The sequence below is a fragment of the Papaver somniferum genome, chromosome 5 (assembly GCF_003573695.1).
Source record: "Papaver somniferum cultivar HN1 chromosome 5, ASM357369v1, whole genome shotgun sequence".
In the NCBI taxonomy this organism is placed as follows: domain Eukaryota; kingdom Viridiplantae; phylum Streptophyta; class Magnoliopsida; order Ranunculales; family Papaveraceae; genus Papaver; species Papaver somniferum.
This window is the reverse complement of record NC_039362.1, coordinates 97554330-97626418: the sequence shown is the minus strand read 5'-3', so window position 1 is coordinate 97626418 and position 72089 is coordinate 97554330. Positions and strand designations below refer to the sequence as shown.

At 37.0% G+C, this 72089-nt stretch overlaps 1 protein-coding gene across 1 annotated transcript; it reads left to right on the top strand.

Annotated features, from left to right (window-relative positions):
- The first annotated feature begins 35550 nt into the window (after nt 1–35550).
- On the top strand, nt 35551–42988 carry LOC113279369. Its single transcript, XM_026528061.1, has 3 exons — nt 35551–36492; nt 36589–37255; nt 42789–42988. Exons 1-3 carry the CDS (start codon nt 35551–35553, stop codon nt 42986–42988), a joined length of 1809 nt encoding a protein of 602 aa, XP_026383846.1.
- The last annotated feature ends 29101 nt before the right edge of the window (nt 42989–72089 follow it).

Sequence of the window (72089 nt, the reverse complement as noted above, 5' to 3'; positions counted from 1 at the left end):
AAAATTCAGACCTTAGTTTTTTAGTTAAAACGCTGTAGAATCTTTATTAGACGTCGGATTTTCGCGATCTGCATATGTATCCTCAATCCCAGGAAATTTCCAAGCTTTCCCAATGAAGCTTTTTGAGTTTTGAGCATGTTTAGGTCCTGAAAAAGGCGAAACAGTAAACTTCCAGGAGACTTTCAGAACTTTTTCAAATTGTATGTTGTCCAATGTTTTGGCCACATATCCTTACTCGTTCATCTAATTGTTATGAAATTTTAAAATATTGTATAGGACATCCATACAGAGAGAATGGTATATGACTCAACCTTAGATTCCTTACCAAATGCTCCCAGTTCATTGTTTCATACAGGGAAGTATAGAATTTCTTCAGATGTGCTTGTTTGAAAAACGTATTCCATGACTTCTACATTATTTTCTCATGTCTTGAATGCATAATAAAAAACTTATATAGTGTTAGTTCACTTACGTATTGGATTTTATGATTGTGTTGGATTTTTTCTACGTTATTTCTCTAATCCCATGTAATCTTTGCACTAGGTGCCAAATGCCGAAGTTGGGAATAATGGATCCAACAATGACGAATTGGGTAGTCCTGGAGCTGTTGATAATGAGACAACCATTTCTGCACTTCAAGGCCACAAGACGCTTGCTGTTGATATTATTGGAGAGACTGAACACCCATGGTGACCGTTTCAGAAATAGAGGGAACCGTATTGGAAAATACTGTTCTAGAAGAAACTGTTCCTATGATTGTTGAGGTTGCTCCAGTGACCGAGAAACGCATAATAGTGCATGAATACTCCATATCAGGGATTATTTATTATCCTCCATTTGGTGTTTTACTCCCGTATCACGTATTGGTTGGCGGATTCAGTGTTCCCACAGGGCTAGAAGTTCTGTCACTCGAGATGTACTCTTTGATTGGGAGTACAACTTGAAGAATGCTGAAGAACTCGGCTTTAATCTGAAGTGGCTTTGTCAAAAGATTGATGCTATCAAGGAAGAAGTAGAAGGCAACACACCTTTTACCAGTGAGGCCGTAATGAAGAAAATGGCTGAAGTTGCTGAGTTGACCAGGAAGCTGGAGTTGGAGAAAGCGGCTTTGCAAGTCTTGGAGAATGCCGAGAAGCAGAAATCGTACTTTGATGGCTTTCTTTAGTTTTATTTCCATGATCTCTTGAACTTTGAACTTCTGAGAGATATGAGATTTTATTTTGGTTTTGAATTTCTGAGTGACTAAGGATTTTCTTTTGGATTTTGGGTTTGAAAGAGATGTTTCTTAAATAAAGAACTTTTGATAAATTGCTGAATTCAAATACTGGATGCAAGTATTGGAAACGTTTTGGAGGAATTGAAATTACAGGTAAAAGAAAATCCTAAAGTGCAAACGTCAAATGTCTTGAGCGTTTGTCTTGGACATAAAACACCCAATGCTGAATGCTTCATGCGTCGAAAATCTTGAGCCAATTCTCACGAATCACTGGGATACTTGTCTTTCCCTTGATATTAGCCAATTTGTAGTATCCTCCATCAACTGACTTAGCAATCATGAAAGGTCCTTCCCAGTTAGAATTCTTTGCGGAATGCAAATTGCGTCTGGTTGCCTTAAGGACCAAATCTCCTTCATGAAATTTGTTAGGCTTGGTTGTCCGTGCTTTGAATATTTTCTGCTGGTTTGGAATTCCTCGTATAGTAGGATTCCATGTTGGTGGAGCTTTCCAATTCTGTGGCACATGTGGACACTCGTGCAAAGGAGAATATTTAGGATATTGATTATGAAAATCAGTCATTATCCTAGCGATGACCGTGTTAGTGAGATGATGGATTTGAAGAGGTTCTGCGTCTAACCATTTGGTGAAACAATACCTGGAACGAGGAAGATAGGCAATCATGTGATGAGAGAAAGGGTCCAGCGTCTTATTTATATTCCGCAAATTAGCAGGACCCATGAAGAAAAGGAGTCTCCACTCATCGAGTATAAAGGCTCCAGATACGGGATAACAATCAAGTAGACACTTATCTATCTGAAAAAGATAACCGCGCTGAAAGGAAACGTGCCTTACGCAAAAACCAAGCCAATCTTTATCCTGGTAATGTGCATCGAACTCCTCTTGAGAATTTCTTTATCTGTCACCATCTAGTGCTTACCCAGCAACAATGTCACTGTTACGTGCTAAGCAGGGGACTTAATGTTGATGGTGGTTTTTAGTTCGGGGTCAAAATTGTAAAACGCTGCATTTAATGTGCTTTCATCCTACAAAGGAATGATGGACACTTGAAAATAACGAGTGCTCAAACCTCTTTTGAACAACTCAGTATATAGATAAAGTTCATTCAGAATGGTGCTAGCAATCCCGAATATTCTGTGAATTCTATCTTATGCCAGCATTATTAACTAATGCATGATTTGCCTTGTATTTTTTCCGTGCTATGTTCCCAGCCGAACTCTCAATACTGGAATGACATGACGATCAATGCTCACTCTCAGCATAGTAGCATAAATCTCCCGAAGTGCTAGTATTGGGATCTGCACAAAAAATACTGACTACGTCTCTCTCACAAAGAGATCAACGTGTTCACACACTTTTAATTAAAGTTAGCGTGATCAAACACACATTTATTTCATAAAGAAAATCTAGACTGTTAATATTAGTCTCAGAAACGATCACGGCCACACAATTTGGCCGCACGATTTAACAAGCATAGTTTGCTCCTAGCAGGACTAGGCAATCACCGTAGCAACCACCGGCGGGCCCACCAGTCCTCTAGTTGATCGACCCCCATGTTGCTCATTCACGGGCGCTTCAAACGCCTACCCAAACATGAGCGCTTTCACTGCATAAAAACGAAGCTCGAACGAGCTAAAGCCGTAAGAAACAGTCTCAAAAGTCATCATATCCGTCCAACTTTGCCAGCTAGTTGGACGTCATAGATCGTGTTCCAAACGATCGGGTAAGTCCTAACACGTTCACCACCGACCCAATATTGTCCCTTTCCAATCGATTTGCTCATGGGAAGTTAATAACACGCTAAATCGTTCAATTGAACTAGGATGATCACACAGCTTTGAAAACCCAAAATTGAATAAGCAGCGTTATACAACTGCCGCTAATCGATCGCATCCGTCCGTCTTCGTCGGCCTAATTGGACGGCTTAGATCGTTTTTCGAATGATCAAGGAGATGCCAACAACATCGAACCAACTCCACACGTGGTCGATCGACTTGATCATAGCAAGGCTAAAGTGCATCAAAACGCCATCTCAAATAAGCGTGCACGCTGTTTCAAAACCTAAAATTACTTTGCGGCAACACATTACTGCCGCAAATCGATCTCGACCACTCATCTTCGCCAGCGGATTTGAGTGGCTCAAATTTAATTTTAAACGACCCCGCAGGTATTAACATGATCACTGTCGGCCCACCTTCACACGTGACCGACCGACTTGCTCAAACCCAAATGCATCGCCTCGAATCGCTCGCTCAAAATGGGTAGGTCGATCGACCTCCAAACCCTAAAAATTGCGTCAACGGAATTACACAACGCAAATCAATTACGACCATCCGTCTTTCCCGTCCTAGTTGAACGGTTTAGATCCAACTTCAAGCAACCCCGAAGATGTCAACGTGATCACGGTGGACCCACCTTTACACGTGATTGATCGGCCTACACAAACTAGGGCTCAATGCCTCGAAATCGCTCGCCTAAAGAGGGTTGGCCGTGCGGCCCCCTAAACCCTAAACTCGCGTCAATGGCAGTTTGAAACTGCAAACGATCACGACCATCCAACTTCGCCAGCCTAGTTGGATGGTATAGATTTATTTTTAAAAAACAAGCAAAGCAACATTGTGAAGACCGGCCATCCTTCTTCCACACAAGGCGATCGACCAAGTGATGACTCGACCGAAGGTTCCACAACCGATCACCCAAAGGTGGTCGATCATGCCTCCTTTAAGACGCCAATCCGCGACTTATGTAATCAGGCTCTAAAACAATGATGCTTCATACACATCGATTATTTTGAGAAGCTTAAATGCGATGCTTCACATGCATCGAATACATACAATATTTTATATTAGCCTCATAAACAACTTAGTTATTTCACCTAATGGCACCATGTTGTACTCCGCGGAGGGTCCCACGACTTGACCCACTTATTCGAGACATCAAACGTGTCACAAACTGGGGGATGCTTACTGGGGTATTGGTCTGGCGGTTTACAGCGTGCGGCGTGCAACACTCCTATTACGAGAACGTGTTAGGAAAGGACGGGCGGTTAGTAATGATGGAGTAGTGGGTGAAGGTGTGATCAAGCAATGATCACCACCTCTTACACAACTCCATTACTTAACTTCCTCCACTTCCTACGAGATCAGGGTTGCGCTCAAATGACTTGTATAAATAGATTTTCAATCTATTTCGAAAGAAAGAGAACACAAGTGTTATCAACACAAGTTGCAAGAAACCATTTTCTGATACACAAGTCATAAACAACCACACCTTCATCATTCAACACTCTGATCTCAAACACCTTCTCCGCTTCCCTCCCTAAGATCAACTCTTCTCCTTCACCTTGTGACCGAATTGAATCTGGAACGACCATTTCTTGGTTTAGGCCAGAGTCTTACAGATTGATTTCTCGAACCTAAAAGCATTCTTGTGCAATGCATTTGTTTAGGATTTGAACTCGTTTCTCATCCGCACACCCCAAATTACCCAAAAACAACAGCGAAGACCCATAAACACCTGTATACATTTGTATACCCACAAGTGCACAACTCAAATGCAGCGAAGAACGAAGTCTGTATACGCCAACTCTCCAACCCGAGGAACATACAAAGTGCCAAAGACTAACGCAAGGGTCAGTTCGTTGCAAGAATAATTTCTTCAATACTAAGTACCAAAGGAATTTGTATTTCTATATAGGATCGAAGCCTACAAGAGCAACTCACTGCAACCATAACGAAGCCTACAAGGGGCATCTCACTACAAGCAAAGTACCCTGTGGCATCCAATGCGAACATGTAGCTGACAAAGACGAGGAGGAAACCGCAAATTACACGAACGAAGGCTCCATAAATGCAAATACTTTTCTTTTTAAAAGCTGCAAGAACCAGTTTTCAAAAGCAAAAAGGGGCAAACATACATCAATCATGGCGCCTCTACAACATCAACTAAAAATAACAAATACATGGTGAAGGTAATACAATTGTAAGGTATGCTTATATACGTAGCAATCAATATAAATCTTGGATTTGGAATATATTTAGCTTTTAATGCGTGTGAAATAAAACAAACATGTAAAAACAAAGGGTTAGAACTGACACCCACCGCCAGAATTGACGACAAAAACAAAGGGTTAGAAATGACACTCACCGTCAGAATTGACGATGAGGCAAGGAAAGACATAACTGCGCATATGTCAATACTCGGATCCTCGGGGCAATAGTTCCCTTCATGAGGCAGTAAGAAAAAGTAAGATATCCCCTATAGAGATACCTTGTCGAAGTAAAGCAGACTTCGCGCTGAACGCATAGGGTTACATGAAAACTATTTCCCACGTAGGAACCTTCGCCACCACGGTACCTTCTGGCCAAAGGATAGTTAGGTAGGACGATGAATGTTCCACCAAAGGTTAATCATACCTTAGCACCGAGCTATGGCTTGATTATTAATATCATCAAGATGAGAAAAATCAGAACTTGATAGGTCAGACAACGGCTTAAGGGTTAAGGTAGGAGCTTTCTCGACTAATGAAACTAGTCGAGACTCGGGCACAACTAGAGGTTCTACTAGGGGATTCCGTTTATTAGTGTCTAGCAGTGGTGTGCAGTCTAATAAAGCATTGACTTCACAAATAACACTATCTTCATCAAAATCATACCCAAAATGAGCTAAGCAAACCTCTAATGGATCTTCCGAGTGGCTCTTGAAAAAGCCTTGCGAGTGCATTTTTCTTCTTCGCCCACGACACTTCAGGCTAAGAAAAATATTAAACAAACTGCGTAAAAAGGAACTAAAAAAAAACTAAAAGAAAAAACCAAAATAATTTATGTATAGAAAATAAATAAAAATCAAATAAAATATGTACAAGAAATAATGATATCAATCAGAGAGTATTTTTCTACCACTCCCCGACAGCGGCGCCAAAAACTTGATAGGTTGCGAAACCTAAAATAAAATACTGCAAGTGCACAGTGTCTAACTAGTAGACAATGGCAAGTACAGGTCGTTCCCACAAGGAGTGTGAAAATACTGCTACTAATTAATATCAAAAATAACTAATAAACAAGATGATGTTTTAATGATTTTCAGAAATTCAGAACAAAATGAAATAACAAATAATCGTAATAATAAACGAAATAGGAGTGGGTTATCAGGGTTTTCGATTTTCACCAATTCAATCGTATGAAACTCTACTAATCTCTATTTATTACTCAAGACAATTTTCGAAATCAATCTCATGCCTCGGAAGATGATATGTTAAATTCTAAACTATAGTTTCTCCGCTGTAACCTCCTTCGCTTCGTGGGTAGTGATTCTAAAGCATTACCTATCAATCCTAAAGCATATCACGTCAAAGGATTTAACCAAAGCACGAAATATTAATTGAAAAGCATAAATAATCAAGAAAATCACATAATCGATTAAACACCAAGCTATATGAAGAGAAATAACTAGTCAATGAATTATTATTAGAAATATCATCGTAGAGTTTATAAAATTAAATTGGCTTCTATCTAAATCCTAACATGAATTAGCTAGACATGGCTTTCTCAAAAACCATAAACAAATATAAAATCATTAGCTAATCAAAAATGGAATCCAAAAACGAAACTCCAAACCCTAGTCTTCTTCTGTTCACGGCACTGTAGCCGCTCTGTCTTTCTTTCTGTTTCAATTCTTCACGTTGCGGCTCCAGAGGCCGACCTCCCTTCTCATTCTGTCTCTCTTCGTTTATAACATAGTGCTGCAAAGAAGTCCGAAAAAGACCTAGCGAAGTGTCAAAGCCCAGTCCAACCACTGCCAAATTCTAAATCAGTACCAAGTGCAGCCCATCCAAAACTTGCGGCTAAACCTGCTTTCCACGATCACAAAACAGCTCAACCAAATGCGGGCATCTGGACACAACTCATTCACATCAGCCAGACATACAACCTTCTCCAACTTCTTTCCGTCACTGATCTTTCATGTCAGGCCAACACCAGCATCTCAATTCTTGGTCTTAATTGCGCAGCTCGACCGGTAAACCAACTCAACCACAGAACCTCCTTCCGATCGAATGCAACAGCTCGTCTAAAGTAGCAGCAACAACTCGTCGATCGAACATATAACTCCCATGTAGTTTTCCTTTGATTATTAACCCCAATGATCGAATCAATATCAGCTGACTCTCTGACCTAGCTACTTCGTTCACTCCTCCTCTAGCAAACCACATAGATCTCCACTTCGATGTTGCTTGCAGCGTCTCCACTTCTTGTTGTAACATAAGAATGGTCATGCCATAATTCCTCCATACAGATTCACGTCAATCTCCAATACGATCGTAGCTACAAAGCTCCACTATCTCCATCAGCTGCCAATAATGGCATCAACCAAACAACAGCACTGACTCCATATATCACTGCCATTCGATTCAACTGCTTCCAACAATCTCCACTTCTCTGCCCTGCAAACGTCAGTCCGTACACTCCTTCCAAAACTCCGTCCAACTACCGAGCGCAAGTCTGCAACTAGCTCCACCTTTCTCCGTCTTAACTACAACACCAATACTCTTTTATCTCGTCATTATTAACCTGCAGATGTAAAAATGGCAGCAACAATTCTGTGTTGCTTTTACTCGACTGCTCCAACCCATTAATGCTGAATACGATCACCACTGGCCTTGATCAGTTCTAGCCAAAGCACCAGTTAACTGCCAACAACGATAGCGGCAGTAAACTCATCATTTCTTGTTGCTTTCTCGTTAGCAGCGACTATCATGCATCACCAACTCCTAGTCTGTGTCTTGAATCCATCGTGCCGTCTTTATTTATTTCTGCAGATCTGCGTACAGGCCACCATTCTACTTGAACCATGAGCCAGTGTCCCAGGTAATTTGTTTGTTGCCATCTTCCATTTCTGAACCCCTTCATCATTCCATCTTCAGTAGAGATGGTCATCTCCTCAACAACCATGGCACAACAGCCGCAAGCAGCAACATGGCTTCCATTGACCAACATCTCCACTTTACCGCAACAACAACTTCTCCATCTTACTGACCGGCTAACCAACAGTACCTCTATCCATTACCTGAACTTCTTAAACTCGAGTATCTTGTAACCTCATGGAACTGATACCAGCTAAACCTTGTCGTTGCTGTAAAATCAAACATGACTTGAATTCTAAACCACTGTTGATTAGAGAATAACACCATTGCCATGAGTCCATGACTGCCTCCGTTCACATCACAAAGAATGGCCACGTCTGCTTTTTATTTACTCCACTAGTGGGTGCACGTGCTGGCAACGAAGAACAATTATTTGCTCCCTTGAATCATGAACAATTATTTGCTCCCTTGAATCACACTTCTGGGCATCTGGCAGTGAAATGACTTCCATGTTGATTGTATATAAAAATATCAGGCCAGCTATAATTCGTCCTTTTTGTCTCAAATGCCAATTTATCTTTACATTTGGCCATTTACTCTTGGATGACCGAATTCGTTTGTACTTTCTATAAAAGCACTAAAATAGTGTTATTAGTCCAAATATCGTGTCCTAGCTCATATAAATACGAGTATAATAGCTCTTACGTGCTTATCAATACCCCCACACTTATATTTTGCTAGTCCCGAGCAAAACAAAAAATATATCCGCTAAACAGCTGGCTAAAGAGTGATATCCGGTAAACAACAAGACGGAACCACTAAACAGTGGCTTAGAGAAGTCTGCTAAACAGCGAGACGAACCACTAAACAGTGGTTTAGAAATGTCTGCTAAACAGCTAGACGGATCCACTAAACAGTGGATAGAGATGTCTGCTAAAAAGCTAGACAGAAAGACCCGCTAAACAGCTGATCATATCATGCATTTTTTTTTTTTAGAATGTCTTCAAAATCTATATGCTCAAATAAACCACTCCCCCACACTTAAACATTACATTGTCCACAATGTAATTGAGTCATCCAACGTAGAAATTAAGATGGGAAATTCCTAAAATGATATGAAAAATAAACAAATAAAAGTAAGAGATAGAGAAAAGGGAACAAATCAAATGGTTGACTCCCATGAAGCGAAAGGTATTTGTTTCCCTGCTTTCAGTAGCACGCAATCTCAAACAAGGAGAGGTTGGTTCCCGAAAGTAAGCTGTCAATCTATCTTACAAAAACAAATGGTTTTTACACCATCCGACGGCTTTGAATTGGTTCTTTTGAGCCATCAATGGTTCCCATTGGTTTCAAAATACAGAAAATGCAAGAGACAAATCGTGGCTAAAAATACACCCCTTATTCCGCCTTTATCCGACGTCCCAGATTCGACTTTTGACTCCCTTAAATGTCCATGCAATCCCATTTATGTCGATAGTCACAAACAGAGTCCGAAATTATGGTTATGCTGCGTTTCTCCCCCTTCAATCTACATACGTTACGCAATCAACGGTAAAGTTCCCTAAAATAATCTGCCATTCCACTTGCTTAATGGAGAGTTCTCGATCTAATTTCCGTCAATTATTCATAGGTTACAAATAAAAGAAAATCCTCATTAACAGCTCCATTATTTCTGTTAATCAAACACTGGAGATGTTCAACTATGTTGGGATACCAACACCGATTAGGAATATTAGTTATTTTAGGAATGAGTTTGTGTTTCCTTATTTATTATTTGCTTATGATTCAAGCTAGGATTCTCTATATAAATTCATAGTTTGTTTTAGGGTTGATTTATCACAAGAAATATAATCAGTTTTAAGTCTGTTATTACGGTGGTTAATCCCCAATCAAAGGATTTCTATCACTTTTCTATCTTTTTAGTCTAGGTTGCTTACATCTGGCATCTAGAGCCGGTTCTTTCTTTCCTATCTTCCGCTGCAATACCATTATCACTGTGTCGATTCGTTATCAATCGAATAAGCGTCGCCGTTAAAAAAGAAAAAAGTGTGATTGTCGTTTCGTTATCAATCGAAAAACGGCATTCAATTTTTTTTCTCAAAAAAAAAAAATAAAAAAAATTCCCTATCCGAGTTTGCGGCCGCAGAGAGCTCACAGCAAAAGGACGACGACACAAAAGGCATTATCGATTTTATCTGATTCGCGTGAGTATTTTCTGGTGTTTAAGATTTTCCACGTATACTGTGGTCTTTTGGTTCATTAATTAATTATATCAAGTCACTTACAAGCATCATAAGATATACGTCAATATACTAGATTTTGTTTTCGACAACGACTATGTGTTGCTTCTGTTACCATCAACCATATTGATTCGTGAAGATGACTGGTGTTACTAATACTCAATTATCTGAGCGAATTGAAACTGTCAACACATCTTTGACGACGCTGATTAATGAGATGCGGGCAGATCGTACCGCTGCCAACACAAGATCTGAAACCTTCCAGGAAACTCAAGAGAACCTCCTCACGGAACTGCAAACTACTAATCAAAACATTGAAACTCTTCTACTTCGTTTGCAACCTGCTGGTGGTGCTAATCAAGGTAACAATGGGGATAATGGTGGTGCTAATCAAGGTAAAAATGGGGCTAATCGTGGTCCTATCATTCGTGGAGGTACTATCAATCTGAAATTCCCTGCATTCAGTGGAGATGATCCGGAAGGATGGATTTTTAAAGCTGAACAATATTTTTCTCTTCATGCGGTAACTGACGCTCAAAAGGTACTAATAGTTGCAGCACATCTTGATGGTGATGCTAATGCATGGTATCGATGGATCAAAGATTCTTTAGGAGAATTAATGTGGGAACAGTTCTCGCGTGCACTTCGTTCTCGTTTCGGTAATCGACAACATATTGATGCATGTAGTACTTTATCTAAGTTGTCACAAAAAGATACTGTTCGCAACCTTATTACTGAGTTTGAAAAGTTATTGAATTTTGTTCATGGGATGGCCGAAGAGCATCAAATTAGTATTTTTCTTTCTGCTCTACGTGAAGATATAAGAGCAGGTGTTCGAATGCGTCGACCTAGAAGCTTATCAGAAGCTTTTGAATTGGCACTTCTTCAAGAGGATGCTATCAATGCAACATCAAGTTTTAAAGCTGCAGAGTCTCCAAAAAATGCATCAACACCCATTGTGGCAACTACGTCTACCACAACTCCTGTTCGTCGAATTTCTAGGTTCGAGCAAGAAGAAAAGCGCAAGCAAGGTTTATGTTTTGGTTGTGACCAAGTTTATAGGCCAGGTCATCGGTGCCAAGGAACAGGAGAAGGTCAATTACTACTTTTTGAAGGAGCCGACGCTGATGATGTTATCGTAATGAATTATTCAACCAATCCAACTTGAGGACAAGTTGCATTTCATGAGGCTGGGGATGTTGGGATACCAACACCGATTAGGAATATTAGTTATTTTATGAATGAGTTTGTGTTTCCTTATTTATTATTTGCTTAGGATTCAAGCTAGAATTCTCTATATAAATTCATCGTTTGTTTTAGGGTTGATTTATCACAAGAAATATAATCAGTTTTAAGTTTGTTATTACGGTGGTTAATCCCCAATCAAAGGAATTGTATCACTTTTCTATCTTTTTAGTCTAGGTTGCTAACAAACTACAAAAGCCTCAAAAGAGGTTATTATCTCTCTAAGATTCACAATTGATTTGTTATTTTTTCTGAAACGTTTCTTTGATTTAGTTGTTTGGATCGATTGGGTTTGCTAAAATATTTGGATATATTTTTGCAGATATTGGAAATAATTCTGTGGATATGCTCATTTTCTAGGTACGATTTTTATTTGTCAGTTTTTCTTAAATTTTATTTGATTTTTCAATTTTTGATGTCACTGTCGGTACCAATTGTCGTTCTTAAATAGTATTTTGCCTACTCGGAAAACAAGTGACAATTTAAACAACCAGTTCTCTAAAACAGGTTCGGCTAGCTAGATGTCTGGAATGTGGTGTGGTTCATTATGTTTGCAGCTAGAGTTTGCAGGATTCATATTAGTGGGTTCCAGTTCATAATGCTAGAGCACGCGAGATGGCTATTGCAGCAAGAGTTTGCCCCGGAAGACTTCAGGTATGCAATGTTTAATAAAATAAGACTTAGAAATGCTTATTTTGTTCTAATAGCTTATGTTTTACTAACATTTGGGTACCTTGATTGATGAAATCATATTAATTCTTATCTTCTCATTATCACAACGACATTTTTGGATCCTAAATTTTTTTGGTGACTCACAATCTGCCATGTAACCAAAATTTGTCTTTCCCATTTTTTTTTATCGAAGGCATTATGTGTAGAATTTGTGCACTTCCATTACCATCATGGCTAACGGAAGCTCAGTGAGACAATTATGATAGTACTTTTGCTTTTGATAAGACCATTGTATATCATGGATCTACAACGCATGGAATTGGAAATGAAGAAGTTGGACTGGATATGACTGTATTCAGTTTTTTTTGTTGTTATTAGTACCCGAGCTTAGATGATTCGATTTCATCAAAAATATCGAATGGCGCTGCACAATCATATAGGATTTATGCGGATTCAGCGGTTATAAGTGGACTGTTGAAGGTGACGAGAGGTCCGTCTTACATAATAATATTGGCAAGCTTTACGTAAGAATCGATGATTCATTATGGTTTAATGTTAGCATGTTGCCCATTCACCTATTGATAGTAATTCTGTGTATCTTTAGCTTTATAATCAAATGATCTATGGGATCAACCTATGAAACTGATCTCTTATCTTTAGAATTAATTACTTTTTATTTTTATTAATTTGGCTCATGGACAGATATTAATACAAAAATCATATGCCATTTATGTTAAAGTTTTTTTTTTTTTTTGACATGATTTATGCTAAAGATGTTGAAGGGATGAAATTCTTTATACAAAAATCCAGCAATATTAGGAAGGAATTTTGGGGAGACATCATATGCCAGTATAATGACTTAGCATCTAATATTGCACCGGAGAACCTTAACCTGGATACATTGTGCCCAGGTTATTACCTTGATTCCTTAAGTACAAGATATCTGCGCTCTAGAATCGTCCAAGCAAATCTTGACTCATTATCTGGGATGAAGTGGAAATACATAGAATTTTTATAGAAGCAGTGGACAGAACCTTAAGAGATGTAGTGAAGAACACAACAACTTTGTTTGGGGAAATTACCATCATACCAGGTGATGACTTCAGAAAGGAAGTCGGGAGAAAATTATAGGAGCATCGTTAAAAAGATATGTACCGTTGAATACCCTCATGGTCCTAAAATTGACACAAAAGGATAGGATATGAGGACCTCGAGAATGTCAAATTTGTTGATTCTTGCTACAGGTATGCCGTTTTACACTTAATTCAAATATTTGATTGGTTTTGCTATGTTCATTGGTCGATGTCTGTATTGATGATGAGTGTTCTTTAGGTAGTTTGTTGTTGCTCGATTATGTAATTTAGACTCACACTATTCTCTACTTAGTATAAACTTATGTTTGTAGTTGCTGGACTGTTTGGTTCATGCTCACACTTCTACGTATTTTGTTTCATAATTAACATTTCCAAGTAAAAGTAGAACCTTTTTAGCCTAAACTTATGTTGTCTAATGAGTACCGAGTAAAAACTAGAATCAATACTACTATGAATAAAAGTATATGAATCATGGTTTTAGAGAAATATCCAAGTGGAATAACAGCACAATTAGGAAAATGCACGCCATGAATTGAATGACTGCCCTTACCTATTTTTTGTGTCTACAGGTGGGTACGAGTCCGAAACAAGAAATTGAGCGGCCACACATGATCTCTAAGTTTGCCACCATTTAACTTGGAAGTAAAGGTGAGGTCTCCAGTAATGATACTGAGCAATATCGCAACAAGTGATGACCTTTGGATTAAAACCAAATTGTAGGTGGAGTTTTGCAGAGACCATAGCAGGGTCAATTGGCTTCCGTCCAACGAAATTTAGCGATGCCTTCATTATCTGATGTTATTGTTAGAAGATCACTGAGGCAGTTTCCTATACGACTCGCCTTCGCAACGAGTATAAACGAGTCGCAAGACTAATCAAGGAAATTTGTAGCTTTGTGAACTCCGGTGTTCAGTTATGGACAACTATATGTGGCACCGTCAAGATTAGAGCTGTCAAACGGGGCAAGCTAGGGTCAACCCGGCCCTAGCTTGCCAACCCGTACTAGGGTTAGGGTCAACCCTAGCCCTAGTACTATTCACGAACAAGCTCAAAACCCCAACTTTAACCCTAGACGGGTCAACCCTGACGGGTTGACGGGTTGGCTTGTTAATGTTATCAATTTAAAAATTAAATTTAAAATTTAGGATTGGTTAGGATTATCATTTAGTAAAAGTCGAACCTAGGTCAATTTGGTGTTTAACTAGAAGCCCCACCACTGAGTTGTAAAGTGGACGTTTTTATTGCCACTTAATCAACGATATAGCCGGTTACGGCGCTTTAGTTTTCTTAGGCAGAGAACCCTAACATCAACTAAGCATTTTACTTTTTTTTTTATCATTTTATAAGTTTAAATTAATGTGAGTAAGACTAACTCATTGTTTAAATTATGCTAGTCCTTTTATCAATTTAGGACATCCCGAATAAATATGTGATTGATGAATCTAAGTTGTAATTTAATTTATTGATTGATTATTTAAAATCTAAAAATTGTTATATTTGTTTGGGTATATCCAAAATTAGCTTTATTTATTGATTTAAAATTAACTAATTCTAATATATGTTTGCAAATCATGGATTTTAAAGAGTTGGTGGGATTAAGGGATATATTTATTAATTTTGACGGGTTGACGGGTAACCCGCGGATTGGCCCTAACCCGATTTATTTTCTAGTAGGGTTGTATATGCCAACCCTAACCCGACCCGTTTAGACAACAAGCCAAGCCGGATTAGGATCAACCTGCAAGTCGGGTTATAAATTGACAGCTCTAGTCAAGATGCACAATAGCCAGAAGCATCAAAATACTAATGCCAGAGAGGGCTAATGTGGTTTATCCGGAAATAATTGTGTGGTATGCATATAGACTCTCAGTAGATGTCTACGTCTTAAGAGCCAATAGAAGTTTAGGTAATTTTATATTTGAATTCATACTGTGAATTCTAAGAAAGACGAAATGAAAATGTTATTTGTTTGCCGTATCTTATTTGACAGAGTAAAGATTGGTAGTCATGGTCTATCTATCACTGTTCACTTTTCACTTTTCACTTTGATGTACAAATCTCTCTTGGAATTGGATAAACCTGTAGGTTTTATGTCTAATGGCATCCAATGGATTGCGCTTAAATTAAGAAATGTCTTGTCTTCTCCAATTGTCAGTTGACTCTTTTTTCATTTTTGAATAAAATAACAGCTTTATTGTGTTTTTAATGCAGAAAGGGGGGTGCATTGATATCAGTGGTATTGCCCAAGATTATATTTTTAACTCATAAGGCCAAGGCCAAGCACGGGGCCACCTAAAAAGCAACCCCTACTGTGTCTCAAATTCGCTTAGCCTATTTGGTGATGAATTTTTATAGTCAAAATTTTAATCCATGGTTTTAAAAGAAAGACCTCCCTTCCTGGGGGGTCTTAGAGTTTTACTAAAAACCCTTAGGTGGATGAATTTTTAAATGGGTTTCATACATGGATAAAAATGTTATTACAATGGCAACGAAAACTGAAAACATTGACACCATTCAGTCATTCGCCATGGTTCCCTGACAGTCTAATTACAGAGGCTACTATTTTTCCGTTCACGGCACTGTAGCCGCTCTCAGCCTTTCTTTCTGTTTCAGTTCTTCACGTTGCGGCTCCAGAGGCCGACCTCCCTTCTCATTCTGTCTCTCTTCGTTTATAACATAGTGCTGCAAAGAAGTCCGACAAAGACCTAGCGAAGTGCCAGGGCCCAGCCCAACCACTTGCAAAATTCTAAATCCGGACCAAGTGCAGCCCATCCAAAACTTGCGGCTAAACCTTCTTTCCACGATCACAAAACAGCTCAACCAAATGCGGGCATCTGGACACACTCATTCACATCATCCAGACATACAGCCTTCTCCAACTTCTTTCCGTCACTGATCTTTCATGTCAGGCCAACACCAGCATCTCAATTCTTGGTCTTAGTTGCCCAGCTCGACCGGTAAACCAACTGAGCCACAGAACCTCCTTCCGATCGAATGCAACAGCTCGTCCAAAGTAGCAGCAACAACTCGTCGATCCAACATATAACTCCCATGTAGTTTCCTTAAATTTTTAACCCCAATGATGGAATCAATTTCAGCTGACTCTCGGACCTAGCTACTTCGTTCAGTCCTCCTCTAGCAAACCACATACATTTCCACTTCGATGTTGCTTGCAGCGTCTCCACTTCTTGTTGTAACATAAGAATGGTCATGCCATAATTCCTCCATACAGATTCACGTCAATCTCCAATACGATCGCAGCTACAAAGCTCCACTATCTCCATCAGCTGCCAATAATGGCATCAACCAAACAACAACACTGACTCCATCTATCACTTCCATTCGATTCAACTGCTTCCAACAATCTCCACTTCTCTGCCCTGCAAACGTCAGTCCGTACACTCCTTCCAAAACTCCGTCCAACTACCGAGCGCAAGTCTGCAACTAGCTCCACCTTTCTCCGTCTCGACTACAACACCAATACTCTTTTATCTCGTCATTATTAACCTGCAGATGTAAAAATGGCAGCAACAATTCTATGTTGATTTTACTCGACTGCTCTAACCCATTAATGTTGAATACGATCACCACTGGCCTTGATCAGTTCTAGCCAAAGCACAAGTTAACTGCCAACAACGATAGCGGCAGTAAACTCATCATTTCTTGTTGCTTTCTCGTTAGCAGCGACTATCATGCATCACCAACTCCTAGTCTGTGTCTTGAATCCATCGTGTCGTCTTTATTTATTTCTGCAGATCTGCGTACAGGCCACCATTCTACTTGAACCATGAGCCAGCGTCTCAGGTAATTTGTTTGCTGCCATCTTCCATTTCTGAGCCCCTTCATCATTCCATCTTCAGTTGAGATGGTCATCTCCTCAACAACCATGGCACAACAGCCGCAAGCAGCAACATGGCTTCCATTGACCACCATCTCCACTTTACCGCAAAAACAACTTCTCCATCTTCCTGACCGGCTAACCAACAGTACCTCTATCCATTACCTGAACTTCTTAAACTCGAGTATCTTGTAACCTCATGGAACTGATACCAGCTAAACCTTGTCGTTGCTGTAAAATCAAACATGACTTGAATTCTAAACCAATGTTGATTAGAGAATAACACCATTGCCATGAGTCCATGACTGCCTCCGTTCACATCACAAATAATGGCCACGTCTGCTTTATATTTACTCCACTAGTGGGTGCACGTGCGGGCAAAGAAGAACAATTATTTGCTCCCTTGAATCGCACTTCTGGGCATCTGGCAGTGAAATGACTTCCATGTTGCTGGTATATAGAAATACTAGGCCAGCTATAATTTGTCGTTTTTGTCCCAAATGCCAATTCATATTCACATTTCGCCATTTATTCTTGGATGACCGAATTCGCTTGTACTTTCTATAAAAGCATTAAAATAGTGTTATTAATCCAAATATCGAGTCCTAGTTCATATAAATACGGGTATAAAATGTAGCACTTACGTGCTTATCAGCCCCCTAAACCCTAAAGTCGCGTCAATGGCAGTTTGAAACTGCCGCAAACGATCACGACCATCCAACTTCGCCAGCCTAATTGGATGGTCTAGATTTATTTTTAGAAAACAAGCAAAGCAACATTGTGAAGACCGGCCATCCTTCTTCCACCCAAGGCGATCGACCAAGTGATGACTCGACCGAAGGGTCCACAAACGATCACCCAAAGGTGGTCGATCATGCCTACTTTAAGACGCCAATCCGCGACTTATGCAATCAGGCTCTAAAACAATGATGCTTCATACATATCGATTATTTTAAGCAACTTAAATGCGATGCTTCACATGCATCGAATACATAGAATATTTTATATTGGCCTCATAAACAACTTAGTTGTTTCACCTAATAGCACCATGCTATATTCCGCGGAGGGTCCCACGACTTGACCCACTTATTCGAGACATCAAACATGTCACAAACTGGGGGATGCTTACTGGGATATTGGTCTGGCGGTTTACAACGTGCTGCGTGCAACACGCCCATTACGAGAACGTGTTAGGAAAGGACGGGCGGTTAGTAATGATGGAGTAGTGGGTGAAGGTGTGGTCACGCAATGATCACCACCTCTTACACAACTCCATTACTCCACTACTTAACTTCCTCCACTTACTACGAGATCAGGGTTGCGCTCAAATGACTTGTATAAATAGATTTTCAATCTATTTCGAAAGAAAGAGAACACAAGTGTTATCAACACAAGTTTCCAGAAACCATTTTATGATACAACAAGTCATAAACAACCACACCTTCATCATTCAACACTCTGATCTCAAACACCTTCTCCGCTTCCCTCCCTAAGATCAACCCTTCTCCTTCACCTTGTGACCGAATTGAATCTGGAACGGCCATTTCTTGGTTTAGGCCAGAGTCTTACAGATTGATTTCTCGAACCTAAAAGCATTCCCGTGCAATGCATTTTTTTAGGGTTTGAACTCGTTTCTCATCAACACACCCCAAATTACCCAAAAACAGCAGAATCAGTTATCACCAACGCTCCAACCCGAGGAACATACGAAGTGCCAAAGACTAACACAAGGGTCAGTTCGTTGCAAGAAGAATTTCTTCAATACTAAGAAGAAGCAACAATGCAATTCTAATGGGTACCCTTCGAATACACAGGGTACCAAAAGAATTTGTATTTCTATATAGGATCGAAGCCTACAAGAGCAACTCACTGTAACCATAACGAAGCCTACAAGGGGCATCTCACTACAAGCAAAGTATCATGTGGCACCCTAGGCGAACATGTAGCTGACAAAGACGACACTGTTCTAGAATAGGAATCTCTAAGGTTAACTTGCTCATAATAGGAAACATGAAGTTCACTGTTGCATCTTTGCTTTCAGTTAAAACCTGCAAAAGCAATTGAGAATGGGAAGTTTTTTTAGCAGTTGGGATTCGAGATCAAAATTCCAAATGAGATAATGGCACGATGAAATGACGTTATTAGAACTGTTTATGTCTTGTGACATTGATCAACATATTCAAGCTTTAAATAATTTTTTATTTGTGTACTTATTTTTGAATCTAGATGTCCACAAGTACCATTTCTTTGTCAATTAATTTACTGGAGAACAACTTGCAGCACTCTTCGTAGACTGTTTATATGGATGATCTTTATAGGAACCTCTTTGAAGTCATGTGTGAAGCATTTTATACAAGTTATTCCATAGTTCCAAGGGGTTAGGACCCATAATTTGCATTCTTTCACTGCTCAATTTGTGTATTGCTATGGATACAACTACTTTAAGAAGTTATATCTTAGAAAGAGCAAATCCAAATCTATTGGAACCAGTGAAAACTTGATGATTATTGTTGTTGGGGATTTCAATGCAATAGTTGGGACAGGTATTATCTTCTTTTGTCCTAAAATACTTTGCTTGGTTGGATTGGAAACATCCATAAGCCTGTGGCCTACCATTTTAAACCGTCATCAGTTAATTTTTAGTAACTGGAATCTGCAACTTTCTGTTGACGTATACATGCTAAATAGTATTCTATAATTTTTCGATTCACGTAGTAGTCTAATCACTTAGTTTACTTTGGATCCATTAGATACAACATCTTCAAGGATGCATACAAGTGCCTTTGGGAAATTCTAAGGGCTCTGGGAAACACTGTTGTACATGGAATTGGCAGTTATTCAGGTGTTCTTCTGTACCTATACAAATAGGAAACCTATACATGTAAAGATCATGTGCTAAGCCAAAGAGGAATCGTAGGTAACCTATTTTTTCCATTTGAACAAGATTTCTGGAACTCTGTGTTCTTCAATTCATGTTTTATATATTTTCTTTCAACTCTTTTTTCTGTTGGTAGTGTTTTTTAGTTTCTTTTTTTTTAAATCCCCTGTTTAGATCTCTGTTATCTAATTAGGATTTGGGTCATGATCATGGCTGAATAATATGGTATTTGCAAAAAATATTAGTATTTTTTTGAGGAAAAAAAAAACAAGAACTTACAGTTTACAAAAACAAAAAAATTGATTTTAACCATTGGTAAAGTTTCTTTATATGGATTGTTAGTTGCTTACAATATGTTATGCTTCAAAATATTGAACTTGGATTCTTTTCGAACTGTAAGTGTCCATGAAAACATTGAACTTGGATTCTTCCTGAACTGGGATTGGTAAAGTAAGAGTCTATCAAAGTAGAGGAAATATATGACGACGTTTGTGAGTTTCTTTCTTTATAATCCCTCTAATCCTTTTTGCAAATTGTGTTATTCGTTACTCTAAATTACCCTTGGATAGTATGTTAGCACGATACCACACCCATATGGTTCGTTCATGTAATTACTTTACTTGATGTCTTATATCAAATGGAAGAGCACATGGTTCCCGACCATGTAGCTGTGGGTTCGACTCCTGCAGATGGCATTGTTATTTGAGTAGGCTAGAAGTTGACAATATTATCGCTTTATTACGTAGTGCAACACATTCGTGGGATCAAGAGGGGGTGTCGTATATCATCTTGGTACACGAGAGGAATCTGAATAGAACAAGCTAATTCAAAGAACTGAGAATCCTGGGTGCTGGGTAGATAATTCAATAAGTGAAACCCTGAGAATTGGAGTGTGCATTTAAAACCTTACAGATCCTTCTTTGTTATAATAGTTGATATTGGAGTACTCGACCTGAACACAAATATATGGAAGGAGCAACTAAAGTTTCTAGACACATACCAAAAGAAGGAAAAGTTTGCTTCGCTTCTAAACCCATGCTACCTGCAATGCAATTATAATGTAGCTTTCGAGTAAAGGTCATCTAGATTAACCACTTTACAAGGAAAAAATAATGTATACTTTTGATCAAAATGTTTTTAAGGAGACGTAGGGAGTATAACCACCGGTCTAGACTCTTTCCATTCCTCCAATTGTTTATAGAATCAAGACTGGGTTCTCTAAGTGAGCAGGAAAGAAATCAAGTCGAGGTTATGTTTATAATTCCTATCACATCTATCCCATGGATGCTCTGTCAATGGTAGTGTTTGGTTGTTATATTTATTTCATTGTATTAAGTTATTGCTTTTGCTTACATGTGGGAGTATTTATAGTAAAGGTTTACAATACATTTTCCTTCCCTTAAAAACTGCAGCTTTTTATGGTTCCAGTCGTTACTTGAGAATGCAGTGGAAACAAGAAAGTTTATTATGTTGAAGCTATGTTGCATTATGGTACTTGGCAGCAAAATTTGCTGAACTCACCACGAATACGCTGAGGAAACCACCTTCAATATTGGGTTGCAGGTATAGCCAAGTAGGTTTATATTTGGAGTTCTGTGTATTGTTACTTCATTCCGCTTTTGCAGTTCCTATTTCATGTCTTTGAGAGGGACATGTAAATCAGCTCTTCCAAAGTAGCAATTTTCTTGGTACTACGATTCTATAGGGGGTGTGACATACTATGTAGATTTAGTGTGGATGTAAATAGTAGAAAATTTGTTGAGATAAGATAGATCTCGGTAAATCTTTATCTCTATAAATAGGCATTTGTTTAATTGTGTTTTCCATCAAGAAGAAAATCTATTTAATTATCTGTCATTCTAATATAGAAGTTGTCCCAAAGAAGATATGATAATTGTGGAGAATAAAAGGCTTGGCGTTCCATTTTTTAAAAAAGAATCAAACTCTAGAAAGGTGTAGAAGTGGATAAACTATGATGTCTTACTTTGAAGTTTGAACTACATAATATGGAGTGCTTTACCTTTTAGCGTTATTTACCTACTTGATCCTCATGGTCTCCTATATTCAAAAAGAAAAAGAATTACTAAAAGATAGTTTTTCTTTTCTTCTTTCTCATTGTCTTAGAGTAAGTTTGAGTTACAACTATAATAACATCTAATCAAACATCTTAATTAACGTCCACTTCTTTGCGAAACTTAGAGGAAGAAGAAATGGGTTACATTTTTGAGTCATATTCAAATGACCATTAACACGATAACACTATGTCATTGGTTGGTCAATGAGAGTTGATCTAAGACGTTAATGCTACACTCCAAATTATTGTTTAAATTCAGTTGAAGCTTTAAATTTAGCAATTCAAACATATCATGTATATTAGTCGGCTGAGAATTCACTTAACACGCCGAGGTATCCTATATTTTCTTTCATTCTTATTAATTATTTTATTTGTTTCCATGTATTAAAGCTATGTCAACTTAAGAGATTCAGGAGACACCATTCAATTATCGTTCTGTTTGATTCGGTTTCAGTCAATTCTACCATCAAAATATAAAGACATGGTTGTCAACGATATAGCTTAATCGACAGGTACGATGTGATTTAGTAGATGTCCAGTGTTTTCAAATTTTCAATTGTTAAAATCTTTATTTTGATTAATTTGGATTAAGGTTTATTTAATGTGAAAGATATAGCTTAATCAACAGGTACGATGTGATTTACTAGATGACCATAATGGAGTGTTGTGGAAGAAGATAAAGGGAGACAATGTAGATTAGAGAGTCGTGTTTCCTCCATTACCACGCTACACCTCGCATAATCTCATTGTAGATTCTTTGTTGGCATCGCATTTCCATCTATTTTACTGTTGACATCTAAGTTTCATGTAGCTTTGAGATGGCAATTTTTCGTGAGCAAGGATCTCAAATTCTAAAATTTTATGAAATTGGTCATCATTTGTGGAAGATTATTTGAACTTCTCTATATCCATAAGGTTTCATAGGATACAAAATATATTGTTTGTTTTTTAGGAGATAGTAGTGGTACTGATTGTAAGCGATGTCATATATATATATTTCAGGTTGTTCAAGTGCCTAATGTTTCATGAGAGGGCATTCGTGGGTTGGTATATGGTGTGTAGTTAAATTTTTTTAAGCATATTATAAATTAACTGCTTGATGACAAGAGATCCTGATAGTTTGATTATAATTAAATACAGTTGCATTTAAAGTAAATAAAGGGTATATGCTTCTTTCTCAAAATAATTTAAATTTGTTGATTTTATGGAAAACATAAGGAATATTTGTTGATTATTTAGAACTGAGATCTTGATCTCTGTTATTTCTTCAAAGAAAGTAAGACACAATTGTTTGATTGTCCAGGTGTTTAATGAGTCGAATCGGGTGGAAATATCAAAGTTTTGTTTAGAACCGTGAAGAGGTTGAACTCAGTCTTAGGCACATCCAAGTCAATGATGACGAGTGAGTGCAACGAAGTTTTCTTAAAAGTAAGTTGGAATCATTGTTCTCTTGATGCACACAAATTTAATATCAAAAATTATTGTAAGTTTTTCATATAAATTACCATAATTAGATGTCATTGCTTACAAGTTGAAATACATGATGTACTCTGGTTTCTTGATTAATCAAGTGTAAACTACTTTACCTTTCTCAATTTCTATTTATTCGAGGCTTGACATTAATACTGCTTATTCACATAAAACAACATCATATATAATTTGGAATTTACTTGCCAAAATTGTTTCAATAAAAACATCATGTCAAAGTTTGAAAATGGATAAAAATATTTGTATTTAAAAAGTTGTTCAACAATTTACATTTGGGTAACATTCCTTATAACAACCAGTTAGTATTAGTAATTTCATACTATAAAATTATTAAAATAAGTTTCACCTAGTTGTTCCTTAAAATTGTACCCAAATGCAGGTGGCACTAAAGATGGAGAAACTCCAACAAAAATGGGAGAGAGACTTGAAAAGACGAACTAAATGGAGATAAATAATGAGAGTTTCCGACACCAAATGTAAAATTCACTTATGAAGCTAAGTTCTAAAATGTAATTTAATTTTAATTTAAACTTCACTTATAAAACAAGTTGTTTTTCTTTTTATACAATTCATAAAAACTCAGTTAACTGACCACGACTTTAAATCATGTAATTTTAGCATGTTTGAGGTTTCATACCCATATGCACCTGCAATTTTAATTCAAACATGTTAAGATTATATTTTTAAAGTCGTGGTCAGTTAACTGAGTTTTTCTGAAGGGAATTAAGATTTAATATCCACTATCACCATCACTACCAACAGACCTATTTTGTTAGAATATAATTAGACCCAAATTGTCTTCTTTTGTTAGAATGTAGTTGTCACTTATGAAGCTTCTAAACAACTAGGAATATTAGTTACTATTTCCAACAGACTCGATGGTGAAGTCACAAAGGTGGTTAATTGGAAGAAAAAAATAAAAGATGTCACCAGATAGTGAATCTATGTAAGCATTACTCTGTATATCATTGCCATGTCATCACACACCTTTTCACGTAGAATTGGTAATATAGGATACGTCTTAATATCCACATCATCATTTCCTAATCCCAACAGACTTCTCTCTATCTTGGCATGTTCTTAAACGATGCACATGCATGGAATTTTTGAAATCTTGGATTGGTTGATTATTAGTCAACTATAAGTTACTAGAATATATTTTTTTTCCATGTTGAATTACGATTGAGTATTCATGTAAAATTAGATTAAGATAGTAATAAAATTTACATGTTGTCTCTAATTTTTAGTCATTTCATTTCATCTTCATCAGTTTATTTTTCGATTTTTGCAGGAACATCCTACGATAAAAGAATTGAGTTTTCTATTATTAACCTAAAATGTATACATTCCTATGGACAATCACTAATGCATTAAAAACATGTACATCGTTTAAGAAAATGGGAAAACCCCTTTATAAAGAAAAGAATAAAATCTAGGAATAAAAGCATCTCCAAAAGGTGACTGAGGTCGAAAAACTGAGTTAAATTATACTGGATCTGGAAGAGGTTGTTCTTGCTGGATTCACCATCTACTTTCAGATAATCAAAATGGCATTTCAGTTGGTTCTGTGTAACTACTTCCATATGTTTTTGATTTAATTTTACCAGAATGATTGACAAAACTTATGAGATTTTCAATTTTATAATCATGTTTGCATATTTGAATTCCTAGACAGGTTTGAGAGATTGGGTATACAATCTCTACGTACAAGGTTATTTACCCTTCAAATTCTTATTCTCCTTCTTTAGTTTCTTCAAATGAGACTGAAAAAAAATATGTTAATATTCAAAGAAAATAACGTAGGATGTTAACATTCAAAGAAAATATGCAAAAAATACAATGTTAACATGGATAAAATTTGGGATAGAGAAAGAATGAAAATGCAAGGAAGGTTACATGATATATGTAATAATGCATACTACAACAGGTATGAATATGTATGCATCTATGTAGGGATGATAATTATTTTTATTTTTTTTTCGAGATTAATGATTTATTTATAAGGGTTGAATTTTTTTCATATGCAATCCTATTGTAATGACATTTAATCCAAAGTTTTTTTCATAAGCAAAAATAGTATTACATTATTTTTTTTCCCTATCGACATGTATTTCATGAAATACTTTTTATTTCTTTAATGTAGATGTATTTTAGGTGTCTACTGAGACAGTATTACAATAATTTTTCATATCGACATATATTTTATGAAATACATGTGAACATCATGATGTCTAAGTAACTAAATTGCTTACTTATCTTTTAAAGTATTTGGATACATTAACTAAGAGGTAGTCTGTTTTAAAGTATGTAAACTGCAGAGTATCACGGGAGGTTGAGCCGGGGCCGTAAGGCCCCGGTGATACCTAGTAAACAATATAAATACATGTATCTTAAACCCTAAAGGGATATGAAATCCTAAGTTAGCTAACCCGCTAATTGTATTATGATCATCAATAAAATCACTACCTATGGGATTTCTCCGTAGATGTAGGCACAACTTGCCGAACCACGTTAAATTCTTTGTCTGCTTTATTTATCTTTCGTTGGTTTACTATCCCTAACTAATCATCATCATCAATCAATCGTGTTTAGTGCCTAAAAGTAATTTTGGGTACAAACACTAATCATTAATATGCTTGCACGATCTTTCCATTGACTCGTGTGTTCTCATTATCCTTTATGATTTCATTGTTCTCTGGAATCATTAAACTTCGGAGCATCCTACATTATTAATTCATGGACAAAGCCAGAGACAATCAAATGAAATAATTGCATTAATGATACAAATTTACTCATTTATTTCCTTTCTAGGTGAGTATTGACCGAACCTGGTGGTCTCTCCATATTTTTTTATGGAGACACGACCTTAACTACACTTCCACCAAGTATAGTTGCAACACCTTAATCTATGGTGTATATCCCTTATTGAGGATTTGTAATTGATACATGTGTATCTTCCTATCTGTTAGAGCACTGCTCGGTTGAACTCGCAAGCGTTGCCATCTCAAGCTTGTTTGTCAAGTTTTGTTGCCAAAACTATAAGTCATGATTTCTAGTCTACTAATAGCTAAGTCTCGGACTAGGATAGAAAGTGTAGTTGAGCTCTAGACTCCACGATGTTCATCATGCAAAGACGAAGAACTACTTAAGGAACTGATGGAACTTCATCGAGATTTCTAATGAAGTTAGTCCTAACCTCATCATTATTAATTTTGCCTACCTCTTCAAGTTCCTCTTGGGTGAGAATATTTTCCTCCTTTTATTGCCTTATAGCCTCTAATCCGTCAAGAAAATCTTCCTTCTTTGCTGCATCAATTGAATTCACCTTGTTATTCTTGTTTTTATTGTCATCCACAATAGATTTAGTTGAATTCTCAACTGAATCTGTAGTCTCCGAAACCTAGTTATTCTTGATTTTATTGTCATCAACCAGCGTACCCCACTCTTTTGTGTTTTAACTTCAGCTGCCATACTATTCGCATCCAAAACAGCGTCACTTTGTGTATCTTCATCATCTATTACAGTATTACTTTGTTGAACCTCCCAATAACAGAGTCTATTCATAAAAAGACAGAGTTCAGGTGTTAGAATGGAATCATCACACTATGTTCTGTTTTTATTTTATTTGAAAACTTATATGTTTCTCTAAGTGATTTGGTGGGCACAAAACATCGAATTTTTACCACTGTCGGGATGGAATAGAGTGATTGAGTTACTAAAATAATAAAGAGACCAGACCAATCAGACCAGACCAATCAGACCAAACGGAATAAAGCTAAAAAAAAGGTTAATTAACACTTGGATAGCAATATGTGTGTGTTTTCCCTGTCTACATCGCCTAAACAAGCATGGAATGCAGGATCCATGGGAACTATCATGTAATCTGATGACAAGAAGCATGTGCTTGGATCCAAAAGATCAAATCATGTAATCCCCATTCCCCAACCACTGAGAATTTTTTCCCCCTCTCTTTCTCTCGACCGAGATTTCTTCCCCTGAGTTTTTTATTTAACAGTTTCAGTGGTTTAGCAATTCGATTTTATGGTTTTTTCGATCAGGGAGTCTGTGTTTCACAGAGGTTAATTGGGGTAGTTTTTCGATTCAAATTTAGGGTTTGTTTTTCTCGCCTGGATTAGAGGAATCAGGTTTTCCTTTTCTTTTTCTTTTCTCAGAGCAGGCAGAGCTAGAAGAAGCTTTTATCAGTGGGCTTTTGTTCATCGTAGAAGAACAATTTATTTTGAGAAAGGGGTTTTTCGATTTGAAGGTCTGAATTAGGTTTTTTGTGCTGTTTTTCTCCAATTCACTTTCTGTAGTTGCAATTACAAGGGTTTTCGTGGACATGTTAAGAAGAATAGTGTTTTGTGGTGAAGAAATTGGAATTTAGGGTTGTTGCTTTGGGGTTTTTTTGTTGTGTGTGATTAATTTCTATGATTAAGTTTAGGGATTTGTTTTCTTATAGGCAAATTTGCTATCTGGTTGAAGATTGGTGGTTTTGAGATAGTGGGCTTCATATCTGTTTGTTTTCTTTGCTTTTCTTGTGTTCAGTGAAGAAGATGCAGGGTACAATTTAAGGCTCTTTTGTGCAATCTTATGTGCTTTTTTTTTAATTCGTGTATTGAGTTAACCCTTTCATAGATTGAATAAGGGATTTGTTGGTTGTGAAGGTGGGGTTTGTTGTTTACAGGAAGAGTAGTGGTTGTTGATTGCAAGAAGAGCAGTTTTTTGAAAGTTCTAATTTCAGGTTTTTGTATTGAGCTGAGAAGAAGACTTTGTTTTCACTTGAAGGTTTCCTGTTACAATCCTTAGGTTGTTTTTTTAACTAGTGCTTTGATGTATGGTATTTTAAGTTTTTATTCTGTTTTGAAATCTTATTGTCCCTGTTAGAGCATTTCTCGGTCGAACTCGCATGCGTTGCTATCTCAAGCATGTTTGTCAATGTTAGGGATCAAAACTATAAGTCTTGATTTCTAGTCTACTATAGCTAAGTCTTGGACTAGGATAGAAAGTGTATTTGAGCTCAAGAACTCGATGGTGATCATCATACAATACGAAGGACTACTCAAGGAACTGGTGGATCTTCATCGACTAAAATGTATGTGAAGACTTGAACTTATCTATCACTCAAAAGTTTATCTACTCTATCTCCTATTTTGAGACAAAAGTCGTTTTTCTATATAGACTTTGATTATACACATTTGCTATTTTGAGTCGAGTTTATCTCGCCTATCCATTTCTCGAAATATGTGTTGGTAATCTTTTGCTTTGGCCAAGTTCATCTTTACCTAGTGACGAAAGTCATGACACGTTTCAATCACCTTGAAAATTTCTTACTTTGACGAAATGTCCTCTAAGAATGTTTCAATGGTTGAAATGAGAGTTTAAATTAAATAACCAATGATGGATATAAGCATTGTGTGGCAACACATATATGTATAAGTCTTTTTTCCTTGAATCGAAGTTTGCGAACTTTGTTGATCAAGAAAACCGGAACAAGAGCCGTGAACTCAGTCCGCGAACCCAGTCCGCGAACTGGCGGAAGTTCTCGACCCGAGAAAATCTGCTGGAGTTTGAGAACTCCTTCCGGGAACTTAAGTCTGCGAACTTAAGCTGATTATATCTAAAGACGATTGTTTGTGAACTGATTTATATTAACTAAGGAATGCTAAATGCAAACCGTGGCTATATAGTTCATGAACCGATTCGAGTGAATCAAATCGTTTTTGCTTCGGTTGTGTCTTGTGTAGTTACATAAGATTTCCTTGCAATTGAACAACTCTCTAACTAGTTCATTTGAGTCATTTGAACTAGTTATGGTGAAGAAGAATATGGTTGATATGAAAGTGCTCATATGGCTAACCATTGGTTAACTATTGTTGAACCAATAAATGTTCATGTTTAGGTACGGTTACATAAACCCAAAATAGTATATTTCATTTGTGTATAACAAGCTAAGTTTTCGATCTAACGGTTGAAAGATATTAGCTTGAATCTAATCAGGTTTTCATCTAACGGTGAATATTAAATGCTTTGTTACCAAGCTAAAATTGATTACAAACCCTGATTTGAAAGACTATATAAGGGTTTAGCAACTGGGAAACCTAATCCCTACACCTCCTGTGTGATCCAGTTGTATTAGCTAGAGTCGATTTTCCTTTAACCTAAGGTTTCTTCTTGTAAACCAGGTTAACGACTTAAAGAAAGCCAGAACGATACTACTTTCTCGTAGTTGTGTGATCTGATCTTGCTGATTCTATCGTTTTGAGTACAATCGTAACGATTGGTTTGAGATTTATATCTCCGATAGGCAAGATAGAAAAATAGTCACAAACATCTTCATCTCATCGTTTGTGATTCCACAATATCTTCTTTCGCCGCGTCGATTAAGATTATTGTGAGGTGATTGATAATACTAGGTTGTTCTTCTGGAATATAAGTCCGGGTTATCAATTGGGTCATGTTCACCTTGATTTATCAAAAGTCGGAACAAAACTCGTAGGTATTTCTGTGGGAGACAGATTTATCTATTTTGTATACTTTTCTGTGTGATACAGATTTGTTTATTAAAGTCTTCGACTTTGGGTCGTAGCAACTCTTAGTTGTGGGTGAGATCATCCAAGGGAATCAAGTGCGTAGTATCCTGTTGGGATCAGAGACGTAAGGAGCGCAACTGTACCTTGAATCAGTGTGAGATTGATTGGGGTTCAACTACAGTCCAGACCGAAGTTAGTTTGTAGTAGGCTAGTGTCTGTAGCAGCTTAATACAGTGTGGTGTTCAATCTGGACTAAGTCCCGGGGTTTTCCTACATTTGCGGTTTCCTCGTTAACAAAATTTCTGGTGTCTGTGTTATTTCTATTCCGCATTATATTTTGTTATATAATTGAAATATCACAGGTTGTGCGTTGTATCGATCAATTGTGAAATCCAACCTTGGTTGTTGATTGGAAATTGATTGATCCTTGGATATTGGTTTTTGGTACCATCCAAGTTTATTATCCTTGTATTTGATAAAGACTCGCAAATTCTTATTTGCTTGAGTAAAGATCAAATCAAGTGAGAGAGATATTAACTCCTCAATATACTTTTCTCTAGATTGAGTCTGACTGTCTAGTTGATTCTCTAGAAAGTATATTGGAGTTTGTCCATACAGATTGCTAAGCGAAATATTGTGTGTGGTTTTTGTACCCCCGCTTTTTCAGTCCCATCCATTAAACTCTAGTTATCGATTCTTGTTTTCCCTGCATCAGCATGCCTAGGATTACTAGGTTGGTCAGGCCCATTGCTTGAGTCCCATTTCTCACGGTTTTGATACTCAGCCTGCTAATAGGTTTATACAGTGCCCTTTTAAGGGTTTTGATGGTTGTTTGAATGGTGTTAGGGGCAGGTGTTTAGTGAAGAATTCTCTGTTAAAGCATATCAATGATAAACATCTAGTTAATGGTGAAAAACATGATAGGTGCTGGGACAGAATTATGCACAATGGCGCAGTTTATGTTTCGTGGGAAGCTATTCTTTTACAACTCAAAATGTGGTTGTGTACCAAGTGTATGCATCTTCATGATTGGAGTAAGTCTTGCAAGGGTCATGGACACATCATTTCTTCTCCCTTAAATGGCAGGGATAGGCCTGTCAATGGATACCGATTAGCCGACATCCGATACCGATAATCCGTTAGCCGTTACTGCTACCATCCGACATAGTGGTAAACGGATATCCGATACCGATAAGCTAACGGATAATCCATTATTAACGTAACGGTAGTGGAACCGTGTATTTCCGTTAAGTTTAGTTCCGTTATCCGGAAACATACGTATTGCACGTGTAAATTCTTATACCTAGGGTTATTATGTTTGGTTTATCTCATTCTTCACTTCAGTTTTATCAACACAACAGAGAACTCAGAGAGAAAAAGAGAGAAAACTAGGGATGTTGAATCAAGCATCGTCTTCTCTGCCTTAGAAATCATCATCTTCTCTGTGTGATTACTGATTAAAAACTAGGGTTTTCTTCTTCAATTTCCTTTGAGTTTAATTTCAATCTTCAAAACTCAATTTTTCAATTTAGGGTTTCTGAAATTAGGGTTCACAATTTCAGATTTGTGAAATTAATCATGTCCCAAAGCGAAAGAGGAGCATCAAACCATGTTGGGTCTTCACAAAATCTCTCTTTTTCAGTTGCATCACATTTACCTTCTGCTGCTGCTGCATCCAACCAAGTTCAAGCTTCTGGAGTGAATTCAACACCTGCTTCTATTACACCAGCAATTCGTCCTAGAGAAGAAGAAGAACAAGATGTAGAAGTAGATGAAGACCCAGTTATAGTTGAAGAGAAGAAAAAAAAATGCGCTCAGTAAGGTCTGATGTATGGGTTGATTTTGAAAGGAAGGTTGGAAAGAAGAAATGAAAAGGTGGGAAGGAGTTTGGGGTACTGATAGCTGAATGAAAACACTGTCACAAGAGAATACCTGCTCCCAGTAACCAAGGAACCAGCCGCTTGCATTACCATGCCAAAATCTGCAAAGAAAAGCCTGACAATAAGAAAGGACAAAGCAAGATTACTTCTGTCAAAACAGGTAATGCTCAAACCAAGTTAGCAAATTGGAAGTTTGATCCTGTTCTTACTAGGACACTAGTTTCCAAAATTATTGCTAAACATGGTTATTCAATCACTATAGTTGAGCATCCTTATTTTAGAGAGTTTGTTAAGTCTTTGAATCCTACTGCTAAGATTTACACTAGGAATACAGTTAGGAAAGACATCATGAGACTAACAACTGAGTTCAAACTGCAATTACAAGAAAAATTTGAGAATATTACATCTAAATATAGTTTAACAACAGATATGTGGTCATGTAAGCATACAAAGGATGGTTATTGTTGTGTGACACTGCATTACATAGATGAGGAGTGGAAACTGGTTAAGAAAACACTAGCATATACTTTAGTGCCATCACCACACTCTGGAGAGGTTCTAGCATCTGTAGTGAAATCCGTGTGTCTAAAATGGAACATAGACAATAAGCTTTTTGTTGTAGCTGCTGACAATGCTAGCTCCAACAATGTTATGATGGAACAGCTGAAGAAATGGCTTGATAGCAAAGACTGTTTAGTTCTTAATGGGGATATGTTCCAAATGAGGTGTTGTAATCATATATTGCACTTAATTGTTGGGTGGGGAATGAGAGTAGCTGCTCTATTTATAGATGCAGTTAGAGAGTGTGTAAAATATGTCAAGTCAAGTAAGGCTAGAAAAGAGATATTTAATGTGCAATTACCCAAGTTAAGCTTCCTGCTTCAAGTTCTGTCGGTTTAGATGTGGATACCAGGTGGAACTCCACCTTTAAGATGCTAAAGGATGCAATTTTTTTGAGATAAGATTTTGCTAGGCTAGCTGATTTGGATGATGACTTCAAGATACTACCAACCTCTAAGGAGTGGCAACAAGGAGTACACATATGTGAATGTTTGGAATTGTTTGATGTCCTTTCAACCAAATTTGCTGGGACTAAGTATCCCACAAAAAATGTGTATTATAATGGGGTTCAAGAAGTTAATAGATGTATTAGGCTCTGGGAATCAAGTGAGCACGAGTATATCAGAGACATGGACAAGAATATGAGGATGAAGTTTGATAGTTTCTGGAAAGAAAGTAACACTTTGATGGGAACTGGAGTTGTTTTGGATCCTAGGTACAAAGATAGATGGGTGGAGTTTGTTATGAAGAGAGTATATGGTGTCAATCACTATCAAAGTCACTATAACAAATTTGAGCTTGCACTCAATGCTCTTTACTGTGCTTATGAAACAAACACCACAGTTCCAGATTATTATGATAGTGGAATGAGTTCAGTTGGAATGGAGATCTCTGCAGCTACAACATCATCATATGAATTTGGTTATGATGATTTTATTATGGAAAACAATGTCTTTCAGGTTCAGAAGTCAGAGTTGGAGACTTACTTAGCAGAACCAGTTCTTCCTAAAGGCACATCCACTGAAGAAATGAGGTTTGATATCTTAAGTTGGTGGAAGAATCATGATCCTAAGTACCAAACTCTCTCAAGGATTGCAAAATATGTATTGGCAGTTCCAGTGACAAGTGTAGATTCAGAATCTATGTTTAATATTGGTGGCAGGGTTCTCACATCTCACAGGAGTTCATTAGCTCCAGACCTTGTTGAAGCATTGCTTTGTTTGGGTGATTGGCTGCCAGATATCACTCTCAGTGACAGTGATAGTTGTGTTACAGGTACATCTTAATCTTTCTTTCTTTTTTTTGCAATTTATTGGCTTATTGCACTGACAATGACATTGCCAGCTTAAAATGTCTAACACTTTTGATTTTTCTTTCAAAATACAGAATTTCAAGACTAAGGAGTAAGGTAAATGCATTTGCAGATGCAATTGGCACTTCGGACTTGGCAGAAGAGAATCTGGAGATGGAGGAGGAATGCATTTGCATTTGTTGACTCAAATGGAGATGGAGATGTCTTTTTTTTGCAAAAAAAAAACATGAAGATTATGAACTTGTTTTCTTGTGTGGCATGAACATCTGTTTGTCTTTTTTTGGTGTGGCATGGATTTAGAACTTGTTTTGTTGGATTTTAAAGTTGTTATGTGTACTTGTTATGTGTTTTTAGCTTGTTTTGTGGTTGTCCTGTAACAATACCGGATGGCAGCGAAAAATATCTGTTATCCGGTAAGTCCAACGTAATGGTAACGTGTTTGAATTTCCTATTTCCGCCGTAAATGAACGGATAACGGATATCCGCTAATTTTTAATGACAACGGCAGCGGCAGAGCCTATTTCCATTACGTTAGCATCCATTGACATCCCTAGGCAGGGAGTTGGATTTTCTTATCCATGGCATTGCCAAACCACTTGATGAGGTAAGTTTTTCTTGTGCTGGTGATATTAATGATGTTGTTAGTAGGCCATGTCTTGATTTGGATTTGTTAGACAAGGTTTTTCACACTCAGTTCCATACTATTCTCCATATACCCATCAAGTGCAGGCTTAGATTCTCTAGGGCCTTTAAGCAAACTATGGACACAGTTATACTTAATCCTTTAGATACTTCTTGTTGCATTAAGTTATTACTTTTTCCAATATGCATTTTGAGGAATTATGTTCCAAAGAGTAAGGTGGAAGAGAGGTCCGGTATGCGTAAGAAATTACAGGTTGCTTATATAAATCAGGCTTTAACTAAATGGCGTGACACTGATGGTTGTATAAATTTGATTCTGGATTTATTAGCAGAGCATGATACTTCAACAAAATCTAAGTTTTCAGGTCATAAAGACAACCAAGTAGATGTCAAACTTAGACTTTGTCGAAGGAAGTTAAGTCAAGGTTCTTATACTGCTGTTATTAGAGTTCTTACTTCTAGTGGTGTAGCTCCTTTATCTGATAATACTTTGGTAGATTTGAAGCTTAAGCATCTTTATGCACCGCCACCTACCTTGCCTATTGCGCCTAATGAAGTTGTTGCAGCCACTGCTAGTTCATACATGGTTTTAAGCAGGATTTAAAGTTTTCCCAAAGGCATGTCATGTGGCAGAGATGACCTTCATGCCCAACATTTTCTAGATGCCCTTAGTGGGTCTGCTGCAGCTGTAGCTAATGACCTCCTGGATTCCATCACGTCAATTGTAAATATTTTATTGTCTGGTAATTGTCCTCCTCAACTTGGTATGTGTTTTTCTAGTGCGCCTCTTACACCATTGCTTAAACCTGGTGGTGGTATTAGGCCAATTGCAGTGGGTACTATATGGAGGTGGTTAGTATCTAAGGTTGTTGCTTCAGTTGTCAGTAAAGACATGTCAATTTATCTAGGTGATTTCCAATTTGGTGTTGGAGTGCCATGTGGAGGGGAGGCTATTTTCACTTTGTTAATCGCATTTTAGATGAGAAACGTAATCTGAATACCATGTCCATGCTTTTAGTTGACTTCAGAAATGCTTTTAACTTAGTTGATAGATCAGCCATGTTACGAGCAGTGAGAAATAAATTCCCTAGTATTTCTCGATGGGTTGAGTTTTGTTACTCTTCCCCTGCAAGATTGTACTATGGCTCCTCTACTTTGTCTTCATCGCAAGGTGTACAACAAGGAGATCCTTTGGGTCCTCTTATTTTCTCTTTGACTTTGCATCCCATTGCACTGAAAATTTCTCAGCAGTGCAAACTTGACTTGCAGGCCTGGTATTTAGATGATGGTACCATTATAGGAGACACACTGATGGTTTCTCAAGATTTTCATATCATCAAGACCGAAGGAGCTGCTATTGGGCTTGATCTTAACATTCAGAAAACCGAACTCTTTTGGCCTTCTTTTTATGTAAGAAGTACTCAGGTTGGTGTTTTTCCCGCTGACATAGTTAGACCATCTGTGGGTGTTAAACTTCTTGGTGGTCCTGTGAGTTTGGATGCTTCCTTTTGCAGTCAGCTTGTTCTTGACAGAGTGCACAAGTATATGCAGTTAATGGATGCAGTCCATAGGTTGGATGATCCACAGAGTGAATTGATGCTGCTTCACAACTGCGCAGGTGTCTCTAAACTCTATTTTACTTTGCGCAGTACCGCACCCTGTTATGTCAAAGATGCTCAGGATATTTTTGATAAATATCTTACAAATTTTATGAGAAAATTGGTGACTGGCGATGGTCCAGGGTATGGTTTGTTACAACATAAGGTTGCTTCCTTACCTATTAGGGATGGTGGTCTAGGCATCTATTCCATGTACGATACCATGCAGTATTGTTACTTGGATTCTTGTTCTCAGACTTTGCAACTGCAGGAGACCATCCTACAAGGTGCGAGCATTCCAGTTAAAGGCTTAGCATATCAATTTTTTTTTGACAATTTCCTTCAGGTTAGTGGTGTTTCTTCGTCTCATCTTTAAAATCTTGTTTCTGCCCCCCATCCTATGCATACTTTGGCAGCTCAATATTTTTCAGTTGTGACTTAGGACATGCCCTCTCGTTTTGGTATGTCAAGAAGAGATTTAACACTTTGGCAGTGTAACAAAACTATACATGCACAAGATTTTCTTCTTGCTATTCCTGCTGATGGTTTAGGACAGAAAATTGGGCCACATCAGTTTAGTGATGTGCTTAGCTACAGACTTGGCATCCCCTTGTCCGCTGCCAATAGTTCTTGTATATGCTGCAATAGAGACATGGATGTTTATGGTGATCACGCGCTTCATTGTGCTAGTGAGGTTGGTATTAAGTTTCGCCATGATCTTGTTAGAGATACCTTTGCGGATATTTGTTATCGTGCTAGTGTACCTTATAAAGTGGAAGCATCTTTGGGGTTCCTTTTTCGTGATGGTGGTGATGCTAGGCCGGCAGATATCTTGGTTTACAATTGGGAAGAGGGTCGTGATACTTGTTTTGATGTAACTGGGGTTTCTCCCTTTGTTGGAGGTGGTGTGCAATCCTTTACACTGGGACTTGCCTTGGCTAAAGGTATTGAGCGCAAGCTGGTTAAATATCTTGAAGTATGTAATGCTAATGGTTATAGTTTTGGTACCCTAGCTTTTACTACTTTTGGTGAACTTGGTATTGAAATTATCGATTTTTTGAAAAGGTTGAAGAACTACATAGATAGGCATGATGCAAATGTAAAAGTTGGTAATTTTCTTTTCGTTAGATTAGGTATAGCCATTCAAAAAGGTGTTGGAGCCCAACTTGTTGCTAGGCTTCCAACTAGTTTCATGTAATTTTTAATAGTAATTTTCTTTTTATAATAATAAAAAAAAGAATGAAATTATTATTATGCAATAAAATTGACCGTTGGTTCCCTTGTATATGCCAGTTGAGTTGATCTAGAATTAAGATTATCGACCACTGGTTCCCTTGTATATGCCGGTCTGTGTTGATATTTGTCCATACCAGTATCTCAATCCATTAGTATTCATAGGTTCATCTTGACGGAGGCCTTCAGACAGATATGGTAAACACCGTTGACCTTAGACAACATTGTTTTGAACTATACAATCCATCTTCTTAATCTATTCATTTGTGGATTATTGATGTCCATAGTGCGACTATCTGAGTAGAACTCTGTCACTTATATATATGAATATAATTCGCATTAGGGTACTTTCTCTTGTGATCAATGAAAGTATGCCAATCAAGGAGATTATTTAGTGTCATTCCTGAGTCTTCACAGATAGTTAAGGTTTGGAATAAAAGCTTTGTGGATAGACCTCTTGTAAACCCTCCCGAGACTATAACTCGGCCACCAGGGCCACCTAGGGGTTTAAAAGCTTGTTATACGTGCTAAGTGTGATCGTATCCTCAACGAAAGGGAGTTGTATGTTTTAAAATTAGTTTAGTTTGATTTGCTCGAGGACTAGCAAAGTCTAAGTGTGGGGGAATTTGATAGGTATCTAAGACACCTTGATATTTATCTATTGTTTATGCTTTCTTGCGAAGTTTTCTTGTAAATTATGTATTTTATGTTTAATTTTGAGTTTTAAGTACTTTGGAGCAATAGAAGAAGAAACGTCGATTAAAAGAGCAAAAATGTCATTTCATGTGCAACTGCTGTTGGAGGCGAATTATTTCTCATTATTTGCTTTTATTTCTTCATCTCTATCTGAAAAGCATGTCGGCTTTAGTGATGCAATTTATTGCTGAAAAGCATGGCAGCTTTAGTGATGAAAAGAATTAAAGAAAAGAAGTGGATCTGAGAGGTAAGAGACGGCTGTTGTTGGTGGAAGAATTCGAAAAGTGTTTGAACCTCATGAGATGTGTGTTAAAGACAACCAGAGGAGTATTTTCTATTTACAGCTCAAAATGTGTCTTTCTACCCCACAAATTCCTATTCGCACCCCATGAATCGCTAAATGTACCCCAAATTGCTAAAGGGACACCAGAAATGGTTAAGGGGCAGTCATCTTCTACATTTAAATTTCAGTTTTGGCAAGAAAGTTGTTTCACGGAAGAACAAATTAGGGTTCGGATTTTGGAGCTGTTTCAGGGAGATTCGACTGGAAAATTTGGTGGGCTTTATTTATCATGGCTAGACAGGGTCTGTATGGTTGTTATAATTGATCAAACTGGTTCAGGTCATCGGTTTGGTGCTAAAATAGGGAAGGAGGTTCTCGGGTTCTTTTGATGTATATCTGGCAGAGTTTTGAGAGAGTTAAATACGAGAATAACTCTGTTTCCTAATAAAGGGGAATTGTGACGTGGTTCCGAACTGAAAGAAGGGAAGAAAATATATCTTATAATTAAGGATGTATATTTTCTCCAAGGGCATATCTATCGAACACAGGAGTTTGGAAAGAATTAAAATGCGTGAAAAAGTTTGGCAGAGAATTATTTTCGTAGTTTGGCCGGAAAGAAGGAACATATATTTTTGGAAATTTCTTCGAGGTTCAATAACCTTTTGGGTATAAAAGAGGTTGTCGGGATTCAAAAAAAAGGACATACGGATACTTTGGAGAAGAAATATAGAGCTAGGAATCGAAATATCACAAGTTTCAGAAATATTTTCTGTTGTTGCATATTCAAGAACACGAAGAACAAAGGTACGCCAGGAACGGTCGCAGAATCTGTCGTTGTTTAACCACAAAGTCTGTATATCGTTCTTCAGTCTGTAGAGAAAGACCTCAGCCACTGTGCCATTTGTTAGCCGAACAGTTCAACTCAGTAGCTAAAGACCTTCAACACTGAAAAATCGTTGTAAGCCAATTTCATTATTTTTAATACAATGATTAATCAAGTTTTGTCCATTTTTCGATTCATGAGTAGATAAATTTCTTTTCTAGGGCTTTGAAAGAATCTATTTTTGATGCGTAATTCTTAGTAATTATTTTCTTTGACATAAATACTCCAATATTGTGCTTTTAAATGATTAAAAAATTTTCTCTTATGTACATGCTTCGTAAAACTGTTTTGGGTAGTTTAGCTACCGATCTTTTATAAGCGAAGGAAAATTAGGTCGTAGAATAGCAACGAGAGTCATAAAAAAAAATCTTGTAACGTTATATATTCCGAAGCATGACATTGATTTCGAAAATTGTTTTGAGTAAACTAGGAGTATTTTGTCAAAGAAATTGTTATTGAGTCTACAAATATTGGAAGTAGTGGAATCCAAAACACTGGAATCATCTCTCCTTGGTGAACCAAAAATCAAAGTTTATTAGTTTTTCTTAGTATTTTCTCTTTATTAGTCTTAAAAAAAAATCTTCATAAAAGTCTGAGAATCGAATCCCTACTTATCACTTGTAAAAACTACATCATGGATACACGACAGTAAGGCGAAGCTAGGAGTATGTCCTTTTCCAGTGTCTATACCTGAAAGGGTCTCCAACAAGCCATCCAATCCTGAAGACTATTTGTTGATGTATCAACAACTCGCGCATGTTACGTAGCTGCCTGAAGAAAGCGCATCAGCATTTGTTCGCAGATTCTGGACACGAGTAATTCTTATTGAACAACCCTTTTTGCGACCAATCACTCCTCCTTCCGCCAAGGCTTGGGGAATCGATCCGATTGTCAACCCAGCCGTTATTAAGAGATGTGAATGGGATGTTGGTCCTTTCAAGTATTTTATCACGAGTTTAAAAGTTGTCACAGTCAAAGATGGGAATCTGAGAATCAAGTAACGATGCAACGCCCAAACCCATTTCAAGTTGGAGATCTGGTAGTGAGAGTTGTTGCACAACCTGCTCCGTTTGATTCCGCAGAAGGGAAAGACGAGTCGTACCTAGTGGCAGAAGTTATTTTGGGAGGTTATTGCAAACTCATCAATGCAGACAAGCTAGAAAGTGTAGTAATACACACCCGGTGGCTCAAACCTTTCAATACCTAAGATGTCACGCCGCCATTTCCTCCAACATTCCTTTTAGTGTTTCCTCTAGCAATTTCCCTTTTAATACAATATTTGTAATTCCTCCAAAATGATTGCACTGCTTGCATTCATAATTAGGGTTTCAATTTATCAGTTAATCGAAATATCATTTCCCTTTTAGAAATCTCTTTACTCCTGAATCATCTCAAGGCAAAGTCTCGAGTAAACCAAAACCATCATAAAATCATTACCCATTGATTCAAAACCAGAAAAATAAAACCATGAAAGAGACATCTCGTATCTTTCAAAAATACCGAAGAGGGGAATACATAAAGGAAAAGAAAGAGCAAGGTGACCAAAGGAAATCATCAAGCAACCAGTACATGATTTTTAGGGAAAGCGTCCTTCGCACCCTAAAGTGCAGCCTGCTTCAACGACGAAACGACCTCTCAATCACCACCTCACGGAATCAGGAGCAGCGAGCTAGCGCACGTGGTACTCCCGGATTTCAACTACTTATTCAGACGTATTCAATCACGTCACACGCGTTATTAATTAGAGATAGAGCCTCCATACCTAACAAATACGGCTCTTGGGTTTCTTGTTCACGGAAGCACAACACATGTGATATACGAGGGTAATATCAAATGGAAGTTACAGGTTCGTGGCCGAATCCTACATTTTCATCATTGCATCCACTTCAAGTTGTGGTTATTAGGGTTACTGATCGCTGTTGTATGCGTCAAAAATAATTTCACTTTTTCACTCTACTAATATAAATGAAGTACGTGGTAAGAAAGAGTTCGTTCCCACAGAGAGGCTTTTGTTGTTATAAAATTCAGTTTCTTAGTAACCAAGGGGGGAGATTTTTGTTTTAGCAAACTAATAAAAATAATTGAAAGCAATAAAATATGAAAATAATCAATAAGAGGAAGATATTGGTCACGAGATAGTATCATTCACAAACATGTATTTTCATCAATGACTAGAATTGAAATTTTAATCTCTCATTTACTAAAAGTCCTAGGATATCTTGATCGCAAGTTTATCCCGCTAATTCCCTGACTTCATCACAACCACATTAAAAGATGCATATGTGAATTCTTCCTAGAAAGCAACCTAAAGTGTAAAAGCACAATTAAGTTTAACTCCCTAAAAGCTTTAAGTTTTATGGAATAAGACTAATCAAGGCAATCAAACGTGTGAAACCACTAATTCGATTTAACCAGGGTTATGATTCATTTGTGACTAGTAGGATATATCACTACAAGCACTACCCACAATTATGCTACTTAGAATCAGGGATAAACAACTTTTTCGTATTGAAAACCCTAATATAGCTTTAGAAATGAATGCAAATCGGATTGATTCCGGACTCAACCAAACAAACAATCAAATCATATAACAATATAAACCATGAATCATAAACAATAAAGTTGAGACAAAACTAATCCATTGATTTAAATATCATGCTTGAGAAATCAACTTTTATCCCATAACCAATAATTGTGTTTAGTTACTCATAGTAATGGAGTTCATCATAATCATTTTCATAAAATAAAGAAATGATAAATATACGAAAGCAAACCCTAGTAGAACCGCCGCTCTCCTCCAAAACTCCAAGTAGGAAAATACGTGATATCTTTAAGTTGTAGAAAACTTTCTCCTTTATAGCTCCTCTTGTTCCAAAATTAGGTCCAAGTCTTCAAAGTCCATTAGATAAAAATCCACCAAGCCCATATGTGAGAAAACCCATGTAGAAATTATCCCAAAAATATGTCGCCGGAAAACTGGGTTCACCGCCGGAAGTTGGCCGTAGAAGTATCTCAGGTGACCGACAAAGTCCACCCGGTCACCGGTCAAACGGGTCAGGTCGTCGAGTCAACTCAGTCAGATCGTGAGTTAGACCCGAGTCAGCTATTCAAGTGAGCTAACTGGGATGACTTGCACCTTGTTTGTTTACTCCTGACTCATCTGAGTCGTCTGGATCTGAATCATCTGGATCTGAGTGAAATCACCTGACTCATCTGGATCTGAGTCGATATGTTTGTTTTGAGTCAGATCTGACTCATCTGACTCGGAAATAAGTGAGTCAGTGGTTTGGTCCCATGAGTCAGGGGTATTTTGTTACCTGACTCAAATGAGTCCGAGTCAGGGGTTATGTCTGAGTCATAGGTCGAGTCAGATCTGACTCAAAATGGAAAACAAACGGTCTGACTGCTGACTCGGTCCGAGTCAGGGGTTGACTCAGATTCAGACGCCGAGTCAGCTGCAAACAAACAAGTTCTTGGTTTAGTTGCCATGGCATAATCCATGAGTACTGCTGCGCCATCATTGTGTCTTGGCTGGCATAATTTGCAGCCATTCATGTAGCTTCACAACCACAAACTCAGTTCAAGTTACCAGTTCCATTATCTCATTGTCTGCAACATCAACAACCACAATCAACTGGTGCTCATCTCTTCCATCTTAACCAGACAAACACACACAAAGCATCAACATCAGGGCAGCAACAAAATCAGCTACTAACCCAGCAAACTGTACCATCATCTCAGACATAAAGGGACCAATGCAGAACCTGAGTACATCCTTGACATTGGCCACCAGACTGCAGCTGCAACTACATTTCAATCCATTCTCTGTAATGCAGACTCATCACCTCCACAATCTGTACACATTTGAATTCCACCTTCTTCTCCCTTGCACTGTCACAACACAGAATCCAGTACCACCACTGGATTGCAGCTCCTTCTTTATTGTGCTCAAACACCACTTCCAACTGCAGCTGCACTGCCTCCAACAGTCCATAACTCCCCTGTAATATGCAATATCACCAAGTATTCAGCTGATCCATCTGAGGCCAAATGACACGTGCAATGAAGAATCTCCACTGACACTGCCAAGCTCTAACACCCATTGCTCCAGTTCTCCACCAACACACAGCAAAGCCATACCCATACAGTACACAGAAACTGCACCAGACCCAGTGCTCCATTATGTTCAGTAGCAGCTGCACTGCCCTTCCCTGTACCAACAACTCCAACTGCATCTTGTCACATATCATCAAGCTTCATAATCTCCATAACCAGCTGCCTTGCATAACTCCTCAGCTGCAGCTTCTCCCAATGCCTGATTCAATCACATAACTCAGGCCACCTGCAGTATATCACTTCCATAAACTGCAACAGACACAGATCAATTCCAAATGCTCATCACTTCAGTGTCATTGAGCTGTTGCTATACCCCATTAGCTCATCATCAATTCCATTCTCAAAACCTCAAATCTCTCTTCTTCTGTCACACACTTCCAGTAGCCACCACCAACACATTGACTTCATCTGTAATACACAGCTCCTCCAATTTCATTGAATCTGACCCATTCTTCTTCTCAACAGTAATAACATCTCAGGCCTCATCTGTAGTTTCAATACCACCATTCTCTCATCACAGCTGCACCACCACATAAACAATCATCTCTGCAAACCCATTTCTTCCTTGCATTGCACACGGCAGTAACTCAACTGCAATCCCATTCACCTCAGGCCATAACTAGCAGCAACATTTTGCGGCAACAACATCCATTTTAGCTTCAACTCAGCTTAATCACTCAACCAACACTGCAACACTGCCATTTACAGCACCAACAACACCAGTGCATTTTGCTCAGCTCAAAACTCACTGCAGTATCAGCATCACTACCATTCTTCCATGAGTTCATCACCATCACGACCATCTGCATCTTATGTTCACCTGCAATCTCATGCCCTGCACTTCAACTTCTCCACTGGAAACAACAACCAACATCAGTTCTCGATCTGCACTGCTATGACTCGATCCATCACAGCTGAAACTCTCTGCACCTGTAGTTTGTACCTGCCCTAGACATTCATCTAAATTCACCACCAACTCCATTCTAGAAATGCAATATCATACTCCCTCATTCTGTTCTTACCCTATCCAGAATTACCATGAGCTTCAACCACCAACAATGGCTCAATACCACCTTCCGAATCAGCTCAACTTCACAATCCTGACTCAACAAGAACAACATCAACAACATCTTCTTATCTTGTAACTTGAATTTCTGCTATTTCAGCTCTATCACAAATACCATCATTATTCTTCACTGTTCTAACTCTCAAATTGAGCCCATTTCAGTTTATACAAAGAACCTAATTTCTGCAATCCACCATCTCTTACTTTCAATGCTCTAAATCAACATGAACAGCTGTCGTTCTTCTCTACTTCCGATCATAATCCATAGCTCAGAAACCCCATCAACACAGCATTATCATCATCCTCTCAGAATTACAATTCAAAACCCTAATTCCAACGATTCTTCTCAATCCTCTAACCAAACACGAATTCAAGGCCAACCCATTCTCCATGACCCTGCCAGAACTTGAAAATCCCACTCAACCACTTCATTCAACACCAAATCACGACATCAGATCTACTTCTTTCACTGTTCTCTTCCTCTTTCTGAACTTCTGATTCTTCTTCACCTAACCAATTTCATCCTTCGAACCATCAGCATCATCTTGCTTCACTACCACTAATTTCGTCTCTGAATTTCTCAATATCTCAGTCTCCAACTCTAAGACAGCAGCCAACAACGCCTTTCTTTTCTCTCTCGATTTCAGGTGAAGAGTAATGAAAAGACGGATTCTTCTCGATAAGGGTAATAGTAGTAGATGGAATTACTATGGGCGCCTAACAAATGGATATAGGCCACCCAATTACTATTTGGCCTGTCAGTCTCAGAAAACTGACAGTTCATTCCTTACTCCTTCTTGCGACCTTAGCCGGCTTCATGTATCACTCGCCTGTGAATTGACCTTTTTGCGTTTTACGCTCCAAGTGAACGATTTCTCCTTCTTTTGCTTCCAAGGACTCCATTGCACCTAATAACTCAAAACTAAACATAAGAGATGCAATTCACAAGGATAATAGCAAAGAAAGCATAAATACTATACTGGTCCGCAGGTTATAACCCCAAAGGGGTTATAACCCATCCAAACAAAAGTGATACAAAAACCGCAAATATCATAAACTGTCTAAACTACCCACTAATTTATTACTTTACAACCTGCGTAACGGACAAAATTTCTTAAAACCTCCGCTCCTGTATTCGTTCAAAATCAATCTTTATTCGTTCAAAAATCAATTCGTTCCTGTATTCGTTCAAAATCAATCTGCTCATCCCTAAGCCAAAATCGTTCAAAATCAATCTGTATTCGTCATCATCTTCTCGATTTTACCTTCTTCTCTTATTCTATGGATGCGTACTTCAACCACTGCTACAAAATATAACCTAATTTTTCAACCACAAATGGCGAAGAAACAAAATCAACAGGCGAAAAAGAAAGATGAAAAGCTAAAGAAAATAGCGAAACCATCTCCTAAAGGTAAGAAATCGAATTTGCTTTCAAGTTGATTTCGAGTTTGAATTCAAAAGATTATTAGGTTTCATTTGATTTATGGGTTGGTTTTCTGTTTGCTTTTAGGTTTCATTTCTTAGGTTAGTTTCTATTTTCATTTTGTTACATCGTTTCTTTGGTTTAGGTTTAGGTTTCAGTTTGTTTGATGTAACCAAATGAAAACAGATTTCAATTGTTTGTATATTTGATGCAACCAGATTTTTTTTTTCTATTTGATGAAACCATATTTCATTTGTTGTTTATTTGATGAAACCAAAGTATAATCTGTTTTTTTTATGAAACCATTCTGGGTTTCATCATTTTACAACCAATTGGTAAATTGGTTCCACCAATTGTTAATTTGTTACATCATAATAATATGGTCTTTTTGATGAAACCATTTTTGGTTTCATTACTTTTCATTTGTTAGGTTTAGGTCTGCAAGAATGATGTAACAGATTTGCGATGAAACCAGATATCATTTTCTGTTTCTTAATGAAACCCAAAATTGGTTTCATCATTTTTAGTTATTGGTTTACTTCTAGAGTTGTTATTGGCTGTTGATTTGAATTCAAACTGTGGAGATTGGCGCTATGTTACGTAATCTTATGGTTTCATACAAGTTTCAATTATGCTTATGGTTTCATCACTTTGTTCGTGCTTATGGTTTCATCATTAAAAGTTTATGTCTTATGGTTTCATCATTATTATTTATTATTCTCTTATGGTTTAATTTTGGTTTCACAATAGGTAAAAAAAGAGATAAGGAACAATACAGGTGCTCATTGCATCATTTGTGCGAGCTAGCAGTGAAAATTAAGGCGTTGATAAAAAACAAGCAACTGCATTTGAAAGCTCTTAAATCATGTCCTTTCTGGCGTTTCTTTGAGCCGTTCTATGATGGCGTAATGAACAAAGATGAGCTCATCAAAAAGACAAAAGCAGTAATAATGTTTTTAAGTACAATTGAAAACAGACTTGATGGTAAGCTCCCGTATTGTTTCAAATTAGCAAGATCAAGGAAAATGACTTTGCGGACAATTCCAGAACATTTTGCTGTGACTTTTGGTTTCCAAATGGTGACTTATGTAGAAGCAGACGACATTGATGAAGATCTGGTTAAAAAGGTTAACGTCTTTGTGGCTAATTATTTTGCTGGAAATAAAAAGACGAAAAAAACCGATATTGAAAAGCGTATGCTGGAAGCCGCAAATGATGAAACCAGAGCGGATGACTTTGTCAAGTTTTTCGTAATGTTTCTGTTGGTTTCAGTATTTGTCCCTAACAAATATGGGAAGACTCTCGCAGCAAAGTACTTGTATATGGTGTTTGATATGAACAAGGTGTGCTGGACGGAAGTCTTCCATGACTATGTACTTGATTCGATAATGACAAACAGAACAGACGTAGAAAATGTTGTTGGTTGTGTAATATACCCTCTGGTAAGTTAAGATTTGTTCTTTTTTTTCATAAGTTCAGTATTTTTTTTCAATATTGGTTGTTGAATAATAAGCGACTTGTTTTTGATGATTAATTTGAATATTGTTTGTTGTTTTTTTTTTGCAGTATTGGTTGGCAGAGATGACAAAGATCGCACAAAGAAAGCATGGGCTAGACAAGTATCCGAGGTTTGCTAGATGGAACCTTAGCAACATCTGTTAACAAGTATTGTCTAACTTCGAGAATCTTGAAGAAAAAACAGAACTTTGGTCTAAGGTAAATATTTACTTAGAAGATTTACTTTTCTGATGGAACCAATTTTGGTTTCATCAAAAATTCTAGCTGAATTTTTGTTTCTTAGATAACTTCGAGGGTTTTATTTGATATTTTTGTTAGAAAATATTCGAAATCTTCGAGGGTTTTATTAGATTATTGCTATGAGTTCTTACCATTACTTGTTACCATTAAAAATGCTTTTCTTGGTATGTCGTCTGTTTTATTTTAAACGAATTTTGGTAAATATTTTCTTGTTCAGATTTACTTTTTCGATGAAACCACTTTTGGATTTATCAAATTTTTTAGCTGAAACCAATTTTTCTTGTGTACTGCAGGAGAATATTGTTCACCGAAAGGGATCATTCTTGCTTCAGTATGACGAATCAGAAATGCGCTTGGCTGATCCCGTAGATGAAGTGGAAAATGTTGTGCCAGATGAAGAAAATGAAGTGCCGGTTAAAGTGCAAGATGAAGAAAATGTTGGTGCTAGCAGTGAAGCTAACTCCTTCAAAGACAAATACCAATTTGCACGAGCATTGATTGAAAAGCTTAAGACCAATACTACATATGTTCTTTCTAAAGAAGAAGAATCACTGATGGCAAAATATGATGCTGAGGACAGGGAACAACAACTGGTACAAAGATAGATTTGATTTTTCTTAGTAACAATTGAATTACTCGCATATATTACAATTTTCTTATACATTTCATCATTTTTTTGATGAAACCAGATTTGGTTCCATCATTCTTTTGATGGAACCAGATTTGGTTTCATCATTTCAAGTTAATGTTTGTTTGATGAATTGGCCAGTTCTTTTTATTCTTTCAGAAGTTTTTGATTTTTACAGCATTAGGATTTGACACAGGAAGATGAAAAATAAAATAACTTAGGTATCTTAATATTGCAGGTTATAACAAGGGATGTTAACATGATAAATGAACAAGAATCTGAACAAGAATCTGAACAAGAGCAGGTCATATCTTCTTCGTCGAAGACAGTCACCGATGATGAACAAGAAGGAGATGGTACTGAGTTGACTCCAAATAATATCGAGGATATCAAGGTGGCAGAGCGGGTTGAATCTGAAATGGAGAAAGCTACTTCATCGATGCCAGTCACCAATGATGAACAAGAAGGAGAGGGTACTGAGTTGACTCCAAATACCATTGAGGATATCAAGTTGGAAGTGCGGGTTGAATCTGAAATGAGCAAAGCTTCTTCGTCGATGCCAGTCACCAATGATGAACAAGAAGGAGAGGGTACTGAGTTGACTCCAAATACCGTTGAGGATATCAAGGTGGAAGGGCGGGTGGAATCTGAAATGAGCAAAGCTTCTTCGTCGATGCCAGTCACCAATGATGAACAAGAAGGAGAGGGTACTGAGTTGACTCCAAATACCGTTGAGGATATCAAGGTGGCAGAGCGGGTGGAATCTGAAATGAGCAAAGCTTCTTCGTCGAAGCAAATTATTGAACAAGAAGAAAACGAAACTCAATTTGTAATTGATGAAGATGTTATCAGGAAAATGGAATACGAATACAATAAGAAAGGTTGTTCGTCGTCAAAGCCAAATGTTGGAAGCGTATACTACTACCCAGCTGTAAAGATGGCGAATGATTTACTTGAGTTAGAGAATGAACAACCTGGATTTGATTTAGGACTGTCGCAGTGTGACAGTCAAGAGAAAGGACAGGGAGAACTCAGTGCTGCGCAAAGGATGAGTAACATGGTTACAAGAATGAGGGAAGACAGAAGGAATTTGGTTCCACCTATCAGAATGCAGGATTACAACACCAGTGTGAAAAAAAAAGAAAGGTTACAGCTCGTAAGTGCAAGGAGAACAAGAAGGTGCAGGAAGTACAGGGGGTGAAGTTGAAACCAGTTGATAACTTGAAGATCTTGAAAGTACTCAACAGAAATGAGAAACCCCTCGTGACCACTTTTTTCAGAAAGAACAATGAAAGGTAATTGGGAAATAACTGATGTAACCAAGACTGGTTTCATCAAAATTTTGTTCCAAGTTATGCATTGTTTCTCCTTTTTTTATCCATCATTGACTAGCTTTTTAAAAAATAAAATTAACAGGTCAACGGCGTGGGAGCATTTAAATCTTCAATTACATATATCGGGGAAGATGATGGATAATTTGAGAGAGAGGGTGACGTCGCAGGAGACATTATAGAGTTCTACATTTTGAAGCTGCAAAACAACATCAAAAAAAATGAGTTGAAACAAGATGGTTCTCCAAAGTACCAGAGAGCTGTGTTTCTAAGCACATTTGCCTATGTAAGTTTACTCCGAAATTCTTTAATGTAAATTTTTTGGCATAAAAAATAGTTGTGGAAAACAAAAAATGATGTTGTTTATATGGTTAATTTTGATGGAACAAAGTTTGGTTTCATCAAACTTGCATGTCTGTAACTAATTAAGGAGCTTTTATCTGGTATTTTGTTTCAGACATGTCACTCATTAGGAAAGAAATGTGGTGCTGTAATAGAAGGCTTCATCGACAAAATGGATTATAGCGTGCGGTTTTTGTTCGTTCCGTTGCTGACATCACTTGGAGATGTAAACCATTGGACATTGCTTTCTTTTGATTTTGAAACCGGGGAATTTTATCACTACAACTCCTTGGCTTCCACGGGAGAGGAATGCAGAAAAAGTGCTGAAAGCATGAAACAACGTATAGTATCAGCATTTGCACAGCACGACGCAAAGCTCCCCTGTGATCAGCAGGCAAGTCAGCCAACAACATACTCTTTGCACAACCCTACATGTTGTGAACAAATAGGGTAAGTTATGTTTGGAAGTTTATAGTTCACATATGCATATGCTTGAAATCATTACATCACTTGTAACCGAATGCTTTACATATAGATACTAATATCAGAACACTCTCAGCTAGTCACTTTGTAACAATTGAGACATTGTTTTGGTTTTTCAGGAACGATTGTGGCCTGCATGTTTGCTATTACATGAAGAGCCTCTTGAAAGGAAACATGTCTACAGATGATATACGAGAAAAGGTGCATAATATGAGACCAAAGTTGGCGTTGAAGATACTCCTTGACAATATAGAATAATACTCGCATGTCGTGCCCGTCCTATTGAACATTCAGTTTTAGTTGAATTTTAAATTACTTTTGAAATGGTTATTGTAATGATTACTCCTTGACATACAGTTCTCCTTGCAGATTCAAGTTTTAGTTGAAGTTTAAAGTACTTGTGAAATGGTTACAGTTTATATAAAAAACGATTTCGTGCTATTTCAGTTGTATTTCCTTAAAAGCTTATGTCTACAGAAATATGATGTCTCATTTTTATAAAAACTATCCATAAATGATGTGTCATATATTTGCGGCACCAATAAACAGTAGACAAAACATCATCTACTGTGTTGTCAAAAAATATAGAAGAAAAAGTGACAGTAAAACAATGGTTCCACCAAAATAAGATGAAACCCTTTCTGGTTTCATCAAAAAATGATGAAACCCTTTCTGGTTTCATCAAAAAAATGATGAAACCTGATTCGGTTACACCAAACTATAAAGGCCTGTAAAAATTCTGAAAAACTTAAACTTAATCAAACTTATTATTCTTAGACAAAATATAAAATGAAAACACCTGCAGCATATTAACTTCTAAAACAAAAATATGAAATAGTAAATGAAACACATATTGTAGTCTAGCAAACGAAACTAAGAGTAAAATTCGATGACTTGCAGGAACCACATATTGTAGTCTAGTCGAGAAGGGCATGTCCGTTTATTATGGGTGGTCAAAACCTTGCAGGAACCACAGGTTCTCATCTTCTTATTGGCAACTGAACCTGTATTAGGAATCCTCTTCTTCTTCGATGGACGTCCTGGTTGTGGTCCATTATTCGGACCAAAAACCATCGATTTCGGCGACACTGTCACGGGCTTTTCGACTGTGGAACAGGATTGATTGCATGTTTATACGATTCTCGGTAGAACTTTACTGTAAAGTAGTGCTCAACATAATTGTAAGGATCTTCTCCATTCACCATGATGCAACGGACAGCATGGGCACACGGGAAACCGTCAATACGCCAACGGTTGCAAGAACATGTTCTTCTTTTCAAATCGACAGTCTGTGTTAATGAAGCATGAACTTCAAACACATATTCCGACGACTTGGTGACTTGGTAGTTACATCCATGCATCTTGTTGTCGTGGAGTAGAGCTTCATATTCTGGACATAGAGTTTGACGCCATTTCATTAAGTTAGCAGAGTCCTCGCGACGTTTACACATTTGGTCCATTAGCTTCACCCTGATCTCATCAACCATGATGGCTATAGGCTTCTCTCTCTCTTCAACGACCGAACCATTGAAACTCTCAGCAATATTTGAACACAACCTACCATATCGTCGACCCTTGAAGAAAAAACTTGCCCATTTATCAAGAGGAGCTCTACTTAGATAGTCTTGTAACTTCTGATTTTGAACCTTCCTCAACTTATCCCAATTCTCTGAAAATTCTTTATGAGTAGAAGCATACGCACATTTCTTAAACAGTCCCAATACATATTTGTTATAAACTTTGCAACTCTTTGGTAAGCATGTATTGATATTGCATTCCATATGCCAGTAGCACCAACCATGAAAAGCCTCAGGAAAAACAATAGGAATTTGTGTTACCAATCCAATACCTCGATCACTCACAAAAGTAAGCTTTGGTCGCAAAGGAGAAAGGACTTTCTTCAAATTATCCAAAAACCATTTCCAGTTCGCTTCATTCTCCGATGAAACCACACCATAAGCAAGAGGGAAGATTTCTGTAACATGAACAGAAAGCATAACACAAGCATAAGATGCGATGAAAACCAAACATAAAAAATGATGAAACCAACATAAAAAAATGATGAAACCAACATAAAAAAATGATAAAAACCTTACCATCATTTCCGGTTAGACCTGTTGCTGCCATCATATGACCAAGGTACTTGCTTTTCAAGTGAGCCGCATCAACGAATAATACAGGACGACAGAAATTGAATCCACGACTACAAGCTTCAAAACAGATAAACATCCTCTGAAATTTATGGGTCCCTTCTTCAACTTCCAAAACCACGTGAGAACCAGGATTGGTTTCAATCAACTTGTTTTTATACCAGTTCAAGAACATAAAAGATTTCTCGTTCTCTCCCCATGAAGTATTCAGTGCATGCTTCTTACCTGCGTATGCATAATAACGACTAATGTCAAAGCCGAAGTCTCTCGTAAAAGATTCCATAATATGCTTAGTTTTTATTAGGATCCTGTTTAATTTCATCAATAATCAAGCTACTAACTAGTTTCTTCGATATCCGTGGCATGTTAACAAATCCACCAACACAAGTATTCTGATTATTAGTTCCTTGATAATAAAAGGACTTCCTACAACACCATCAACAGACACAGCATATAAATGCCAGTCACATTTCTCCTCTTTGTTCTTATTAGCACAACGTGCACCAATCCTCAACTTCTGATTCCTATATACCATGTATTCATAACCAGCTGCTGCGTGATACTTCTGTAAATCACAACGAACTTGTTCAACACCTCCCGGAAACAACTGTTCAACTCCTTGAAAAAGATGTAACCAGTGAGCAGACTTCAACGGTTCCTTAATTTTATCTGGAACATCATAATCAATCCGTGGCTTCTCAAAAGGTATAATTCCAGAACTTTGTGGCTGGTCATCAAAAGCTATAATTCCTGAACTTATTGAACCAGAACTCTCAGCTTTGTGACTTACGAGTAACTCCATAATCCCTTCTTTATTATACATACTAAATAGAGCCAAACATTGAAGATCAAAATCAGAATGAATGACCTTTGCTGATCATCAACCATGTGAAAAATTTCCATAGAAGGAGGAGAGAATTCACACCAACTTGAGCATATACTAGTCTTCAAATTAGCAAAAGACTCTTGGAGGCCAATACGAAGAGTTAAACAATCTTCTTTGTGACATACAAGTGCGAGAACAGAATCCATAATCTACAGAACAAAATGATGAAACCAAAAACAGTTTCACCAGATGTGAATATCAACAACATTTTTTTTTTTGAAAAACAGTTCCAAAGAGATGGAATCCGTCATAAGAACATCAACACAAACATAAAAAATCATATGCTAACATCAATTCAGTTTATTCGACAAGAGTGACTAGCAAATTCACACACACAAAATCAAAAATTTCCATAGAAGGAGGAGAGAATTCACACCAACTTGAGCATATACTAGTCTTAAAATTAGCAAAAGACTCTTGGAGGCCAATACGAAGAGTTAAACAATCTTCTTTGTGACATACAAGTGCGAGAACAGAATCCATAATCTACAGAACAAAATGATGAAACCAAAAACAGTTTCACCAGATGTGAATATCAACAACAATTTTTTTTTTTGAAAAACAGTTCCAAAGAGATGGAATCCTTCATAAGAACATCAACACAAACATAAAAAATCATATGCTAACATCAATTCAGTTTATTCGAGAAGAGTGACTAGAAAATTCACACAAACAAAATCAAAAATCAACACAAAAAAGAGAATTGAATACCTGAAAAGTTGATTGATTCCTTGAAGACGAAGATTAATACGAAGACGAAGATGATCAACACGAAGTTGATTGATTGTTCAGCTGGATTCTTCAATTCGAGATTCAATTTCAACTTGAAAAGCGGAAATATGATTTCAGCTAAACTGAATTGCAACCAGATCTCGAATAAAACAACTATGTTTATCTTCTCTTTTCGAATAAACAACTGAATTTGATTCTTCTACGTATCTCGAATAAACAGATCTCAAAACTTGTAGCTTCTCTTCCGGTTCTTCAATCAAACCTAAAATTGCTCTCTGAATCTTTGAATTGAAATTGGGAGAAGACGATGACGAATCTTTGAATTTAAACGAGATATGGAACTGAGAAAAACGAAGAAAACTAGGAAAGAAGAATCGTAATTAGACTAGTATCTGATTTGTTTGGATTCAGAGAGAACAAATATTGTTTTTACTGTTTCCTTTCGCCAAACTTTCCTTTGAAAAATGTTTTTATATACGGAAGGTCAGTTTTGGAATTTAGAAATCAAATAAAAACTAAATTTTAAAAAATTTATTTGAATTGGGGTTTTTGTCCCAGTTTTGTTTGAAACGGTTTTTATTTGTTAAAAATAATATGACCGGTTTTTTCTTATCACTAGTTTGTTCACCTAGGGGTTTTGTCACTAGTTTTGATACTATATATAAAATTAGGTGTTTTACAACACCTATCAAATTCCCCCACACTTAGACTTTGCTAGTCCTCGAGCAAATCAAACAAAATTTATTCTAAAGGGTACATACAACTCCATCTCATGAGGGTTTACTAGAGATATACCCATAAAACCTACTTTTCCAACTTACTAGTTCTCCGTAATGGTAGCATCCAACGCGTTAAGAAGACATAAAGATTCTGCACACTAGTCATAAGAAGTTAGACACATAAATGAACACAATCTCATCCTTAAAAGTTGAGAGAGAAATAACCATCCGTTCTCGAAAGAAATTCGGGTTCGGAGTGATCAAAAGTCTCGACTCTGCCTCACAAGAAAGGGTTTTATGAAGTTGCTCTCAATAATAAACAGTTTTTTATGGGTCACACATGTGTCCAGGTAGGAATGAAGAGAGAATCCTGCGACACCTTGAATGGTAGGAAGGTATAACCCTCCGAATTGTTTCGAAAACCCACATTTTTTATTCATTTTGTAAACCCTTTTTTTGACGATCTCTAAGAAAGGAAATCAACCACTTAACGAAGGTAGGAATATGCTTACTTACCTCGTTATCCGTTCGACGTGCAGCTAGCACCACTCTCACAGCATCCATAGAAACGTCTTCGGTCTTCAATCCTTGTCTTCATCTTCGTCTTCGGTCTTCAACTTGATGATAAATCTTGAACTTCGTAGAATCTTGACAATGTGATTCTTTCCTCTAATTCCTTGTTGCTTGAAACTCATTATAATATTTCTTCTTCCATTGGCTTTATTGAATGAATACAAAACCAAAAACGAACTAAACAAACCAAATATGATGCAATGAATTTTTTTTTTTTTTTTTTTAGATGCAAATATAAGTAAATACAAAAACAAACAAAATATTAAAACTAATGATGCCTAATGAACTTTCTCTTGTCTTTTTTTTTTTTTTTGAGACAAGAGAAAATAATACAAATACAAAATAAAGATAAAATAAAAATGCAAGTATAAAGGCCATGGTGTAAGTGCTTTACCGCTTGATTCTTCACAACTTGTATGTCTAGATATCATAAACTTCTTGAATTCTCATCTTGATAATCTTCACTCTTGTACAATAGTCTTCAACTTGTAAAAATTCTGCTCCTTGTCTTGTTGCTTTACTTGAATCTGAAATCTGCTCATTTATGTACCGTTTCTTGTAAACCTTGAACGTCTTCAACTTTCCTTCGAATTTGTGATGCTCCTCTTGTTGATGATGATGGTGTTTCTATGGACCTGTTGGTGTAGAGAGAGATAAAGTGGATGGTGCTAACTGCGAACAAGATTACAAGTGGTATGTAAGTTAGCAATTCGATGTCACCATTCATGATTGATAAAATAACACTCAAGAGATAAAAATAGTGCTTCTATTGGTGGGAGGTTGGGTATCTCACCATTCTACCCGGATTTTACGTACGGTGACACACACTCTAAAAGCACATATTTAGACTGGTACAAAGAAGTGAAGGTCGGTGCCTCTCATGATGTAACATGGGTAGTCTCCACTATAGGGGACCACTACTCTAATACCGAATTCAGTCTGCACCTCATTTGCCACTGGGATGGTTAAATCCAACTTTAACTCTCATACAAGTAAGAAACCCGATCATGTTCTCTGTCATCTCTAAGTTCAATCACTCTTATGAGAATCTCGATGTAATCTTAGCGACATGTATACTATGTGACTCTAAACTAACCACAAGTTGGAGTTTTTTATTCACTATTTTACACAAAAGTTGAAAAATTCATGAAAACTTTACAATGCAAATGCTTAACCACTCCCCCACACTTAAACTTCACATTGTCCTCAATGTAAATTGAGTCATCCAAAGTAAGTCAAGTTGGGAAATTCTAACATGACATGTGACAAGAAATCAGGAAAAAAAAAGACAAGAAAAACTAAAAACAAGACATGAAAATAAAAATAAGATAAGAAATACTCATCTGATGGGTTGCCTCCCATTTATTGCTTGGTTTAAATTCGCCAGCTTGGCTATCTCCTTGTTTGCTACGCCTTAGACGGCTTCCAAAACATTATGGAAATCCGATTGAATGTTACTCAAGTGTCTCCTCGCCTCAAAGATGTTGAAGTGAATGACCTCTTCATTGAACTCCATAATCAAGGTGCCATTGTGGACATCAATCTTCGTTCTAGCGGTACTCATAAATGGTCTACCCAACAGTAAAGGTGTAGACGAGGATGAATTCACATCACTCATGTCTAAAACATAGAAATCCACTGGAAATATTAGTCCTTTTACCTGCACCAAAACATCCTCAACAATCCCTTTCGGGTAAACATTAGATCTATCGGCAAGTTGAATAACTATGTCGGTTTTCATAAGAGGACCAAGGTTTAAAGCATCATAAATAGAAGTAGGCATAACATTAATGGAAGATCCTAAATCTAACATAGCTTTTGTAAACCTCGTTTTACCAATTGTGCATGCAATTGTGAAACTACCGGGATCTTTCAATTTAGGTGGGAGTTTCTTTCAAAGATACGCCGAAGCATTCTCCCCCACACTCATTACCTCATTACCCATTAGCTTGTGTTTGTTAGTGCACAATTCCTTTACACACTTTGCATAGCGAGGAGATTGCCTAATTACTTCAATGAGTGGTATATTCACTTGGACCTTCTTAAAAACATCCCAAATATCCCTATCTTGCTCCACCTTTCTATTAGCTTTAAGGAACCTGCCAGGAAAATGTAGGGGAGGAACATAAGTAGGAATATGATTTTTAGAGTTGGAAATAGGTACCTCGGAAGTTTAGGGGAAATCCGCATCTTTTTCCTCCAAAACTGGTTCCTTTGGGGCTTCTTCTTTATCCGAATCAGTAATTTCAGGTTGCACAAGTCGTGTACCACTTCCAAACGTAATAGCATTGACACCATCTCTTGGGTTAAGAGGTTGGGAAGGTAGTTTCTCACCATTTTGTGCATGCAACTGATTAATCTCCTCGGCCATCGAACCAACTTGTGTTTGCAAGTCCTTGACCGCACCATCCGTTCTTTGCATAAAATATTTCAACAACTCTTCCATATTGGACCCTTGATTTTGAGGTTGTTTTTGTGGTTGACCAACTTGTGATTGCAACTCCTTAATTGCGTTATCCATTTTCTGCTGATTTAAGTTTGCTAGTTGTTGATTTTTCTGTACCACAGACATTAGAGCCTCCACCAAAGTAACCATCTTTGCCAATTATGAATTTTGGGCTTGTTGCGGTTGTTGCACTTGTTGTTGGAACTCACTCGGATGGTTGTAAACATAACTTGTAATTGCAACTTGCTCGTGAGTGTTGGAGTAAATACCATACGGCTGAGTTGAGAATATAGCATTGACATGCTCTACGTTCTCATAAGCTGGGTGTGATGGTTTTACAACCACTGCTGCAATTTGTTGCATCATTGCCATCATATTGCTCATTTGTTGACGTAATTCAATAATCTCGTCAACTTGATTAACTCCCTTGGTAGGTGATTCTGATCCACGACTTGAAAATTGTTGAGAATTTGCTGCCATACTCTCAATCAACTCTCTAGCTTGGATCACCGTCTTGTTCATAAGTGCACCACCACTTGCAGCGTCAATAAGATTCCTATCACTTGCTTAGAGACCTTCATAGAAGTATTGGATAATCATTGCGTCACTAAATTGGTGGTGAGGGAAGCTTGCTACCAATCTCTTGTACCGTTACCAACATTCATACAATGATTCCCCCACACTTTGTTTCATCCCACAAATCTCCTTGCTAATTTGAGTCGCTTTCGACGCAGGAAAATATCTCTCCAAGAAAAGTCTCTTCAACCCATTCCATGTTGTAATACTACCAGGCGGTAAGTAATATAACCAATCTTTAGCTACATCGAGTAAAGAGAAAGGAAAAGCACGCAACATTTCTTCATCTGCATTAGCTCCATTAGGTATCATGTTTGTCATCAACCATTGAAACTCCATAAGATGCTTGTTCGGATCTTCCCATACACATTCATGGAACTTTGGTATTTGACTGATCAACCCTGACTTGATATCAAAAGTGGAAGTTGCTTCAATACACCATTGTTGTTGATCCAACTTCTGAGAAGCTATCTCCTTGAGTGTGCGATTTGCATCACCCATTGCTTCTCCCAATTTGTATTTCAGTAAGGTGCCTAAAACACAATTCTCAAAAACAAGTGAGAAACAAGACAAGAAACAAAAAACAAATATGAAAGCAGAAATGATGATAAGAAACTAAAAACTTAATAACAGGTCGTATACCTCCCCGGCAGCGGCGCCAAAGTTTGATCGTTGTCGTATGCGTCAAAAATAATTTCACTTTCTCACTCTACTAATATAAATGAAGTACGTGTTAAGAAAGAGTTCGTTCCCGCATAGAGGCTTTTGTTGTTATAAAATTCAGTTTCTTAGTAACCAAGGGGGGAGATTTTTGTTTTAGCAAAACAATAAAAATAATTGAAAGCAATAAAATATGAAAATAATCAATAAGAGGAAGATATTGGTCACGGGATAGTATCATTCACAAACATGTATTTTCATCAATGAGTAGAATTGAAATTTTAATCTATGATTTACTAAAAGTCCTAAGATATCTTGATCGCAAGTCTATCCCGCTAATTCCCTGACTTCATCACAACCACATTAAAAGATGCATATGTGAATTCATCCTATAAAGCAACCTAAAGTGTAAAAGCACAAATTCAATTTAACCAAGGTTATGATTCATTTGTGACTAGTAGGATATATCACTACAAGCACTACCCACAATTATGCTACTTAGAATCAGGGATAAACAACTTTTTCGTATTGAAAACCCTAATATAGCTTTAGAAATGAATGCAAATCGGATTGATTCCGGACTCAACCAAACAAACAATCAAATCATATAACAATATAAACCATGAATCATAAACAATAAAGTTGAGACAAAACTAATTCATTGATTTAAATATCATGCTTGAGAAATAAACTTTTATCCCATAACCAATAATTGTGTTTAGTTACTCATAGTAATGGAGTTCATCATAATCATTTTCATAAAATAAAGAAATAAAAAATATACGAAAGCAAACCCTAGTAGAATCGCCGCTCTCCTCCAAAACTCCAAGTAGAAAAATATGTGATATCTTTAAGTTGTAGAAAACTTTCTCCTTTATAGCTCCTCTTGTTCTAAAATTAGGTCCAAGTCTTCAAAGTCCATTAGATAAAAATCCACTAAGCCCATATGTGAGAAAAACCATGTAGAAATTATCCCAAAAATATGTCGCCGGAAAACTGGGTCCACCGCCGGAAGTTGGCAGGAGAAGTAGCCGGAGAAGTATCTCAGGTGACCGACAAAGTCCACCCGGTCAACGGTCAAACGGGTCAGGTCGTCGAGTCAACTCAATCAAAGTGACTGAGTCAATTCACTAACTCAGTCAGATCGTGAGTTAGACCCGAGTCAGCTATTCAAGTGAGCCTACTGGGCTGACTTGGTTTAGTTTCCATGGCATAAGCCATGACTACTGCTGCGCCATCATTGTGTCTTGTGGCATAATTTGCAGCCATTTCTGTAGCTTCACAACTACAAACTCAATTCAAGTTACCAGTTTCATTATCTCATTGTCTGCAACATCAACAACCACAATCAACTGGTGCTCATCTCTTCCATCTTATCCAGACAAACACACACAAAGCATTTACATCAGGGCAGCAACAAACTCACCCACTAACCCAGCCAACTGTACCATCATCTCAGACATAAAGGGACCAATGCAGAACCTGAGTACATCCTTGACATTGGCCACCAGACTGCAGCTGCAACTACAATTTCAATCCATTCCCTGTAATGCAGACTCATCACCTCCACAAGCTGTAACCATTTGAATTCCACCTTCTTCTCCCTTGCACTGTCACAACACAGAATCCAGTACCACCACTGGATTGCAGCTCCTTCTTTATTGTGCTAAACACCACTTCCAACTGCAGCTGCACTTCCTCCAACAGTCCATAACTCCCCAGTAATATGCAAAATCACCAAGTATTCAGCTGACCGATCTCAGGCTAAATGACACCTACAATGAAGCATATCCACTGACACTTCCAAGCTCTAACACGCATTGCTCCAGTTCTCCACCAACACACAGCAAAGCCATACCCATACAACACACAGAAACTGCACCAGACCCAGTGCTCCATTATGCTCAGTAGCAGCTGCACTGCCCTGCCCTATACCAACAACTCCAGCTGCATCTTGTCACATATCATCAAGCTTCATAATCTCCATAACCAGCTGCCTTGCATAACTCCTCAGCTGCAGCTTCTCCCAATGCCTGATTCAATCACATAACTCAGGCCACCTGCAGTATATCACTTCCATAAACTGCAACAGACACAAATCAGTTCCAAATGCTCACCACTTCAGTGTCATTGAGTTGTTGCTATACCCCATTAGTTCATCATCAATTCCATTCTCAAAACCTCAAATCTCTCTTCTTCTGTCACACACTTCCAGTAGCCACCACCAACACATTGACTTCATCTGTAATACACAGCTCCTCCAATTTCATTGAATCTGACCCATTCTTATTCTCAACAGTAATAGCATCTCAGGCCTCATCTATAGTTTCAATACCACCATTCTCTCATCACAGCTGCACCACCACATAAACAATTATCTCTGCAAACCCATTTCTTCCTTGCATTGCACACGGCATAAACTCAACTGCAATCCCATTCACCTCAGGCCATAACTAGCAGCAACATTCTGCGGCAGCAACATCCATTTGAGCTTCAACTCAGCTTAATCACTCAACCAACATTGCAACACTTCCATTTACAGCACCAACTACACCAGTGCATTTTGCTCAGCTCAAAACTCACTGCAGTATCAACATCACTACCATTCTTCCATGAGTTCATCACCATCACGACCATCTTCATCTTATGTTCACCTGCAATCTCATGCCCTGCACTTCAACTTCTCCACTGGCAACAACAACCAATATCAGTTCTCGATCTGCACTATTATGACTCGAGATATCACAGCTGAAACTCTCTGTACCTGTAGTTTGTACCTGCCCTAGACATTCATCTAAATTCACCACCAACTCCATTCTAGAGCTGCAATATCATACTCTCTCATTCTGCTCTTACCCTATCCATAATTACCATGAGCTTCAACCACCAACAATGGCTCAATACCACCTTCTGAATCAGCTCAGCTTCACAATCCTGACTCAACAAGAACAACATCAATAACATCTTCTTATCTTGTAACTTGAATTTCTGCTATTTCAGCTCTATCACAAATACCATCATTATTCTTCACTGTTCTAACTCTCAAATTGAGCCCATTTCAGTTTATAAAAAGAACATAATTCCTGCAATCCACCATCTCTTACTTTTAATGCTCTAAATCAACATCATTAACTGTCGTTCTTCTCTACTTCCGATCATAATCCATAGCTCAGAAACCCCATCAACACAGCATTATCATCATCCTCTCAGAATTACAATTCAAAACCCTAATTCCAACGATTCTTCTCAATCCTCCAACCAAACACGAATTCAATGCCAACCCATTCTCCATGACCCTTCCAGAACTTGAAAATCCCACTCAACCACTTCATTCAACACCAAATCACGGCATCAGATCTACTTCTTTCACGGTTCTCTTCCTCTTTCTGAACTTATGATTCTTCTTCACCTAACCAATTTCATCCTTCGAACCATCAACATCATCTTGTTTCACTACCACTAATTTCGTCTCTGAATTTCTCAATATCTCAGTCTCCAACTCTAAGACAGCAGCCAACAACGCATTTCTTTTCTCTCTCGATTTCAGGTGAAGAGTAATGAAAAGACAACTTCTTCTCGATAAGGGTAGTTGTAGTGGATGGAAATACTATAGGCGCCTAACAAATGGATATAGGCCACCCAATTACTATTTGGCCTGTCAGTCTCAGAACACTGACAGTTCATTCCTTACTCCTTCTTGCGACCTTAGCCGGCTTCATGTATCACTCGCCTGTGAATTGACCTTTTTGCGTTTTACGCTCCAAATGAACGATTTCTCCTTCTTTTGCTTCCAAGGACTCCATTGCACCTAATAACTCAAAACTAAACATAAGATATGCAATTCACAAGGATAATAGCAAAGAAAGCATAAATACTATATATAAAATTAGGTGTTTTACAACACCTATCAGTTACATATAATAAATATCATCATGGAAGCGCTATCCGGTCACATGAAAGGAAAGCACATCACCACTTATGTGTGTATCCTTCCCATCGGCCACATTGCCTCGATAGAATGGGTAGATTCTATTGTAACCCTATCGCAAAGTGCTACATCTAGAGTTTCAAGATATCACAATCTTTCTAAGAATTTGGATTTCTTATTTATGGTTGTGAGCTCTGAAAATTCTGACATAGGGTTGAATACTATCATGGAGTCTAGGGATGCTCAGTTTTTTGAGAATATTTTTCCAATGAAACGTGATTCTCGAAAGAGATGTTTTGATGATCCCCTAGATTTTCCGTCAACCAGTCAGTCATTACCTATAAAGGAAGATGAACCATAAATAGCTCCATTAGGATGTTAATTGTTATAGCTTCTGTCCATAATCTAGAGATACATCAAATGGATGTAAAGACAGCGTTTTTTAATGGTGAGTTAGATGAAGAAATTTATATGGAACAACCTGAGAGCTTTGTAGTTAAAGTTTGTGAAAAGAAAGTTTGTAAACTGGTTAAATATTTGTATGGATTGAAACAAGCACCTAAACAGTGGCATGAGAAATTTGATCATGTGATGATTTCTAATGGTTTTAGAATTAATGAATCTGATAAGCGTATACTAAACTTGTCAAGGATGCCTGTGTGATTGTATGCTTGTATGTTGATGACATGCTTATACTAGGGATAAACATGGATGTTATTAATTCCACTAAGAAATTGTTGAATGAGAACTTTCATATGAAAGACCTAGGCCTCGATGAGGTCATATTAGGGATGAAGACTAGAAAAACTTCTAATGGCTATAGTCTGAGTCAGCCTCATTATGTTGAATCCATACTTAAGAAATATTATCAGTTTGACTGTAAACCTGTTTGTACTACGTATGATTCTTCTTGTCATCTCAAGATGAATAAGGGTGTAGGAGTTAAACAACTTGAATACTCGAGATTCATAGGAAGTCTGATGCATTTAATGAATTGTACGAGACCAGACATTGCTTATGTTGTGAGTAGGTTAAGCAGGTATACTTATAATCCAGGGCAGATGCATTTTGATGCACTTATTAGAGTGTTAAAGTATTTGAAGTACACAATGACCTTTTGTTTGAATTATGAAGGGTATCCGGCCGTCCATTAGGGATTTTGCGATGCAAACTGGATAGCAAACTTAGATGATTCTAAGTCTACGAGTGGATATGTATTCACTCTAGCAGGTGTGTCTGTATCTTGGAAGAGTTCCAAACAGACATGTATAGATCGTTCCACTATGGAATCAGAGTTTATTGCGTTAGATAAAGCAGGAGAGGAGGCCAAATGGCTAAGAAACTTTTTAGAAGATATTCCTCTCTGGCATAGGCCTATGCCAGCTATATCTATACATTGTGACAACAAATCTGCGATAAGTAGAGCTAAGAATAACTTCTGCAATGGAAAGTCTATACATATGCATAGAAGACATGATTCTTTGAAAATACTAATCTTAACATGCGTTATTTCCATAGATTGGACACGGTCCAAGGAGAATATCGCGGACCCTTTGACGAAAGGTTTTTCCAAGGAGATAGTTAGTAAAGCATCGAGGGGGATGGGGCTTAGGCTCAATAATTAAACTTGCCATGAAGGATACTCAACCTTGCTGACTGAACTCATCTTTCTTGTTTCTATAGGTTAAAATTTGGCCGAGTTTATATTTTAGGTTTCTTTACAAGAGAATATATTTTTCCGTCTAAATCTTAATCATGGCTTCCCAATTCGTGATTTTTCGAATTTTAAAAGTTTGGATATTCAATTGAAGATGTTTTTATATATTCTGCTAAATATGTTATCCTATCGTAGGATGTCATTGTTGTCCTACCATTTGCTCTTTGCTGCTATCCTAAACTTGAGTTTGATAGCTTCAGTTTGTTGATTTGTGTAAATTGATTCAGACATGCAGAAAATTGATTAATTTATTCTCCCCGTCCGATAATTGATTTGTGCAAATTAAACATCTTCTTCCATGTCTCAACTAGATCAGCATTATTAATAATTTCAATATTAGTGTTTCTTTTTTCTGTTAATTTCAATATTAATGTTTATTTTTTTCAAATCTGGGATTTTGTACCTTTCAGCAAATTCTAGGGTTTTAATATTACGTCGTTTTTTTCTGTCGCATAAATTTGCTACACAATGTCATTTAAATCAGCTTCTTTCTATTGTTTGATTCTGTCTCGGCTTAATGCCATTCATATCATCTTGGTCCCTACTTCACCAATTGGATTCAAATATATAAATTGCTTCTCCTTTCATTCTAATGGTGTCTTTTATGTAATGATATATTTATTGCATTGTGATTTTTCTCCCAGTGTTGGATTTGTCTATAACGCCTGTCATGTAGCCTGTAAGGATTCTCAAGCGTTGGTAAATGTTGGTTTCGGGCAACAAAGCAGTGTTAAACAGATATCACAAGGATTGATATGCATCTTTATCTCAGTATATTGTCGTTCTAAAGATGGGAAATTTTCAGAGATTTTTAGTAGCTACACGATTAACAAAAAAGATTTTGTTTTTGGTTAGGTTGGTGACTACCTATTGGCATGGCAACAAGGTTTCTTTTGGATGCGGCTTTGGACGATTAGGTTTTATGTCTTTGAGAGGGTTGTGAAGAGAAATTTAAGTTTATGAAAAAGGTGTTGGTGGTGTTTTGGCCGGTGATATCGCTATTGGATTACCGCTGAGGCTTCAGATATTATTGTTATTGTGATGTTCTACTCAATGTGAGTCTTTTCTTTTGCGGATTTTTCTCTTGAAACTCAATTTTATTTGAATACCTAAAGTTACTGACTTTTTTGTGTATCGGGTTCTTACATTTGTAATGTTTTTTTTTCATCGAACCAGACGATTGCGTGAGTGGGATGTAGATAGAAGCAATGGCTACTCAGATGATGAAAGTTGGTTACTCTGATTCTTTCCTTGGTTTCGGCCTTGGTAAGATTGAGTACAACCTTTTTGAATACTGTATTTGCTTGATTTTAATAGTTGTTTACTGATGTGTGTAATTTACAGGTGCTTTATAAATGTGCAGGCCATTCCATCTATATTTTATTGTTTTTGATTATCTCATTTTGAGCTGATTTATATTACTTAGTGATTTCTTTAATATTTTCAGCCTAGGTTAGTGCCTCAGCATGGCTCTATGGAACCGCATGTAAGTTACTTTCTGGATCAAAGATTAGTAATTTAAGATTGACGTGAACATGGACAGGGAGTACTCACCGAGTTTCACTAACTTATGTCTTCGTGAAGCTATGTTGTCAGATAGTCATAGACTAGATAAATTTGATGGTGGGGATTACAACCTACAGGCAGTTTGAATCCTCATTTAAGAATCATATCCATCACTTTTGATTCCGTAGAAACAATGTGTCTTAGTGGATAACTAATCTTGATGTGTTGGACTTGATTCAACTAATCCAAAAAGCCATGTAGAAGTAGCATCCACTTAAGTAACCTCTAAATGGTATTACTGTGGTACCCTACCAAATGGGTACCCATCTTTATTCTTAATTTGCTTATCTAATGGAAGATATGACTTCTGAGTTTGTAGGAAAGGGTTTAGGTAGAGCAGAAGACAGAAAATAGAAAATGTAGGAGCTGATATGATGTTTTGTTGCGGATATTAGAGATGCTGAGACTAATAGAAAGTAAAAAATTGAAAGGGGTTTCTGAGTTTGTATATGCAATTCAGGTAGCGAGGGGGTATTGTTTTATTTTCTCAACTTACGAACTGTACTAGAATAGGAATCTCTAAGGTTAACTTGCTCATAATAGGAAACATGAAGTTCACTGTTGCATCTTTGCTTTCAGTTAAAACCTGCAAAAGCAATTGAGAATGGGAAGTTGTTTTAGCAGTTGGGATTCGAGATCAAAATTCCAAATGAGATAATGGCACAACGAAATGACGTTATTAGAACTGTTTATGTCTTATGACATTGATCAAAATGTTACGTAGTCTCACATTCAAGCTTTAAATAATTTTTTATTTTTGTACTTATTTTTGAATCCAGATGTCCACAAGTACCATTTCTTTGTCAATTAATTTACTGGAGAACAACTTGCATCACTCTTCGTAGACTGTTTATATGGATGATCTTTGTAGGAACCTCTTTGATGTCATGTGTGAAGCATTTTATACAAGTTATTCCATAGTTCCAAGGGGTTAGGATCCATAATTTGCAATCTTTCACTGCTCAATTTGTGTATTGCTATGGATACAGCTACTTTAAGAAGTTATATCTTAGAAAGAGCGAATCCAAATCTATTGGAACCAGTGAAAACTTGATGATTATTTTTGTTTGGGATTTCAATGCAATAGTTGGGACAGGTATTATCTTCTTTTGTGCTAAAATACTTTGCTTGGTTGGATCGGAAACATCCATAAGCCTGTGACCTACTATTTTAAACCGTCATCAGTTAATTTTTAGTAACCGGAATCTGCAACTTTCTGTTGATGTATACATGCTAAATAGTATTCTATAATTTTTCGGTTCACGTAGTAGTCTAATCACTTAGTTTACTTTGGATCCATTAGATACAACATCTTCAAGGATGCAGACAAGTGCCTTTGGGAAATGCAAAGGGCTCTGGGAAACCCTGTTGTACATGGAATTGGCAGTTATTTAGGTGTTCTTCTGTACCTATACAAATAGGAAACTTATACATGTAAAGATCATGTGTTAAGCCAAAGAGGAATCGTGGGTAACCTATTTTTATTCCATTTGAACAGGATTTCTGGAACTCTGTTTTCTTCAATTCATGTTTTATATATTTTCTTTCAACTCTCTTTTCTGTTGGTATTGTTTTTTAGTTTCTTTTTTTAAAAATCCCCTGTTTAGATATCTGTCATCTAATTTGGATCTGGGTCATGGTCATGGTTGAATAATATGGTATCTGCAAAAAATATTAGTATTTTTTTAGAGGATAAAACAAACAAGAACTTAAAGTTTACAAAAACAAAAAAAATTGATTTCGAGTAAAGGGCATCTAGATTAACCACTTTACAAGGAAAACATAATGTATACTTTTGATCAAAATGTTTTTAAGGAGACGTAGGGAGTATAACCACAGGTCCAGACTCTTTCCATTCCTCCAATTGTTTATAGAATCAAGACTGGGTTCTCTAAGTGAGCAGGAAAGAAATCAAGTCGAGGTTATGTTTATAATTCCTATCACATATATCCCATGGATGCTCTGTCAATGGCAGTGTTTGGTTGTTATATTTATTTCATTGTATTAAGTTATTGCTTCTGCTTACATCTGGGAGTATTTATAGTAAAGGTTTACAATACATTTTCCTTCCCTTAAAAACTGCAGCTTTTTATGGTTCCAGTCGTTACTTGAGAATGCAGTGGAAACAAGAAAGTTTATTATGTTGAATTTATGTTGCATTATGGTACTTGGCAGCAAAATTTGCTGAACTCACCACGAATACGCTGAGGAAACCACCTCCAATATTGGGTTGCAGGTATAGCCAAGTAGGTTTATATTTGGAGTTCTGTGTATTGTTACTTCATTCCGCTTTTGCAGTTCCTATCTCATGTCTTTGAGAGGGACATGTAAATCAGCTCTTCCAAAGTAGCAATTTTCTTGGTACTACGATTTTATAGGGGGTGTGACATACTATGTAGATTTAGTGTGGATGTAAATAGTAGAAAATTTGTTGAGATAAGATAGATATCGGTAAATCTTTATCTCTATAAATAGGCATTTGTTCAAGTGTGTTTTCCATCAGGAAGAAAATCTATTTAATTATTTGTCATTCTAATATAGAAGTTGTCCCAAAGAAGATCTGATAATTGTGGAGAATAAAAGGCTTGGCGTGCAATTTTTCAAAAAAGAATCAAACTCTAGAAAGGTGTAGAAGTGGATAAACTATGATGTCTTACTTTGAAGTTTGAACTACATAATATGGAGTGTTTTACCTTTTAGCGTTATTTACCTACTTGATCCTCATGGTCTCCTGTATTCAAAAAGAAAAAGAATTACTAAAAGATAGTTTTTCTTTTCTGCTTACTCATTGTCTTAGAGTAAGTTTGAGTTACAACTGTAATAACATATAATCAAACATCTTAATTAACATCCACTTATTTGCAAAACTTAGAGGAAGAAGAAATGGTTTACATTTTTGGGTCATATTCAAATGACCATTAACACGATAACACTACGTCATTGGTCGGTGAATGAGAGTTGATTTAAGACGTTAATGCTACACTCCAAATTATTTTTTAAATTCAGTTGAAGCTTTAAATTTAGCAATTCAAACATATCATGTATATTAGTCGGTTGAGAATTTACTTAGCACGCTGAGGTATCCTATATTTTCTTTCATTCTTATTAATTGTTTGATTTGTTTCCCTGTATTAAATCTATGTCACCTTAAGAGATTCAGGAGACACCGTTCAATTATCGTTCTATTTGATTCGGTTTCAGTTCAATTCTACCATCAAAACGTAAAGACATGGTTGTGAACGATATAGCTTAATCGACAGGTACGATGTGATTTAGTAGATGTCCAGTGTTTTCAAATTTTCAATTGTTAAAATCTTTATTTTGATTAATTTGGATTAAGTTTTATTTAATGTGAATGATATAACTTAATCAACAGGTACGATGTGATTTACTAGATGACTATAATGGACTTTTGTGGAAGAAGATAAAGGGAGACAATGTAGATTAGACAATCGTGTTTCCTCCATTACCACGCTACACCTCGCATAACCTCATTGTAGATTCTTTGTTGGCATGGTATTTCCATCTATTTTACTATTGACATCTAAGTTTCATGCAACTTTGAGATGGCAATTTTTTGTGAGCAAGGATCTCAAATTCTAAAATTTTATGAAATTGGTCATCATTTGTGGATGATTATTTGAACTTCTCTATAACCATAAGGTTTCATAGGATACAAAATATATTGTTTGTTTCTTAGGAGATAGTAGTGGTACTGATTGTAAGCGATGTCATATATATATATTTCAGGTTGTTCAAGTGCCTAATGTTTCATGAGAGGGTATCAGTGGGTCTGTATATGGTGTGTAGTTAAATTTTTTAAGCATATTATAAATTAATTGCTTGATGACAAGAGATCCTGAAAGTTTGATTATCATTAAATACAATTGCATTTAAAGTAAATAAAGGGTATATGCTTCTTTCTCAAAATAATTTAAATTTGTTGATTTTATGGAAAACATAAGGAACATTTGTTGATTATTTAGAACTGAGATCTTGATCTCTGTTATTTCTTCAAAGAAAGTAAGACACAATTGTTTGATTATCCAGGTGTTTAATGAGTCGAATCGGGTGGAAATATCAAAGTTTTGTTTAGAACTGTGAAGAGGTTGAACTCAGTCTTAGGCACATCCAAGTCAATGATGACGAGTGAGTGCAACGAAGTTTTCTTAAAAGTAAGTTGGAATCATAGTTCTCTTGATACACACAAATTTAATATCAAAAATTATTGTAAGTTTTTCATATAAATTACCATAATTAGATGTCATTGCTTACAAGTTGAAATACATGATGTAATCTGATTTCTTGATTAATCAAGTGTAAACTACTTTACCTTTCTCAATTTGTATTTATTCGAGGCTTGACATTAATACTGCTTATTCACATAAAACAACATCATATATAATTTGGAATTTACTTGCCAAAATTGTTTCAATAACAACATCATGTCAAAGTTTGAAAATGGATAAAAATATTTGTATATAAAAAGTTGTTCAACAATTTACATTCAGGTAACATTCCTTATAACAACCAGTTAGTATTAGTAATTTCGTACTATACTCTACTATAAAATTATTAAAATAAGTTTCGCCCAGTTCCTTAAAATTGTACCCAAATGCAGGTGACACAAAAGATGGAGAAACTCCAACAAAAATGGGAGAGAGACTTGAAGAGACGAACTAAGTGGAGATAAAAAATGAGAGTTTCCGACACCAAATGTAAAATTCACTTATGAAGCTAAGTTCTAAAATGTAATTTTAATTTTAATTTAAACTTCACTTATAAAACAAGTTGTTTTTCTTTTTATACAATTCATAAAAACTCAGTTAACTGACCACGACTTTAAATCATGTAATTTTAGCATGTTTGAGGTTTCATACCTATATGCACCTGCAGTTTTAATTTAAACATGTTAAAATTACATTTTTAAAGTCATGGTCAGTTAACTGAGTTTTTCTGAAGGGAATTAAGATTTAATATCCACTGTCACCATCACTACCAACAGACCTATTTTGTTAGAATATAATTAGACCCAAATTGTCTTCTTTTGTTAGAATGTAATTGTCACTTATGAAGCTTCTAAACAACTAGGAATATTAGTTACTATTTCCAACAGACTCGATGGTGAAGTCACAGAGGTGGTTAATTGGGAAAAAAATAACAGATGTCACCAGATAGTGAATCCATGTAAGCATTACTCTGTATATCATTGCCATGTCATCACACACCTTTTCACGCAGAACCGGTAATATAGGATACGTCTTAATATCCATATCATAATTTCCTAATCCCAACAGACTTCTCTCTATCTTGGCATGTTCTTAAACGATGTACATGCATGGAATTTTTGAAATCTTGGATTGGTTGATTATTAGTCAACTATAAGTTACTAGAATATTTTTTTTTCCATATTGAATTACAATTGAGTATTCATGTAAAATTAGATTAAGATAGTAATAAAATTTACATGTTGTCTCTTATTTTTAGTCATTTCATTTCATCATCATCAGTTTATTTTAGGATTTTTGCAGGAACATCATACGATAAAAGAATTGAGTTGTCTATTATTAACCTAAAATGTATGCATTCCTATGGACAATCACTAATGCATTAAAAACATGTACATCGTTTAAGAAAATGGGAAAACCCCTTTATTAAGAAAAGAATAAAATCTGGGAATAAAAGCATCTCCAAAAGGTGACTGAGGTCGAAAAACTGAGTTAAATTGTACTGGATCTGGAAGAGGT

Excerpts from the sequence above, each read along its gene's own strand:
- LOC113279369 (XM_026528061.1), top strand. The coding sequence starts at position 35,551 with ATGTCCATGCTTTTAGTTGACTTCAGAAATGCTTTTAACTTAGTTGAT. Across the intron at positions 36,493-36,588 it reads TTTTTGACAATTTCCTTCAG|GACATGCCCTCTCGTTTTGG; the intron begins GTTAGTGGTGTT and ends GTTGTGACTTAG. Across the intron at positions 37,256-42,788 it reads TGATGCAAATGTAAAAGTTG|CCATTCATGTAGCTTCACAA; the intron begins GTAATTTTCTTT and ends CATAATTTGCAG.